This window comes from Parasteatoda tepidariorum, chromosome 9 (genome assembly GCF_982258835.1).
Source record: "Parasteatoda tepidariorum strain Cologne lab strain chromosome 9, Ptep-v5.0, whole genome shotgun sequence".
Lineage (NCBI taxonomy): Eukaryota > Metazoa > Arthropoda > Arachnida > Araneae > Theridiidae > Parasteatoda > Parasteatoda tepidariorum.
The window spans coordinates 76066598-76138686 of record NC_141763.1 but is presented as its reverse complement, the minus strand read 5'-3'; positions in this window follow the sequence as shown (position 1 = coordinate 76138686).

Genomic DNA, 72089 nt, shown 5'->3' with positions numbered 1-72089 from the left:
TTCAGTTACTCTGTCTATCAGAATGATATGTGCTGTTTATTACTGCAATCTTTTATTGTATATTATTATCAGTACAATTATTGTTACTGTTTATTAAGCGTCATGTAATTTTAAGCATCAGGAGTCACATTTGCACTCATGGATTCGAAGATATAATGTGCAATGACACGATTTAGATAATATTAAAATTTCTTTTCTTTTTTACAAATGAGTAGGAATGCAGAATGGAGAAATAATGTATTAATATATTACGCACTTTACATTAATTGTGTACAAACTCAAAAAAAGAAAGGTGTATACGATATTTGCCTTACCGCAACGTTCAAGTCAGAATAAAAATTTAAATTTTTATAAAAGATGTAATGTAAAGAATAAATTATGCATACATTATAAGAATACAACTAGTTTTTTGTTAAACATGTTAAAGTTTGAATGTATAAATATGGCATTGTATAAAAAGTTGACAATTTTGCAGTTTATGAGGTTCTTTAAAAATAAATAAGGGCATTTCGGAATAAATATTGTGTTTTTCAAATTTAATGATTTTTTTTAAAAATTTTTCATACTATAACTGAGAGTTATAATAATAAAATATTTTTAGGATTTTTGCAAATCATGAAACAGAAAAATTGTAACACTGTGGAGATTTAAAATGCGTATTCTTATAATGAATAATTTTAGAATCATGATGTTATATTATAAAGTAAAGCAAAGCTTAAAATAAAGATAGAACTTATGGAAAATTGTTTTATATTTTAAGCTTCGAGGAAAAAATAAATTAATATTTTTGTAAATAATAGTTTATTTACAAAACTAAGCCGGATAAACAATTGAACATAGAAGGTTAAAGTGCACTATGGCATATCTTAACCAATAAAATGAAAACGTCAACAATAAACTGTTGAAAATAATACTAAATCTAATATGTTTTCATTATTTGGCCTACGCCTCAATGTCAAAATCGACATTAGAAATTGAAGCAAAAGTTAAAGAAACAAACTAGCTTTTTAAACTTAGAGTATGATGTTGAACATTTCAACAAAGATTTCCAATTTGGTAAATTTAGACAATAAATACGGAAGAAAATTTCATTTATTTAAAAGTCCAAACAATCGAATGAATTATGAAATTTTCATGATGCCTAATATAGTTCTAAGCAGATTTTATATGATCCTACAAGATCTAGTTATCTTGAATATCTGAAATAAAAGCATCCATAATGTGTAAATATGTAAATGATAGACATTTTTAATAAGACATATAAAACAATTTGCATCAGCATAAAAATGAATTTTAATCGAAAAACTTATCTTATTAGTAGTATACGAGCTAACAAACCAACAAACAAACGACCAATCGGGACTTTAATAATTAAGCCAGATTTAAAACGCAAGCCAATTTAAAACTGAAAGAGCACCAGGCAACTGGTATGTTAAAAAGGAGTTTCAATGGGCTCACCAAAAACAACAATACAATTCTTGTAAGGAATTCGTACATTGGAAGTCCTCTAAGCCACAGATATTTATTTCAACTTTTATCATATTTTGGAAATGATAATACTCACGCATGCAACAGAAACTGAACTAATCGAAAATATAAATCTTATTCTTTTGGTATTTTTATGTTGATAACTTATCTCATTAATATTGCATATGTAATATTATTCTATATACATCCTTTAGAAGCAACTAAGTATGGTGTTGGTACATTCATGGCTCTAACTTCATTCATTACTTTATGGTTTCTCGTACGAAAAAATAGAATATTAATTAACAACGTCATACTCAAATTATGCAAATGAAAAAGCAATTTTTCTCTCAAATTATCCGGACACTATTTGGTTGGAAATAAAATAACAGTATGTTTTTGGCTAGTTTCTTTAGCATTTTTAATTTCTTTGGCGAGAATTATATTAGTTATAAAGCCTCAAAATATATTTCGGTAGAAGAATTGGATTTAAACTGCCTTACTATATTTTGTAGTATTGTGTAATTATTATAAACAATTAGCTGATAAATTTCTCAATACATTTTATCCTGCTATACTTAATTTAGCAATTTGAGCAATCTATAATGATTTTGGTGATTTGCTTTCTTTATGAGAGAAAAAACTAAGAAAATTTGATAATGTGATTCCATTGAGTGACATGCTTTTTTATCTTGAAATTCAAAAAGTATTCTACACGTTGAATGATGCTCTATCTGAAATAGCGTTTTTAAACTGTGCGGCGTTTTTCTCTTATGTATGCATCAATGTTACAAAAACACTTTTTCTTGCACAAACGATACAGACTAGACATCTGTATATGATAATTACTGAAGTTTTTGTGGAGATGATGCGTCTTATCTTCATCAAACTCGGATGAATTTCTTAAAAAAAGTTTTAAAATCCATCATAGAGAAGAGGGAGATGATGATAATGGCCGGCGGTTCTATTTACTTAACCAGAGCAGAATTATTAACACTGTTTGAATCAATGCTGACATATAGTATTCTTTTACTTAATATTAAGAATACCGAATAATCATAGCACCTTGTCTGTATTTAATATAACTATGTTTTAATAATTTGCTTGGTTTTTGAATGTTTGAAAAGGATGAATCTTTTAAACAAAATGTCTGTTACTTTCCGAATAGCTAGAGTGCTCAAACTTCAAATGCAGCTTCATTAGTAAAATTATAAGAGATAAATTTCTTCTTCTGGTAGTTGCATTTAGACGCATTGCTTTTTTCTTCTAAGAATTTTTATAACTCCTTTTTGCCTAAAATACTTGTAACAAAGCTAAAATAAAGAAAATAATTAAGCAATTTATCAATGTCTTATATGTAAATAGAAATTATAACAAAATAACGATTTTATTTTATGCTTTTTTATTAAAAATTTAAATATATGAGACAAAAGTAGGCCTTCAGAAGAGCTTACTATTTATTAAGCAGTCCAACTGGTTTGGTTTTGATGTAGTTTATACCGAATTCTTTTAGCTATTCCTTTAGCGACCTTTAGCCATGTAAAATTTTTCTTTTCAGTTTTCACAAGGTGTTTAAACTTTTATTGATAAAGTGATGATTGTAGACCATTTAACATATTCCATAGAAATTTCATGTTAAAAACAATTTTAATCATAAATGATCTGCTTGAAAGGGAATATTTCTTGAAAGCGAACCAAAATTCGCTTTGCTTAGGGTTAATGCTTGATGTCAATTGATGTGATTTTGATTCAATATTCTTCTTGTATTGCGTTTTGCTTATACCGATCACTGTACTTATGCTACATTTGAGCCGTCGTAAGCAGCCCCCTTTTTTTATGGACTAATTATGGATGGAAATAACTTTTTTTGCATTGCAATGCTTGATTTATTGATTCCATCATTTTTGGTATTGGTTAAAAGTTGCAGCACTAAGGATTTATGCATCGAAGACTGTTCTTATGTTAAATGCATGATTTTTCATATATTCTCCATATTGGAGGAATTTTTTCCTTTTCATACACGGATGACTAGTAAAAAATAAAATACAATATATTTTCAAACAGTAGGGGCTCAGGGTGTAGAGCGCTAGCCTCCCAGCGAGATGACACAGGATCAAATCCCAGCTATGGCTGGTCGATGCGAATTCTGCACCCGGTTCGCAGCGACCACAGTGCTGACGTAATATATCTTCAGTGGTAGACGGATCACGGATTACAGACCCCTTGCAATCAGGATAATTGTGTAAGCCTTTGGGGGCTTTCTACTCCATATAATGTAAAAGTAGGTCCGTGTCTTCAAAAAGTGCATCATGAAGGCAAATTTCTCCCAATACTTTATCCAAATACTTGCCCCCATTACTTGAGTTTCCTTGTCTTTTGGTTAAGGTTAAATCCTAAAGAGCCCCGTAGTTGAGCATTTTTAGTCGCAAATCCAAAATTTGGTCAGCTGTTCAACGGAGGTTATAAAATAAAATAAAGTATTTTCAGATAATTGGTGAAAAGGGCACTAAGCAATTTGGTGACAAATCAATTAAAAAATATAATGAAAATAACAAAGAAACATTTTAAAATTTCGCCATTATCACGAAATAATACTCACACGTTACATCACGTGAGTAAACCTTCAAATCCTAATCCAAATAAAAAAAAAACTGATGAAAATAGAATAATTCATATTTACACAGATGGCTCGAAGATGGAGGCAGGAACAGGAATCCCCATAATAATCTTTAATGATGGCACGAAATCAAATACCATCAAAATGATGTTTTTTAATTGGAACACTATTTTTCAAGCGGAAGTAAGTATTAATTCAGAAGCAGTCAAAATACCAAAAAATAACAGTGGAAATACAACAATTTGGATTGACAGTCTATCTGCCTTACATGCTATCAAAAATTACACCACAACGCATAATATTATTCGAAAAATCCTAAATATTCTTATCAATCATCCAAAATTAGAAATCTCCTGGATATGGGCACATGCTGGTTATATGGATAATGAAGAAGCAGATAAGGCAGCAAAAGATGCAGTCACAGACGCAAATCTTACACCAAAAAATTAGGGACTGTCCCTATCTTATATTAAAAAGAAGGAAAAATAATTCATTTTAAATAATTGGCAGCAACTGTGGACCACAAACAAGTATGGAAGAACGACTCACGAAATTTTCCCCAAAGTTTCTTTTAAAAATAGTAAATGGCCAAAAGAATTAATAATGTCCATAACTGAGCATGGTCCATTTAGGTCACACTTGAAGCGCTTTCAGTTGTCAAGACATAAACTTTGTAGTTGTGGAGAAATTGGCTCACCACTACACTACGCTATGAAATGCCTGCTTATAGAATCCTATCACTTTAAAATTCCCATGGAACAAAACATCATAGCCTGGAAGAAACAAATTATTAGTACCGTCATGAGGGGCTACTTTGTGCAGGATTTCGCAGTTTTTGTACTTTGACATGTAAAAAAACCATGTTAATTCAAACTTTAGTAAACTTTATCGATATTATATTCATAACTGGACTCAGTCGAGTGAATTTGATCAATATTGGCATTATTTGCATGTAATATTTACAAATAATAAGTCAAAACAGTGCAGTGATAGGAATTCAGTTTAATAATCATGTTTTTAGTAAAATATTGATATAAAATTGTTAAAAAAGTTAATTGTTGACATTTTTAATAACGAAAACATCAAGATATGTAAAGATATTAGTTTGAAAATAATTTTCAGCGTTAAAAACCATTTTTCATAAAGAATTTTTTTCTTAAAAAGAATGTCTATTTCAAAACATTTGAGTTTAAACAAAAGGAAACCATATACATTTTTGAACATTGAAATTGATGAAATTTCAGAAATAATAATTATTACATATTCATTAACACTTATAATATTGATAAATTTGAACATGCTTGAATGAACATGACAGAACTTGCTCTTCAGTTTCTGTCAAAATCACCTGATGTCCTATAAAATATATTTTTATGTGTTAAATCGCTTAATTAATTCATTAGAAAAATCTTTGTAGAAGAAAAATAATAGTTTACCAGCACGTTTCACGTATTTCTTCTGAAATTTATTAGAGATAGTATTTCTGTGGATTTTGTACTTCCGAGAAGCTTCTGCAATCGACATACCACCAGCAACTGCTTGCAAATATTGTTGCAGCTTTTCTAAAGTGTAATCACGGTAGTTTCTCGTTCCAGGTATTTTTTTATAACGTCTGAAAATTTTTCTGTCGAAAAAAAAAAGGAATGAAACTTTGCACAAAGTAGCCCCACAGTGCATTTTTTTTAATTTTCCGTTTATTTGTTATTAATTTTCAAATGTTTTTAACGCTAACATGATATAATTGTTTACTAATATATAAATAAAAACTTTTGCACTTACGACAGTTGTTTAATTAACGTCTTTGCATTTCACAGCTAAAGTTGCCACGCACACTTTTCGACGTCCGACGTTCTCGGAAAGTTGTTGACATTGGATCAACAAAACACACTCTGAGATTGTTTTAAAATTCGAAAAAATGTTTGTAGTAATAGAGGAGACTTCTATCTTCAAATTCCACACATTTTTAAATTGAAAAAAGCATAATACTGAATAGCAGCACTTGAAAAGTGCCAAATTCGAGTTTGCACAAAGTAGCCCCCGCTGCACAAAGTAGCCCCAAATGACGGTAATAAAACACTTATAAATAAAGTAACTTTATTAATTTCATGCGGAACTATGAACAATTTCTAACGCCAAGCTAAAATTTACTACTCTCCGACTAATAATCAATATTAAAATAAATCCACCTAAAATGCTATCCATTACCAAAGTGCTGGATCCTCATGTTACCCAGGTTTTTATATTAATCAACCCTTATTATTTCTCAATTCTTAACATTAATTTGTTTTAAATTTTCATGACGCATGCAGTAAGCTCAAGCATAGACATCATCATTCAGTGGAAGAAATTATTACCATTTGTATTAAATTATATCAACTTTAGATGAAATGTTTATATAATGCCTTTTATGTATATATCTACTATCAAACCATACTTAATGGAAGGCATCTACATGAACAAATTGTCATATCCTGATTATATAGCCTACATCAATTAACAGTGATTATGCATAAGCTTATGTGCTTATGCACAATCACTACAAAGCTCTGATGGAATTTTTGACAACTGTTATTGAATAACCATAAACAGTATATGAAAATATTTACCCCGACCTGCCCCAATTGGGGGCATACGGGTAAATGTTTGTTAAAAGCAAAGTAAAAAACATTAAGGAACATAAAATACAAAAAATGCATAAAATACATAATATACAAAAGTCATATGGCAACAGCCCGTAAACTTTGCGGACGAACAATACTCTTGAATAAAATTAGCTATTTACAATTAGTCAGAATATTAAATCTTTTAGAAAACTTGACAAATATAATTGGCATGTTTGTCATTAAAAGTCCAGGTCAACAGATCCTAAAATATGGATTAAATCCATATATAGTATATATAGATACTAACAATTCCACAAATGTAAATTGTGCCTCAAATATAAATCCCCATGTTTATAATTTTCCCACTCCCTATATTTCTTGTATCATATTAGTGTTTTTCCTATATTATCTCATGCAATGTATTTGTTTATTTAGATGTATTTTCATGATATGTTATGTATAGTCACGCTTCCTCTGTTTAGTCACTATTTTTGAAGCTCAGCTCCCATGGGGTCAATAATTAATATTCTATAACAGTTACACAATGTCTGATAATATCTGTTTCGCTAAATAATTGTATAGTAATAATTAAACAAAGAATTTAAGGATCCTGAATTGAGATAAAGGCAGATGTTGTGCCTAGTTCTGGTTTCGAACCCTCTTTTAATCAGTTAAGAGATTGTCAAATTAGTCCTCTCATATAAAGAATGATCCCACCTGGTGGTACTTCATAAGAGGTTCATCACTCACACTTATTAATATACAAATAATAGACATTCGATGATGAAAAATTAAAATATGAATTTCTAATCCTTATCACCTAGCTTAGCTTCCCAGAACGTGTGCTCGATTCCTATTGGCTGTGATGAGCATAGTTGGTATGGATTAATTTCCGGTCGTTTAACCTTTTTAAGTGAAGCAAGTCAATTACAATGCAAAGAAAAAAGATTTGATTTTTGCATTGTGTATACTTTAAAATCTCACATGCATATCTGCATTATGAAATAATATAGTTTTATTAAATAGTATAAAATCTTTCTATGTATTCTCAATATTGAAATTATTTCTTCATAATTAAGGGCTGCTTATCAGTTGTAATTCTGGACAAAGTAGCTATGAAATGCTAAGAGTGATTGAAATGTTTGGTCTTTTTATACATTTATTTTTATGTGCATTTTACATATTTACTATGCTTTTAAACGATATCATACAAAAAGATAATTGTATTTGATTCCTGTAAGAAAAATCTACGTCTGTTTATTTTCTCATAATTGAAAGATATTCGATATAATGATTTATCACAGTACCATAGAATTATGTTTCAATGGAAAATCGAAACCGAAATTATTTCTTTGAGCCTTGAATCAAATAAGTTCATTTTAATGCAGGTTTATTTCAAATTTTTAGGAAAAAACTTTAAATACAAATCATATTGAAAAGAATAATGTAGTTAAATACAAATCATTTTATAGTTTATATTATTGATTCTTTAGGGTAGTCATAGAAACGTATCCGAAAAATGTAGATCTAAAAAATAATTTATACAAAATTAAAGGACATTTTGATATCTGACAAGATTGGTACTTTTAAGTTGCTTAAAGATATAAACGATGCTGGTTTAGGCATTTTGATTCTCTTAAAGAATTCAATGCTAAACGAATTTTATTGTACTGACACAGAAAATTGTATATTCGCTTATTCTACTACATTTTATTAAACATATTTACACTACATTTGGTTTATAGAAGCATATGAATTTAATGTAAAACTTCAGAAAGAAAAGTGAAAAATGAGCAAACCGCAAGTGTAATTTGAATATTACATACCTGAATAAGGAAATTATTTCAAAATTTAGCTCTGAATGTATTCAAGTTAAAAAGAACTACTAATTTAACAAACGTGAATAACTGTTGAAAATGTGAACAAACGGGATAAACTGTGAGCATCTGAAAAGTTATTTTTTAATTTAAAATATGAAGTACATTTAAAATAATATGTTTAAAAGCATTGCATCACGATTACTGTCTATCAAGAGTCATATGTACTTTTATTAGGTATTACGAAACTTTGTGTTTAGGTGTAAAATAATAGTTTATTTCAGAAATATAGATACAGTTTATTAATTGTCTAGTAAGTTCGTGTTCATGTGGCCAATTATTCTGTCTATCAGTATCATATGTCCTGTTTATCACTGCAAACTGATACTGTATATTATTATCAGTACAATTATTGATACTGTTTATTAAGAGTCACGTGATTTTGAGCCTCTGGCGTCATATTTGCACTCATGGATTCGAAGATATAATGTGTAATTACACGATTAGGATCATATTAAAATTTATGTCATTTTCATAAATGAGTAGGAATGGAGAAATGATGTATTAATATATAACGCACAATAATTAATAGTGTACAATCTCAAGAAAAGAGAGGTGTTTACGATGTTCACCTTACTACAATGTTCGAAAAAGAATGAAAATGGAAATTTTTGTAAAAAGATAGAAAGCAAAGAATAAATTATGCATAAACAATAAGACTACATCTAGTTGTAATTTAAATATGCTGAAGTTTGAATGCATAAATATGGCGTTCAAACAAAAGTTGATACTCTTGCAGTATATAAGTTTCCTTAAAAATAAATAATGGAGATTCGGAATAAATATATTGTGTTCTTTAAACTGTAAATAAATTGATATTTTCTTAATTATTCTTTCCAAAACTGAAAGTTAATTTTTTATAATAATAAAATATTATTTGGATTTTTGCAAATCATGAAACAGAAAAATTATAACACTGCGGAGATCTAAAATGCGAATGCTTAGAATGAATAATTTTAAAAATCGTGATTCTGTTTTATAAAATAAAACAAGCTATGCTTAAAATAAAGATAATATCTGTAGAAAATTGCTTTATATTTTGACTTATAAAATGTTGAAGAAAAAATAAATTAATATTTTTATAAATAATAATTTATTCATAAAAGTAAGCCGGATAAACAATTGAATTTAGAAGGCTAAAGTGCACTATGGCATATCTTAACCAATAAAATGAAGACACCAACAATAAACTGCTGAAAATAATCTTTAATCTGAAATGTTTTCATTTTTTGCCTAGTCCTCAAGGCCAAAATCGACATTAGAAATTGAAGGAGTTAAAGAAACAAACTTGCTTCTTAAACTTGAACATTTGAAGACTTGGACTTGAAGTATGAAGCTGAACATTTCAACTTCGTTAACCAATTTAGAAATAATTCAAAACGTTAACCAATTTGTAAGCAATTTGTTTGTATTAAGAAAATTTCATTAATTTAAAATTTCAAACAATCGAAAGAATTGTGTAATTTTCATCATGTCTAAAATGATTCTGGAAAGATTTTATATAACTGTAGACCAAGTTATCTTGAATATCTGAAATAAAAGCACATATAACATATAAATGATAGACAATTTTAATAAGACATTTAACAAATTTGTATTAGCATAAACATGAATTTTAATAGAAAAACTTATCTTAAGTTTGGAAATATGAACCAACAAACAAGCAACCCATCGAAATTTTAAAAATTGAGCCAAATTTAAAACGCATACCAATTTAAAACTAAAGAGAACCAGCCATCTGGTATGTTAAATATGAGTTTCAATAGGCTCACCCAAAACAATCATACAGCTCATGTTAGAAACTCGTACATTGGAAGTCCTCTGAACCACGGATATTTATTTGAACTTTTATCATATTTCGGAAATGATGTTACTCACGCATGCAACAGAAGCTATACTAAGCAAAAATATAAATCTTATGCTTTTGGTATTTTTCTGTTTATAACTTATCTCATTAATATTGTATCTCTATTAATAATATTTTATTTAAATCCTTTACAAACAATTCAGTATGGTGTTGGTACATTCATAGCCCTAACTTCATCCATTACATTATGGTTTCTAGTTCGCAAAAAGAGAATATTGATTAACAGAGTCATATTCAAATTATGCAAATTAAAAAGCAATTTTCCTCAGAAATTATCCGGACACTATTTGGTTAGAAATAAAATAGCAGTATGCTTTAGTCTAGTTTCTTTAGCATTTATCATTTCTTTGGCGAGTATTATATTAGTTATAAAGCCTCTTAGTATATTTCGAGTTAAGAATGGATTTCTATTTGTCTTATATTATTTTGCAATGTTATGTAATTATTATAAACGATTAGGTGATAAATTTCTCTTTACTTTTTATCCTGCTGTACTTAATTTAGCAATTTGTGCAATCTATAATGATTTTGGTGAATTGCTGTCTTTGTATGAGAAAAAACTCAGAAAATGTAATAACGTGATTCCATTGAGTGACATGCTTTTTTATCTTAAAATTCAAAGGCTATTTTATATGATGAATGATGCTCTCTCTGAAATAGCATTTTTAAATTGTGCGGCGTTTTTCTTCTATGTATGCATCAATGTTACAAAAACTCTTTTTCTTGGCCAAACGATACAGACTAGACATCTGTATATGATACTTACTGAAGTTTTTGTGGGACTGTTGTGTCTTATTTTACTTTTTCTTTCGGCATCTGAAATTAAAATTAAATCTAAGAAGATCAAAAGATTATTTGAAAATGCATACTGTGAAACAATATCTTCATCGAACTCAGATGAATTTCATAAAAAAGTTTCAAAATCCATTGTAGAGAAAAATGAAATGAAGATAATTGCCGGCGGTGCTATTGACTTAACCAGAGAAGAACTGTTGGCACTGTGTGAATCAATGTTGACATATGGTATTCTTTTACTTAATATTAAGAATACCGAATAATCATTACACCTTACTTGTATTTAACCTAACTATGTTTTAATAATTTGCTAATGATTTTTGAATGTTTGTGAGGGATAAATATTTTAATCAAAATGTCTATTACTTTCCGAATAGCTAGAGTGCTCAAAGTTCAAATGCAGCTTCATTCAGTAAAATTTTAAGATCCGAATTTCTTTTTCTGATAGTTGCATTTAGATGTATTGCTATTTACTTTGAAATAAATTTTTAACTCTTTTTTGCCCAAAATACTTACAGTAACAAAGATAAAATAAAGAAAATAACTAGACAATTTATCACGATGTAAAAACAAATTATAATGAAATAGTGATTTTATTTTATGCTTTTTTTTATTAAAAATTTAAATATCTAAGACAAAAGTATGTTTTCAAAAAAGCTTACAAAATCTACTAAGCAGTCCAACTGGCTTGGTTTTGATGTAGTATAAACCGAAATCCTCTCTGATGATTGTTCGGATTTTAATTCGGGTTTCTGTACCTGTCTTCTTTAAACATTTTTTTGACCTCCCTTTGTTATGTAAAATTTTCTATTCAATTTTCCCACGAATTTTAAATATTTATGGATAACGTGGTGATTGTAGACCATTTAACATATTCGATAGAAATTTCATATTAAAAACAATTTTAATCATAAATGATTTGTTTGAAATTGACTTGCTCTTAAAAACGAAAATTCCGATAGTCAATGCTTGCTGTCAAAAATGCTTGCTGTCAATTAATGTGATTTTGATTCAATATTCTTCGTTTATTGCGTTTTGGTTATACCGTGGTAATCAGTCCTCCTTTCTTGATGGACTAAGATTAAGACATTAATATTTTATTTTTTAGAATCACAATGCTTGACTTAATGATTCCATAACTTCCTGGGCTGGTTAAAAGTAGCAAGACTGAGGAGTTATAGATCGAAGACTGCTTTAACGCTAAATGTTAAATGGAGAACTTTTCATTAGATTTTTTATATTGGATGAATTTTCTATTTTTTTATGCTGATGGCTAGTACTAAAATAAAATATAATATATTTAATACAAGGCTTAGGGTATCGTGCGCATGCCTCCCAATGAGGTGACACAGGATCGAATACACAGAGATGGCAGGTTGATACGAATTCCACAGCCGGCTTTCAGCGACCACAGTGTTGATGTAATATATCCTCAGTGGTAGACGGATCATGGATTACAGTCCCATTTCAATCATACTAGTCTGGCACTCACAATAGGAACAACATCTCTAAAGAAGCCTCCATATTTTCTTCAAAAAGCTATTAAATATCCATAAATTCTTCCAAAAGTTTATTAATTCTAATATGTAACTCTCCAAGGCATATCTGGTGAGTCTTTTCCGGCCTCTGAGGCGGCATTTCCCCCCGTATTGAGTGTTTGAAATCTGATGTTCCATTGATTTAGGGTTAGAGTACCAGGCGGCCATTTTCTTAATACTTTCCAATGCTAAAAATTTCTATCGCTAATTTAAACTTGGTACAAAACTATTTTATCATGTTCAGTTTTAGTTATAAAAACTGACTCTACTTCGCACATGTGAATTCCTTTTCTAAAATTTATAACTCTAGGCAGTTAACCGCTCGGAACTCATTTCACAAATATATTTTTTAAATATTATTTGATTTTGACATGGGTATTCGCTATGCTAACAATCGCTAAATTGCAAACATTGACTTTGACCCCTTCATTAATAGTTTTAATGTAAGTATCTTTCTATGATTTTTTAATATATTATTCCTCAATTTATTTGTGAATGATCAATATCTTCATTTCAAAAATGTATTAATTCTGTGATTTTTTATGACTTTTTAAAGTTGCCTCCCTTTTTAAATTTTTAACGGTGTTCCATTACATAACAAAATCAAAACGAATGATATGAAGAAAAATACAGTTAAATTAGCATATTCAATTTCCTATCAAGCTTCTCCCACTAAGATTAATATAGATTTTCATTTCCACTTTAGCCAATGCCTTCATGATCATATCGTTACCATGTAAAATATTTAATATTATAAAGCCAATACTGACTTTTATTTCACAACTTAATTTTCATTCCTACAAAGAATAGGACAATGTTATTTGTTGATATTACACATAACTTAGGGCTTAAGGAGATTATCATCAAGAAGTCAATACTTACATTTTAACAACCATTATTACTTTCTTTCACACATATCTTAAGACAATCAGCACCATCAAAGGTTTTCTTATGTCCACATAGATTGGGACATTTTCTAATTATCTTCAGTTAGACTTAATACAATATATGCAGTATATTTTGCTAACTACAGGCGACTTTTCCTCAAATAGCTTTATTTACAGTTTCAACACTCTCTTTCAAGCATTTCCTATGATTGATGACAATATCAACAAATAACAACTTCTATCTCTGGAACATCAACAAAATAAACAATATTAACAACATTAATTTACACTTATATTGTGAACCTTATTGGGGGCTGGGACAGACTCTCCGCAGCCATTCAAATTAACAAATTTCTTCTTGTACTATGAATCAAATACAATGAATGTCTTCGCTCTACATTTTGATACAACTACATTGATTTTACTGCAATCAAAATGAACAAACGTTCTAATAACTTGATAACGCCAGCACGATGCAGGAGATCATCAACAAATAAAATCCCACCCCGTCACTTGGCAGACTAAGACCGTTTTTTTTTTTGCATAGACCATTGTCTGGACGCTTAAACATATCATCGAAAAGATCCAGCGATATTGATACTGACACTCCAACATCGGAAACATCATTGAGTTGTTCACCAGCGCAAACAAGCAACATCGACAAAACTTGTGCAAATGAGTTACCAACGAATAAACAAGCATTTGATAGCGCAACTACAGACTGGCCACCCCTTTGGTATTTTGAAATGATCGAATTGCGGATCATAAATGCAGTTACGAAACAACACTGTGGTATTGCTAAGTAAATTTGAAGCAGGTAATTGATTTTTTACGAGACTTAAAGCTAAAATGGCAGAATTTTGTGATCAAGTGCGTTAACGTTAAAGCCAATTATTACGTAAGTTTCATAATTGCGAGCAAAAATGTTTTAGATTTATAAAAATTTGTACCGATTATGAAATAAGACCAAAAGACGAACTTTCTTTAAATAAATTTTCCTTTTTTTCGATGAATTTGGATTTTTGACTTCCAAAATTTTCAAAATATAGATAGAGGTAAGAATCGAAATTTGAAAAATATAGTCCCTATAGTTCAGTCAACAGAATAGTTGAATGTTAGAAGCCCTTCATTAAAATTTTACTTTTAGCTTATTTCGAAATATCTTGAAAAACCTTTTTAAGTAATTAAAATTTTTTTGCAGAAAATTTGAAAAATTATGCGCCTAAACATCTAATTTAATGTACAAAATAGTTTTTATTAATTTTATTATTTTTTTTAAAATTTAATAATAGTGGAAACATAGAGCCGAAGTATAATGTTTGTCGAAGTAATTTTTTCAAATAAATTTTCTTTCTTAAACTCACATAAGAAGTACTTGTTTGATTGCGGTAAAATTTTAAATTTTTCAATTAAAAACTACATTGTTGAAAATGATAAGATTTTTTAAGTTTCAAATTTAAAAATTGAATTTTCAAATATTATTAAATTCGAATCTCAACAATGACTGGTCTATACGAATTTTGCACCGACGCTTACACCGACTACAGTGCTTACGTAAAGTATCTACAGTGGCAAACGGATTATGGGTTAGAGTACCCTTGCAATCAGGCTGACTGCGGGAGGTTTTCCTCTCAATGTAAAACTTATGCATGTTACCGAAAGCCTCAAAAAGTCCTCCACGACATCAAATTTTTCCTAATGCTTGATCCAGGAGTTCTCTTGTCTTCAGGATTGGGTTCAAAATTACATGGAAAAAGAGTTGATCATTGATAGTCGTAAACTGAAAATTGGTTTGGGTGTTCAGTGACGGTTATGAAAAAAACCTTATTAAATTAAATAATACAAAAGTAATAAATAATTACTACAAGTTTTCTTTTTATCAAGTAGTTAGCTTTAGATAAATCGATTTTATAATTATCTTGTATCTTAAAATTGTATTTCGTCTTTATTTCTGACATATAACGAAATTCTGAAAAAGTCAAATTTAGATTAAGAGATCCAAACTTTCAACCGCACTTTTGAAAAAAAGACTGAGACCATAATATCGATATTGGGATTAACACCTTTCCCAGTAATTTGGTCTCCAAAAATATACAAGGTATTTATGAATGAATTTAAGAATGAATAGAGGTAATTTAATTTAAGCAATCAAAACAAAATTTTATAAATATTATTATTATAATTAAATTTTGAAATAAAATGTAAAACACTGTTATTATTGGTATTATGACTGATATGTATGTAAATTAAATGCATATATAGCGAGATTATATATTTTTAAAAGATTGACACAGTAGGCACAAAAGATAAGTTAAAGTATATTTTAAAATATGATTGGATAAGTGCATATTTTAAAATGGCCTTTTTGTTTTCTCAGGAAATACACTGTTTGAATTCTCATTCCCAACTTACTGTAAGAAAACTGGCACCAATATGGTTAATCCATCAGATTAACCATAAAGATGCGGTTTCTTCCCTTTAAGGGTTTAAAAACTGGTATGGTTAAGAAACCATGAATACAAAATTGTACGATTTTTTTAACCATTTATACCTTGCATAAATTCAAAGCATTAAAAAAGAAATTTGACTGTGCGTTGTAGTTAGGTTATGTTAGGTTTTGCGTTAGGATATTCGAGTAAGGTGGGGTAGAGTTGTGTTTTATCAAGTAAACTATGTGGTGGACTGTAACTTCATTAGATTTAGTGGTACCATCCATCGTGGAAATCGGTAAATACTAGATATTTTGTCTTAAGTAGCATTATGGAGTTGTTGCCGTCTATGCATGAATTAAACTTTCAGAGTCCAATCATCCAGGGTGACCAATTGAGGAGTGAATGACACTGAAAACTCCTCATTTGTTGAGAGAATGAAGGAAATATTGTTGAGTCAATATTAGGTTTCGAACCCTCTTTTAAACGGTCAAGAGATTGTCAAATTAGTCCTCTCGTCTAAAGCATTTTCCCATCTGCAGGGGGGGGGGGGTAAATGTCTTCATAAGGGGTTCATCACACACTTATTATTATAAAAATAATAAGTGATAAAAAATTAAAATATGAATTTCTTTATCCTTATCACTTGGTTCAGCTTCCCAAAACGAGAACTCGATTCTTATTGGCTGTGATGGGCATAGTTGACTTGAATCAATCTCTGGTCGATCAGCCTTTCTAGGCAAAACAAATAAATTACAATGCAAAGAAAAAAGATTCGATTTTCGCATTGTACTGAATCATTTATTCAACAAATTTTTCTAAAGTAAAGTTTAGACTATTTTTTCCAGCTTAAAAGATCTACACATAAAAATAATTTTCGATTCTACACATAAAAATAATCGATTTTCAAACGGTTGACTGGAACGTCCTCAGAAAATAATTTTCAACAATTGGTCCTTTTAAACATTTATTTTTATTTATATTTTGTGCATTTTATATATTTACTATACTTTTAAGTAATATTATACAGAAAGATAATTGTATTTGTAAAGAGAAACCTACGCCTGCTTATTTTCTCATAATCGAAAGATGCTTGATATTATGACTTGTCTCAGTACCAGAGAATTATGTTACAATCGAAAATCGAAACTGGAAATATTTCTATGAGCCTTAAATCGTATAATTTCATTTTAAGGCACGCCTATTTCAAATTTTCTTAAAAATCTTTTAGTTCAAAACATATTAAAAGGAATAATGTTGTTAAATACAAATCATTTTATAGTTTATATTATTGATACATTAGTGTAGTCATGGAAACTTGTCAGAAAAATGTAGATCCAAAAAATAAGTTATACAAAATTAAAGGACATTTTGACAAAATTGGCACTTTTATGTTATTTAAACATATAACCGATGCTGCTTTAAACATTTTAATTCCATTAAAGAATTCAATGTTAAACAAATTTAAATTTTCTGACACAGAAAAGTGTATCTATCTACTATAATTTATTAAACACATCTATACTACATTTGGTTTATAGAAACGCATGAATTTAATGTAAAATTTTAGAAAGAAATGAACAAAGTTCAAACCTCGCGTGCAATTTGAATATCAAGAAAGTCAATAAGGAAATTATTTTAAAATTTAGCTCTGAATGTATTTGACTTCAAGTAAAAATGAACTACGAATTTAACAAACGTGAATGACTATTGAAACTGAGATTTTGTAAGAGAAGAATTATAAGCAAATCAACTAAAAAGTTATTTTTTAAAATTTAAAATATAAAGTATATTTAAAATAAAAGTTTAAAAGCATTGCATCACAAACTACTTAAACAAAGATTTTGTCAGGGAAAAACTATAACTAAAACACCTGAGAAGTTATTTTTTTAAATTTAAAATATGAAGTATATTTTAAATAAAATGTTATAAAGTATTGCATCTCGAAGTACTATATATCAGGAGTTATATGTACTTATATGAGGCATTACGAAATTTTGTGTTTCAGATGTCAAGAAATAGTGTCTATAAAAAACATCGATACGGTTTATTAATTGTCTAATAATTTGGTGTTTTGTAATATTCCAGTTACTCTGTCTATCAGAATCATATGTGCTGTTTATTACTTTTATTGTGCATTACCATCAGTACAATTAGTGCTACTGTTTATTAACCGTCACGTAATTTTAAGCATCAGGAGTCACATTTGCTCTCATGGATTCGAAGATATAATATGCAATTACACGATTAAGATAATATTAAAATTCCTTTTCTTTTTTTTAAATGAGTAGGAATGCAGAACGGAAAAATAATGTATTAGTGTAATACGTACTTTACATTAATAGTGCACAAACTCAAGAAAAGAAAGGTGTATACGATATTTTGCCTTACCGTAATGTTCAAATCAGAATGAAAATTTAAATTTTTATAAAAGATATAATGTATAGAATAAATTATGCATACATTACAAGAATACAACTAGTTTTATGTTAAACAAGTTAAAGTTTGAATGTATAAAAATGGCATTGTAAAAAAAGTTGACAATTTTGCAGTTTATAAGTATCTTTAAAAGTAAATAAAGGCGTTTCGAAATAAACAATACGGTGTTTTTTGAGCAGTAAATTAATTGATATTTTTAAAAATTTTTCATATTATGACTGAAAGTTATAATAATAAAATATTATTAGGATTTTTGCAAGTCTTGAAACAGAAAAATTGTAACACTGCGGAGATTTAAAATGCGTATGCTTTAATGAATTATTTTAGAATCAATGTGTTATATTATAAAATAAAGCAAAGTTTAAAATAAATATAGAATTTCTAGAAAATTGTTTTATATTTTAAACTTTCAAGAAAAAAGTAAATCAACATTTCTATAAATAATAATTATTTTGCAAAAGTAAGCCGGATAAACAATTGAACATGGAAGGTTAAAGTGCTCTATGGCATATATCTTAACCAATAAAAGGAAAACGTCAACAATAAACTGTTGAAAATAATACTAAATCTAAAATGATTTCAATATTTGGCTTACGCCTCAAGGCCAAAATCGACATTAGAAATTGAAACAGAAGTTAAAGAAGTTAAACAAACTTGATTTTCAAACTTAGAGCATGAAATTGAACATTTCAACCACGCTAACCAATTTGTAAATTTAGACAATAAATACGGAAGAAAATTTCATTAATTTAGAAGTTCAAACAATCGAACGAATTCTGTAATTTTCATAATGCCTAAAATAATTCTAAGAAGAATTTATATGATTCTACAACTTTAAACCCAGTTATCTGGAATATCTGAAATAAAAGCATGCATAATATATAAATATATAAATAATGGACAGTTTTAGTAGGACATATAAACAAATTTGCATCAACATAAACATGAATTTAAATCGAAAAACTTATCTAATTAGTAGCATATGAACCAACAAACAAACAAGCAATCGGAATTTTTAAAATGAAGCCAAATTTAAAACTTAAGCCAATTTAAAACTGAAAAAGCACCAGCCAACTAGTATGTTTAAAATTAGTTTCAATAGGCTCATCAAAAACAATTATACTGTTCATGTTAGAAACTCGAACATTGGAAATCCTCTAAGCCACAGATATTTATTTGAACTTTTATCATATTTAGGAAATGATATTACTCATGCATGCAACGGAAGCTATACTGAGCAGAAATATAAATCTTATTCTTTTGGCATTTTTATGTTGATAAATTATCTCATTAATATTGTATATCTATTAATATTATTTCTGTTCATACATCCTTTAGAAGCAACTAAGTACAGTGTTGGTACATTCCTGGCACTAACTTCATCCATTACATTATGGTTTCTAGTACGAAAAAATAGAATATTAATTAACAACGTCATACTCAAATTATGTAAATTAAAAAGCAAGTTTTCTCTTAAATTATCCGGACACTATTTGGTTAGAAATAAAATAGCAGTATGTTTTTGTCTAGTTTCTTTAGCATTTTTCCTTTCCTTGGCGAGAATTATAGTAGTTATAAAGCCTCAAAATATATTTCGGCAGAAGAATTGGATTCAAACTGCCTTACTATATTTAGCAATGTTGTGTAATTATTATAAGCGATTAGCTGATAAATTTCTCTATACATTTTATCCTGCTATACTTAATTTAGCAATTTGTGCAATCTATAATGATTTTGGTGATTTGCTTTCTTTATGTGAGAAAAAACTAAGAAAATTTAATAATGTGGTTCCGTTGAGTTACATGCTTTTTTATCTTGAAATTCAAAAGCTATTCTATATGTTGAATGATGCTCTATCTGAAATAGCGTTTTTAAACTGTGTGGTGTTTTTCTTCTATGTATGCCTCAATGTTACAAAGATACTTTTTCGTGGCCAAACGATAAAGACTAAATATGTGTATATGATTATTACTGAAGTTTCTGTGGGAATGTTTTGTCTTATTTTACTTTTTCTTTCGGCATCTGAAATTAAAACTAAATCTAAGAAGATCAAAAGATTATTTGAAAATGCTTACTGTGAAACAATATCTTCATCGAACTCGGATGAATTTCATAAAAAAGTTTTAAAATCCATCGTAGAGAAAAAGGAAATGAAAATAATTGCTGGCGGTGCTATTGACTTAACCAGAGAAGAACTATTGGCACTGTTTGAATCAATGTTGACATATGGTATTCTTTTACTCAATATTAAGAATATCGAATAATCATATCACTTTGCTTGCATTTAATGTAACTTATTGATGATCATAAATGATCTGCTTGAAAATGAATATTTCTTGAAAACCAAATACTCGCCCATGGTGGATTCTTTTTGTCAATTGATGTGATTCAATATTTTTCTTGCATTGCATTTTGCTTATACCGATACTTATGCTACGTTTGAGCCGTCGTAAGCAGTCTCCCTTTTTTGATGGACTTATTAGGGATGGTATTAAGAATTTTTTTTTTTGAATTGCATTGTTTGATGTAATAATTCCGTAACTTTCTGGGTCGGTTAAAGGTTGGAAGAAAGACTAAAAGCAAGCCTCACACTGAGGAGGCAAGCGCGGGAAGCAAGAGGAATACGGAAGGTGGGGTGAATTTATTTCCCATAGTTTTCTACTTGCTAGCGCACATTGAGGGAGTGAAGAGTTTTTTCCCTCCAGGAGGCAGAAAACTCCCACAAACCTCTCAAATAGGGCCGGCCGCCCACTGAGGAGGCAAGCGGGAAGCGAGAGGAATACGGAAGGTGGGGTAAATTTGTTTCCCATAGTTTTCTACTTGCTAGCGAACATTGAGGGAAGAGTTTAACCTCTCAAATAGGGCCGGCCGCCCACTGAGGAGGCAAGCGGGAAGCGAGAGGAATACGGAAGGTGGGGTAAATTTGTTTCCCATAGTTTTCTACTTGCTAGCGAACATTGAGGGAAGAGTTTTTTCCCTCCAGGAGGCAGAAAACTCCCACAAACCTCTCAAATAGGGCTGGCCGCCCACTGAGGAGGCAAGCGAGAAGCGAGAGGAATACGGAAGGTGGGGTAAATTTGTTTCCTATAGTTTTCTACTTGCTAGCGCACATTGAGGGAGTGAAAAGTTTTTTCCCTCCAGGAGGCAGAAAACTCCCACAAACCTCTCAAATAGGTTCGACCCTGTTTTCGCCTCCGGTAAAATCTTGCCTCCTCTTCGCGCGATCGTGCTTTAATTGGCGATCCTGAATTGAATTAACAATATTAGTTATAAATGCAATGTTATGGATTTAAATGTAATAAACAATATTTCTTATGAATAAATTAATTTAATTATTTTTCACTAAGAATTTGAAAATTAAATAGGATCTGTACTAGTTTTGTATCTTCTTTCTATTTTCTAAAAAGAAAAAAAATCCTTTTTCTTTTTTTTGAGGTTATGTGCAAAAAAATTTCAACTACAGGGTTAATCGAATAATAAATTAATAATAGTTTTATATAAGTCTTGAATAAAGTCCATTAATGGAAGAGAGTGATAATATTTCTCTATATTAAATAATTTCATGCAAAATTCTCGGTAATTTTCTCTTGGATAATATTCCAGAGAATAAAAAATAAATATTATTTAGCAAATAAAAATAAACTTGTAGTATACTGAATAAAAACTTTAAAAAATGCTCATTGAACAATTTAAAGAGCACAAAATTGCTTTTAATTAATATTACAGGCATAAATTATGCTATCAAAAATTATTTTTCAAAGCTGATTAATCACATTATTAAAAAGACGCTCTTTTTTTGTTCAAATTTTTTTTCTTCAATTTTAAAAATTATTTTTTTTTTAAATTTTTTAATTAATATCCTTGATGATTTTCCCCTTCGTATTGCTAATTATGATGCGCAATTTAGTAAATTAAATTACATGGAATACAAACTTTGAAGAACATTGTTGTGAACCAAAATTATTCTTAAGAAACTATTAAGAAATGAGAATTGTTAAAAAATTAACAATCAGTTTCAAGAATAAATAAACCGTTCTTTTTTTTAAGAAAAAAAAAAGAAAAAGAAAAGCTGTTTATTTTCTCATTTTTAAAAGTTATTCTCTTCCTAAAATTGTTCAGAATTTTTTTATTAAACATCTTAATTTAATTAATGAAAATAGCTTTTCGTCATCTGAGAATGAAGAATGAAAAAAAAATTTTTCTCCAGATAATTTTGACTTTGTTAATCTATTTTCAATATCGCTAGACATGCACATATATATATATATATATATATATATATATATATATATATATATATATATATATATATATATATATATATATATATATATATATATATATATATATATATATATATATATATAAGTAAAAAAACGTCTTTTGACTCCAGTTTACACAAATATCTGCGGAATCTACGCCTTTGTTGAGGAGGCGTCCACTTCCTCAATGTGCAGTCATTTTTTAACTCACCCCTGGAGGTTTTTCACCTCAATCTCGCTTCCTCAGTGTGCGGCCGGCCTTTAAGGAGTTATACATCGAAGACTGCTCTTACATATAATGGATGACTAGTTAAAAAAAATTTTTATATTGGATGAATTTTCACTTTTTTTATACTGATGACTAGTAACAAAATGAAAAACAATATATTTTCAAGGAATCAGGGGTTCTCACAGGGTATAGACCGCTTGCCTTCCCATGAGCTGACGCTGGTTCGAATCCCAGCGATGGGAGGTTGATACGAATTCCGGTTCTGGCTAGCAAAGAACATAGTGCTGACGTAGTATATCCTCAGTGGTAGAATGATCATTAGTCACAATCCCCTTCCCATCCGTTGGAGGGTTTTGTGTTTTTCTGCTCCATATAATGTAAATGTGGGTTAAATATGTTAAAAGTGTCCATATAATTTAAAAGTCTTCCATGAAGGCAAAAAACTCCCAATGCTTTACTCAGGAGTTCCTTTGTCTTTTGGGTTTTAATAAGAAATTAAAGGGTTACGAAGAGCATTGGTCGTCGTAAATTGAAAATTGGGTCAGCTGTTCGGGGACGATTATAATATATAAAAAGCAATTTCAGATAATTGGTCAAAAGCACAACTTAGCATTTGGTGAGACTTCAACAAGAAATATTATAAAAATGACAAATTTGAGCCGCGATGGCTCAGGGGATAGAGTGTTCGTCTTCTAATGAGGTGAACCGGGGTTCGATCCCGGCGATGGTTGGTCGATACGAATTCCGCATCCGGCTTGCACCGACCACAATGCTGGCGTGAAATATCCTCAGTGGTAGATGGATCATGGGTTAGAGTCCCCTTGCCGTCAGGCTAACTGTGGGGGATTCTCGTGGTCTTCCTCTCCATGTAACGCAAATGCGGGTTAGTTCCTTAAAAAAGTCCTCCACAAAGGCAAATTTCTCCCAATACTTGATCTAGGAGTTCCTTTGTCTTCTGGATTGGGTTCCAAAGTACAAGGTTACGGAGTTGAACATTAGTAGTCGTAAACCCTCCCCCCCCAAAAAAAAAAAATTTGGGTCGGTGGTCCAACGACGGCTATAAAATAAAAATAACAAAGAAACATTTTAAAATTTTGCCATTGTTACGAAATAATATTTACATGTTGCATTACGTGAGTCAATCTTTCAAATTCTAATGAATCCATTGTCATTGTATGATGAGTCTTATTGTTGTAGTAGACTTTGAAAACTGAATCTCATTGACAAGTCAGTGTTTTCTTTTTACGATTGAGTTAATCTTTTTTTAGTGGTTAGTTAATCGCACCAACTTTCAGTTTCGTGTTCCGGCATGACTTCTGTTTCGTGTTATGACTTTTTTGAGAATTGTGTTAAATAGGCATTGCAGTCATGTAAGAATGCATGCAGGGTATGTGGTTATTCTTCTGCAAATTTCAGTAATAACTGGATCTTTTAATGACTTAAATTTAATTTTATTAACGGGTTGAAAAATGACTATAAAACCAAAACGGGGTAGGATAGTTGAAATGTTCTAGGAAACTTAAGAGAAAAACGGTATAGTAACAATATAAATGTTTTTTTTTGCGAAATTTATAGCGATATCTTATGCTTTCCCTAAATGAACAAGTACCCTACACCCAGTAGCTTTACTTTTTAGAACTTAATTTTTTTTTAAAATTTGATTATCGTTGATTTTGAAATTATTTCATTTATTAGCTATAAGTTCAAAAAGAGTAATTTGAAAAAGCTTCATTTTTAATTAAATTATGTTATGAACTAGAAAATATCAAAACATTGCCTTTTATATATTTGAAGAAAAAAAACAGAATTGCTAACAGTTTAACAAAGGCTGATGCTAAACTGATGAGAAAAATGCTTTTTACTAGAATTTTTCCCGAAAGGACTAAAAGATATTTTTTAAGAAGGGGCAAAAGTTTTCTTTTGTCTAAAATAAATTGTTTGAATTTCTGGACACTAACACAAACACTTTAGGAGATAAAAGACGCAACCACATTGTTTTATTATCATTTCAGATGCGGAATTTGTTAACTTTGTACATTATTTCAATTAGCTAACACAATCGCCTAATTATTAATATATTTTAAATACATTTTAAATTAAAATTTGAACTTAACAATTTATTAATATAACACGATTCAATAAAAAATATTCTAATTGATTTTAAATCTATTTCTAAATTCTTAACTATGAAAGAAAAATATATATTAATATCCCTGAATTCCCAAACGAAATATTTCTTCCTCAAAACAGGTTCACAACTTCGCAACAACTAGCTATTTTTAAACTTGCTAAGTAAACATCTTCTTTAAAAACTCGTTTTCAAAAAAGCAATGGCTCTAAAAATATTCTATATATTTCCCAAGCGGGAACTTATAAGCTTACGTGTACTACGTGACATTCGAGAGAATGTTAGGTAAGAAGAATCCTACTGGAAGAACTTTGATATTAAAAGAAGATAAATATAAAAATGCATTCTGATAGAAGAGGAGTTCAACCTCTAAAATAAGTTAACTGAAACATTTATGTTTCTTAATATTTTTGTATTGAACTGCTTCGAAATATTTCAAAAAAATAAATAAGTAAAAAAAAAGCTTAGTTATTTGAATCAAGCAAAAAGTTTTTACAAGTTAAAAGTTTAATTAAAATAAGGCATTTGCTATTTTTTGTACATTAACAAAAAAAATTACACCATTTATACCAATTATTAATCACCTTGAATAATAATTGGTATAGATGTTTTAAAACTGACTAAAAGCAGCTAGAATCGATTCAACGAACTTTAAAGGGCCGTATTTCATACTTTAACTATCAAGTAATCGTTTTTCTATAGAATAACTAGTTTCTCAACCTTTCAGTATTCGCGGCCCAGTTTTCAATCATAATTTTCATCGTGCCCCCCCCCCCACTTACAGTAAAATGTATACAACAATAATGTATATTGAGCATTTTGAATTCTGTCTTTAAATTATTTTTAACTAACTGCCAAAACAAAAGTAAAGTAAAAGCCAGCAGCAATTGAGATTGCAGAAACTATGTTTGGAGTTAATTTTTCAAAACAATTACAGTCCATATTTCTTTCGTCCCGCAGTGGACTGATCGTTAAGACACGATTCCCAGCAGATCACCGAAGTCAAGCATCACTGACTGTCGTCAGTGTGCGGGTGGGTGACCACTTGGATCAGTCTGCGTAGGGACCGAGGGTGTGCGGTATTGGTCCTCGTTAAACTGTTCTACCGTAAAGTGCTCGACTTCGCGTGCAGGTCGTCGGGTTACCGAAGCAGGGGTGCCATCTCCTCTGCAAAGGATCAAAATTGTGATGGCATGTCTTCGGATCATCCTCAGGGATGTTTCCCAGACCATTGCCAATAGCCCATTGTGCAGCTCTAGTGCGACGTAAATGGACAAATCAAATCAATCAAATCAAATCAACCATACATCTTTCAAATGATACTGTTGCTCGTCGAATTGGTGATACAGCTGAAAATGTAGTGTCAGCTTTTCTCGATGTTGTGTGACAAAAGGTTTTCAATACAGTTTGATGAAGCAACAGATATTAATAAGGATGCTCATTTAATTGCCTATGTTTGATTTTGTGATAATACGTCAGTAGTAGAACTGCTTTTCTGCAAATCAATAGAACTCAAAACAACAGCGATAAAATTCTTTGCTATTTTAAATGATGTTATGAATGAGGCAAGCATAGAATGCAAAAATTGCATCGGAATATGCACCAATGTTGCTCGTTCAATATCCGGAAGGTTCGAAAGTATACAAGCCCTTGTAAAACAAAAATCGCCTCAATGCGTCTGGACACATTGCATGATCCACAGAGAAGTTTAGGCTTCGAAAGAAATGCGTCCTGGTTTAAATATTGTGTTAACTACGGTTGTAACCACTGCAAATTATATAAAAATGAGAACCCTGAGATCGAGAATCTTTTCCGCTCTTTGTAATGACATGGGTTCAATACATTCAGAGTTACTATTTAAATGCGGGGTAAGATGTTTATCACGTGAGAAATTTTTGCAACGTGTTTATGAATTAAGAAAAAAAATCGCCATTTTTCCAGAAGAATATAACAGACCGGAAACCGAGAATTTTCACTATTGTTTATTTGTGATGAAATTGAGCTACTTGGTCGCCATATTCGAGAAATTAAATAACTTGAATCTTCAATTCCAAGGAGCAAATACACATATGTTGGATACGAGTGATAAAGTTAATGCTTTTTGTTGAAAATTGGAATTTGGGGGCAGAAATTTAAAGCAAAAAAAGTTAACAATGTTTGCAAATGTGGATAATTGTACTAAAACTTATAAGACTGAAGAAGAACATAAAAAAGTTGTTTCTGTAACCATTGAAAATCATTTAGCCATATGCTGCAAAGAATTTTAAAAAGTATTTTCCTGCTGACGACAAACTAATAGCAAGTTAAGAGTGGGTTAGGAATCCATTTCATAAGACTTCCGAAGGACTCTCAATTGATGAGGAAGAAAAGTTCAGACTTCAGGACAAGTGGCGAAACCAAAATACAATTTAGTAATAAATCACTATTTGAATTTTCGGCAGGAGGATGATTTTTCTGCACTGAAAACAATGGCATTTCTCATTCTATTACCATTTTCTAAAATTTAGTATGTTTTGATTAAATAAGGTGGGTAAGCCAAAGGTGGCCAGTGCTACTAGCGTAGCCCCCCCCCCTGCTACGATGTCCCTGCTACATTGTAAATCTTGTATCTGAGGTGCACGAGGCTGAATTGGAAGATATTTCCTTGAATGGCCTTCATTGTTTGAAGTGATTTAATTTTTTGCAGTTGTCGTTCTAATTTCCGGGTGAGAGTTATGATATGCTTTCTGAAAGTTTATTTCGCTTTCTTTAACCACCTTACTTTAATTCGAATTAACCTATCAGATTAATAGTTTTAAGTCGTGCAAGTGGTGAGAGAGACCATATGCATGTTCCCAAGGTAGCCCGACACCAGTGCCACCTTGGGGACACGTGTGCAACCTTCGGAAACAAACGTGAAATCTATAAAAGAATTAATTATAAATCATTACGTAGCATATTGTTTCTCAAAAAGGAATGATTGAATTGAATGCCAATTGATTTATTTCATTTTAAGCAAATATGGAACTTTGGTATCTTTTAAATTTTCATAATATTTTGACGTTCTCTGCACTTTAGTAGAGTTTGCGATACTTTGTTTCAAGTTTTTTGTTTTGTTTGCATTTTAAAGTAATTTTCAGGTATTTTGTTAATTTTTGTGGTAGTTTTGAGTGCTTTTGTGGTCGATTCTGGTATTCTCTTGTAAATTTGGGTTATGGGTAAGGTTAGTTAACTCTAGTATGGTTATTTAACTCTTACTTGTTAGTTTATCCTTTTGAAGAAATTAACTCAGTAATTCTTGATTAATTCTAATGAGTTAACTCAAAAGAATCGATAGTGACTTCACACAAGGGCTATCAATGTAAAATCAATAAACAAATTATACTCTCTAAAAAATAAATCTATTTTTAAAGTCGGGAAACTTGTTTCTACCAGCAAGACACTTAAAGTGTCTCTTTAAAAGACGTTTTCCAGTCCAAGTGTTTTTTCTAAAGATAATTTGAGTAAGTGAAAAAGTGATTTCAATATATGGCTCACCTTTGGAGCCAGTGGGAAATCTTGGACTCAGAAGCTACAATTTTGAAATTGTACTATTAAATAAATGAAATTTTATTTCAGAATTAAAAGAATACGTGCTATATATTAGAGATAGGTGCAAGATGTTACAGAAAAAAATTCAGCCACACAGACTTAATCAGAAAATTAGAAAAAATCCTCAAAGCCAAGCCACCCTTGACTCCCCATCTTAAGTTTTGATTTAATAAGTTGTTTCCTTTTAATAAGTTATTAAATATGCCGAAATGTATCTTGTTTTCTATGTGTATGTGCGCTTTTCTTTCATTGGAAGAATCAGGTAATTTGAGAAATGCCAAGTATAATTCAAAGAAATATGAGAGTTTCAGACCAACAAGTTTAAGCTTACAAGGGAAACTAGAGAAGTGTGACTCGCCAATTTTGAAATAAACTAGTGGGATGTATGCCTTATGATAAATAATTTTAGGGGGCAACATTCGTTTCGGCCCATAGAAGGTCCTGTGAGAGATAAAAATAATTAAATATATAGAAAAATCGGTATTTTATTACTTCAATGCAGACTATTAGTTATTGTAATTGTCTCATACTCCAACTAATTTGTAATTAATTAGATTATTAATTATTTTGCTAATTAATAAATTAATTAACATTCGTTTCGGCCCATAGAAAGTCCTGTGAGAGATAAAAAATAATTCAATATATAGAAACATCGGTATTTTATTACGTCAATGCAGACTATTAGTTATTGTAATTGTCTCATAATCCAATTAATTTGTAATTAATTGGATAATTAATAAATCAATCGGAAAATTAATTTTTAATTAATTAATTATTACTTAATTATTAATTAATTGTTAATTAATTATTAACTGATTTGCAATTACATACTCCAATTAATTTGGAAAGTTTTTGAAAAAAGCATTTTAAAAATTTGATGTCAATTTTTTTTAAAATCAACCTAACAGGTTTTTCTGAAAAACTACAGATCTATAAAATTTTCGAAATCAATTTCGACAATAAATGTGCATTATATAGTACGTAAAAGTACCACAAAATTAATTGGAGTATGAGACAATTACAATAACTAATAGCCTGCATTGAAGTAATAAAAAACCGATTTTTCTATATATTGAACCATTTTTTATTTCGCACAGGACCTTCTATGGGCTGAAACGAATGTTTCCCCCTAAAATTATTCCTCATAAGGCATACATCCCACTAGTTTATTTCAAAATTGGCGAGTCACACTTCTCTAGTTTCCCTTGTTAGTAAATTTGAATTTCTGAAATACAGAAAATTTTTTTTTCTCACAACTGCATTTAAAATTCTTGCTATTTACCTCCAATTAAAATTTTAATCCCCTTTTGACGTAAGAATATAACAGATGCAAAATTAAAAGGAAGAAAATAATAAAACAATTTTTTTGAAAATCAAGTTTTCGATACAGATAAAAGTTATATACACCCTTGTGCAAATTAATTGAAACAAACTCAATAAATTCAGAAAACTAAGAGAAAATGCGTTGTTGTATGAGACGAATTCCTGCGATTTCCATATGAACAGTCATACCGTTGCTCTGGGGACGTCTTTTTTGTAGTGTGTAGCATTGTGACGTTCCTTCTTTATAGTGGCTTATTAAATTTTAAAAAAGAAAAATGCTCGATATTCTTTCGTATTCAAGTGAAAACAAAATGGTATCTCTTTTTTTAGAGAAGGAACATCCTAAACACATCGGAAAAATATTTGCAAATCAACAGAAAAATTACGTATCTTCTTATAAGAGTTAAGGCCAGTGCCTGAGAAATAGTTTTACCAAATGTAATGATATAACATGAAAGGCTTATTTAAACTTTACATTCCACAGTTTTAAGAATCATATTACCTCAAACATTATTCATAAAAAAAATTATCTACAAGTAAAATTTTTTATTATAAAAATTATAATACTTACCTGCTTTATAAATCTTAAGGATTCCAAAGTGATATGTTCTTCATGTGAATACTTTATTCTCAAACAATGTATATTGTACAAGGATTATCCCTTCATAACTTTAAGATCACATACCACACAATAAAATTTTATAATTGCAAGATCTCGATATGAATCTCAATATATAACTTAAAGACAGAATGGCTGAATTCTAGTTAAAATTTATCATTCAAAATTAAAAAATACCTACCAAGAAGACGATAAAAATTTATTAATAGTTAACACAAATGAAACTATTTCAAGTAAGTCGGATGATTCGTTATTGTTGTTTTCCGAATTATATAAATTCAGAAATATATACTACTAGGAGGCTTCACCCCCTGCTCGCTGGAGTTCACCAACTCCCGGAACTGCTTTCGCAGTTCATTTCGGATTGCCTCGCAATCCGATGCTCGCTTTGCTCGCTCATTGGATACGTTCTTAACGTCTAGCCTTTGTATACTTTTCTGAACACTGAAGTTCCGAAAACCTTTCTCTGTAGAAAATTCTAAACCTGTGCATTTCAATATTAATTTGAAATAGCAAACAGTTCACATATTTTTCTTAATCACACTATTCTAAATTTCAGTTGTTGAGAAAAGTAACTGTTGTAAGATTTATTTTAAAGTCTTTCCCACCAGAGTGCTAAAACCATGTGTTACAAAACAATATGAAATAGTACTGAACGCCGGATGTAAAGCATCGGCTTCGATGAAGATAATTTTGTGAGAATTGTTTTGATAATTCGGTGAGAATTCACCCGATTAGACATATGATGCACACTACGTGCTCTTGCGCACCGAAGCCTATCAATTAAAACGTATTAGCGTTTTATATAACATAGATTAGCCATATGATGCTCACTACGTGCTCTTGCGCGCCGAAGCCTATCAATGCGCGCCGAAGCCAAATGAAAACTGTTGCCAACGCGAGAAAAGAAATATCATCGATTTTATTGATACATACGTACGTATTAGCGTTTTCTATAATATAGATTCTGTAACTATTGCAGCTCTGCAAGTTCTGAAATCACGTTTATTCATTGGAATAAACTAAGCAATGTTGACTTCACTTTAATTTGTAATGAATCGAAGACAAAAAAATGTATTTTACCGTAATACACACATCTGTAACAGTATGCGATCACGAAATCGGAAGTTATCATTTGCAAGCTTGGTAATTATAGAAAGGTAAAAATTATTGAGAAATTGTTCTTTAAATGTTTGGCGTGTTCTGTTAGAAAAAGATTTACCAATGTTCTGGTTAGTTTTTTCGGGTTCTTCTGTCCTTTCCTTTGGAACATTTTGCTTCTTATTTGTTACTAAGAAAATGGTGTCCGACTCTGCCAATGATTATGATAGAACTAAATGAAAACTTAATTAATAAATGCCTGATATTTTCAGGCTTCACTAGAGGGCGTACTTAAGCGTTGCGATCACAAACTGTTTAAATATGATGCAACTCTCGAATTTTATGAGAAACAAAAAACAATAGTTTCTATCCAATAAGTTTTGTTTTCCTCACTTTACACTATTTAAGAAAGCAAGCAAACGTAAGGTTGTGCAACTTCGTTTCAAGAGTTGGCGATATTGATACACATACGAATTGGGAACTTGGCATCCACTAGGAGTAATGCAAACAGGTTCTCTTCATAGGGATAATGGTTTTTTCTTAACTTACAACAGAGTATAGTTATACGATGTTTTTATTGTCATGTAATTTTTGTATTTTGTAGAGATCGCTATTTGTTTTCAGCTATTTGCTTAATTTTGAAAAATTTCTTACTTATTTTTTTCCTTTTAATGGTGATGAACGTTAGTGAAAACTAAATACATTCAATTTTAACAACCCAATGGAAATACAATTAGAGACACTGCTAAATTTAGATTTGAATAAACGTGTACTTCAATAAGTCTTAATAAAACATCCAATATTCAAAATTAGATATAAAAAAAAAGCAATCCGAAAATGATTCATTTTAAATTCAGGGTTATTTAAAAATATTACCTGATTTCATTGTAGGCGCATGGAAATTCAATTAAAGATATTTGTTTATGTTTTGAAAAGAACCGAAACTAACGAAATACGATTATAATCGGAAGATTCCTTTAGTTAATGCATGGTTCACTTCTAACAAGGGAAACTAGGGAAGTGCGACTCTCCAATTTTGAAATAAACTAGTGGGATGTATGCCTTAATTATGAGGAATAATTTTAAGGAGCAACATTTGTTTCGGCCCATAGAAGGTCCTGTGAGAGATAAAAAGTAATTCAATATATGGAAAAATCGGTATTTTATTACTTCAATGTAGACTATTAGTTATTGTAATTATCTCATACTCCAATTAATTTTGTGGTACTTTCACGTACTATATAATGCATTACTTATTATCAAAATTATTTCGAAAATTTTATATATCTGTAGTTTTTCAGAAAAACCTGTTAGGTTAATTTTAAAAAAAAATTGACATAAATTTCTTCAAATTTTTTTTTCAAAAAATTTTCTAAATTAATTGGAGTATGTAATTGCAAATAAATAAATTAATTAATAATTAATAATTGATTAATAATTAATTAACTAACAAATTATTAATTAATTAATAATTAATCAATTAATAATTATTCAATTAATAATTAATTAATAATCAATTAATCAACTAATAATTAATTAATTATTAATTAATTAGCACTCAATTAATTATTAATTAATTTGCTGATTAATTTATTAGTATGCTAACTAATTAATTAACCAATTAAACACACATTAATTGGAGTATGAGACAATTACAATAACTAATAGTCTGCATTGAAGTAATAAAATACCGATTTTTCTACATATTTAATTATTTTTTATCTCTCACAGAACCTTCTATGGGCCGAAACGAATGTTGCTCCCTAAAATTATTCCTCATAAGGCATACATCCCACTAGTTTATTTCAAAATTGGCGAGTCACACTTCCCTAGTTTCCCTTGTAAGTGCCCTGGATTGTCCCTGCAGTGCTCTTGTCTCAGATTTTCGTCATAGAGTGTCCCTCTCGCATTGGTGTTCTTGTTCGCCAAATGTTGAATGAGGGAATGACTGTTTATGACTTTTTGATGCGACGTAATCTCTTAGAATTGAATGAGGGTCCCAAAACAAGGAGATAAGCAGTAGAAACATAATGTAATAGACAGCAATGTGTGCTTCCTTTATTGTTATTTATGACTTCATACACTCCATAAGGCATAGATTGCACTAGCTTAATGTAATTTGTAGACAAATTTTTCATAACTCGAAAATTTTGCTTTAATTTATAAGTCCTTGACAAAGTTAGAGTAGGATTCTCCATTGCGGTTGTTACTCATGACACTTGCCGATCAGCAAGCCTGTTTGAAATAAAGCACCAGAGAACGATCTATCTCATATTTAGTACTCCCAGAGGCATTAATTTGCTATGGGAACTAGGAGGAATTAATGAATCCGACAAATTTAACGAGCACCAGTCAATATTTAATATATGGGGTTTCTTCTGCATGTGGGATTTGAACTCTGGTACTCACGAACATGAGCCCAACGTCCTAACAACAAGGCTTTCCCGGCCTAGCATTCTTCATGAATTTCAAATATTTTTCATTACGTTTAGATAGATGCATCTTTCCGGCCTTTCAATAATTTGATGCTTTTAGACGGAAAAAAAAGATTGACATACTGTACCTGCTGAAAGTTACAGAATTTACTTTATATAGGAGTTCAAAATACTTTCATAAAATTTATAATGATTTTTAGCCAACGTATACTTTTAAGCTATAAAAAGCTCCTAATACCATAATTGTACCACCGCCAAAATTACGATTGAAAGAATATTTTTTTTTATATTCAAATGTAATGCAGATATTTTCTTCTTTTACCCTGTTTGTGGAACTGGAATTTTCTTATAGCTTAAAGCTGTATTAACTCCAGGTCATGTTCCTTTTTTTGTGAAATTCCCTGCATCCATTCTTATGCTGCGAACTTAATACGATTTTCGTATTTTCCATGTCGATTTTTTTACTCCAAATAGGCTGTGCATTTGTCTAGATCCTCGAAAAGTGACAGATAAATCTGTATCTCGTCTGAACTCGAATTAGGCTTTCTTACCAGCGTTTATCCGACATTTTTCGAATTCACTTTATTGTTACACCTCACTGCTTCTGGATCCCAAAAATTTCTGCGAGTTGTACAAAATTTCTCTTAGCATTGACAGAATGACTAATCTTCTTTGAGAGGGAGCTTTAAGCGCAGCCATCTCTCTTTAAAATCGGCATTTTCGCTGATTCATTTAGAGTAAGCTCGTCACTCTAAAATTTTTCCGTCGTCAAACGAAACATTTGTTTTGACAACTAACATCAGTTAACTTGCTGTCAACGAGAAATCTCTTAAGCCTAATTTAATTGTCGAATTTTGTATTAGAAGCATTTGTCTTTAATTGCGTTTACACTGAAAAATAATAAACTTCAATTAGAGGACGATAATAACATTAATAGCGGGAGATATTAATGTTCATCAAAAATTATTTCTGCTATTGCTTTCGATCGTAAATCAGCGAAAACTAGAGATATGTGATTTAAGTAAAGCCAATATGAAAAATCAGTTATGTTTTAATACGAAAAATATTTAAAAAAAATGTGTTTCATTGCTTTACCTATCCTTTATAGTAAAATGATTTGATTAAACACTTAACTTTTTTCTAGTTTTCCTGCTTTTAAATTCATTTCAATATAAGGCTTATTTATACCTTTAATACAAACCAATATACTTTTTGAACTATTAAAAGTGTTTTTTTAAGTAAAAATACATAAAAAAACGACATAAATGTTTTTCTATAGCCCTTTGCAGAAAATGTCATTTACAGGGGAAAAAAAGTGTTGTGTTTCGTACAGATTTTTGTCTGGAAACGACGAATCTGTAAATATTTCATGCTTACCACGCCTAATTTTAAAAATCTACTACCTTCCAGATGTTTCAAAGCTCTTCTTGCAATAGAAGGTAAAGTATTCAAGAATTCACTAGAAATTAGTGACTTTTCTGCCACAAAAATGCTTAGTTATGGAACATTTTGGTTATGATACACGAATCAAAAACCTTTTGTTTGTATGGAATCATTTAGTTTCATCTACAGGACATAAAAGTGTTCGAATAGTGCCATGTTCAAGCTGCCAAACATTATAATTCGCCAATGTTGCGACGTATCAGGTCAAACTCATTGTACTCTTTTTCTTTGTTCTTACAGAAGAATATATCATGAAACGGAATTAAATAAACAGGAGGAAATAAAAATATGACGAAAAAACTATTCAAGAATAATGAAACTGAAATCGAAGTTCAAAGACATAAAATTGTCTAGAAAATTGCACATCATAAAGAAAATTATTATTATTTTTTAATTTAATAATTTTTCTTGAAACGAAAAAAAAGAAACAACTCACACAATTTTAAAACTCTAACCCACAGAGAAGTATAATTCATTCTTGTTATAAACTTAATCGCACAGAAATAAGCCAAATCACAAGAGACACTAAAATGTAAAATTTAAAGAGTCAACTCTTTAAATCTATTGTATCAACTGACTATTTAGAGTCGTGGCGCTGGTGTCAGTAGATTAGAAAAAGAATGTTGCGACGACATTACACTAATGTTTTATAATATAATAGTTACACTTTTTATATCTTTATTTATAGGAATAAAAAACATGCATTTATACTTACAAAGATCAGTACAAAAATATTAAGAAATATAGATGCTTCAGTTAATTTATTTTAAATGGTCAACCCCTCTTCTTTAGAATACATTTTGTATTTATCTTCTTTTAATATAAAGGTTCTTCCAGTAGGATTCTTACCGAACATTTTCTTCATTGTCACGTAGTGCACGTAAGCTTTCAAGTTCCCGCTTGGGATATATAAACATTTTTAGAGCCATTGCTTCTTCAAAAATGAGTTTTTGTAGAAGATGCTTGCTTAGCATGTTTAAAAATAGCTAGTTGTTGTGAAGTTATGAACCTGTTTAAAAGAAGAAATATTTCGTTTTTAAGATCAAGAATAATAATTTATATTTTTCACTCTTCCTCAGGATTAAAAAAAAATTGAAAATAATTAGGAATTTCCTATGGTATAGTTTGTGTATCAAATTATTAAATTCAAATTTTAAATGATGCAGATACAATTTATTAAAATTATGGTTATTTTATTTTATAGCCGTAATTGAAAATTTGCCTTCGTGGAGGACTTTTTGATGGAACCAACCCGCATTTGCTTTACATGAACAGGAAGACCGCGAAAACACCCCACAGTTAGCCTGACCATGGCAAGGGGGCTCTAACACATGATCCCATCTGCCACTGAAGATATTTTACGTGAGCACTGTGGCTGGTGTGAGCAGGGTGCAGAATTCATATCATGAGTTACTTAGAGCAACAGTGTTCAGCCAGATGATACTGAATACAGTTAATCTTTATTTTGATGGGATGAGCAACTAAATACGTGTTTTGCTTAGTCAGACAACGCAAAGCCATTGTGAAAGGAAAGAAATATTAAAAAGATTGAAATTATTTTAGCTTTATTACTTATGTCAGTATTTGTCTTGCAGTTTTGTGCATGATTTCGCTGTACTGTTTAGTACTGATTAATTTATGCTTTTTTTCACCCCGTACAAAAAACTATTTTTCAGCTAGTAATAAATTTTTAAGGATGATCTACTCTGACGTCATCACGACGCTTTTCTTTAAGTTTGTCCAACGGGCCTAGAACTCTAGCATCACTAAAAAGCAACCCTAGCAGCACTAAAAGGCAATTCTAGCATCACTAAAAAGCAACTCTAGCATCACTAAAAAGCAACTCTAGCATCACTAAAAAGCAACTCTAGCATCACTAAAAAGCAACTCTAGCATCATTAAAAAGCAACTCTAGCATCACTGAAAAGCAACTATTGCAGCACTAAACGGCAACTCCAGCAACACTAAAAAGACAACTCCAGCAGCACTAAAAAGCAACTGTTAGTTGATACTGCGTAGTATTTTTTATTGTTATTTTTTAAAACGAAACTTCAAGCCATTTTATGACTATAGTCACCAATTTCAGTTCATTGAGTATATTAGTTGTATTTAAAATCACCGATTAGACACGTCCCCAAAAACGCAGTTCCCATCTCGTCTGATAACGTCAGAATACTGGACCAATACGACTCCCAGTGAAAACAAGTGCTTTTTCTTTGAAATGAAAGGATTTTATTATTCTTAGAGAATAATCTTGTACAGGGTTTTCCTTTTTGTGAGTATTCTCCCCCCCCCCCCTCATTAAACGACTTATTTCGTTTCACTATGCTTTATCTCTCCCCCCCCCTCTAAGATATATGTATTGTTTTTTTTTCTTTACTGAAATCGAAACTTTAGAATTAAAAATAATTATCAATTTTATTTTCGTGTGGTTGGACTGAGGTTATTAAGAATTAAAACAATTTAATAAATATAATGTTAAAAATTATTTGCATCTCCAGCAAAAAACTTAAAATTATAAATCTTAAATATTTCCATTTCCTGCCCGGTATTAAACCATTAGGTTAAAAATTTAAAAAGAGTTCTTACTTCTATGTATGGACCAGTTTACTTAGAACATTTTAGAATGCTCATAGAATTGATGTTTTTGAATAAAAAATATCAACATTAAAATCAAAGATTCTTTTCCCAGTCTGTATCATAACAAAAAGTTAGCGCAATTTTGCCGAAACAAATTTAAAATGATACATCTTTGTAAACTCTATGACAAGTTTTGTTTTTGCTAATTCCGTTTACCCAGAAAGAGGATTCGGACATCATAAGCAATCCCCGCCTCCTTTTGAGTCACGCGAAGTTAGTTTCGTTTTAATTTAATTTTCTGTTATGGTTTAAAAAAATTCAGTTAAATTTTGAATATGCTAAGTTGATTTTCGGAGTTTTGAGTTATAGACTATTCAAAATAATCAAAATTACACGATCATCTAGGTTCGTCAATGGCACTCTACAGTCTCTTCAATTTTTTGTAAAAAAATTCGCGAATATTACAAATTTTTACTAATGATAATGAATGTAAAGTAAGTCTTTTTCAGGAAAGTTACAAAATTCTCAAATACCTAACTCAAATAATAATTCTTTCAGCTGTCAGAAAACTAGCCAGCAAAACATCCATTAGCTTCCTAAAATCGATGCAGAAGTAATCGATATGAAAAAGGAATTTCATAACGTGTTACGGCATGAAACAATTAATCGATTTTTGGCCACGATAAATCGTTTTTCCATTGAGAACTGCATTAATCATTCGAATTGTTTCAAAACACTGATGCAGGAACAAAAACTGGTCAAATTTTTTCATGCTAATTAGGTAATAACCGATTTGCAGAAAGTAAATTTGCGTGAAATGAAAAGAGGTAATTAATCGAATTTAAAGGGACGTATGTTTAGAAAAGCCGAAATATTTGCTTTATAACGTTCTTTTAGTTTCAGAAATTAACGCAGTTTCTTAATTAGTAATAAGTATTTCCATTAAAAAGGTAGAACACTGGTTAAATATTTATCTTTCACTATTCATATGGCAAGTTGTTTACAATATCGCAGTGATTCCTTCTTAACTAGAAGAAGAAACTGCAAAATGAATAATTTAGAAAGTTTTAATAATATTAGCAATTATAAATAGTTTGTGAATGCAAGTTACAAATGGTAAATTTTTTTTATTAGAAACCTATAAGCGTTTCGGAGCTAGAGCCCCTGAATTAGATCATAGTATAGTAGCCTTATTCGGAGCTACAATGGTACACCTTGATGAGTAGGTTATATGCAGAGATGGTAAAATATGGCCAAAGTTAAGTCATATTTAAGACATAACTATACAGTTAAAGAAATAAAATGACAAGGCATTTTAAATTTTAAAAAAAATAAAGATTTCAAATTGTTTGCCAAACATTTTATTATAGCAAGACCATTAACAATAGAGTTTTTGTTTCTGATGAAGTAGAAATTTTCCACGCATAAATTGCATTTATGCACATAATTACATTTAGTTCCAAGCATAAATTACATTTATGAATGATATGAGGTGAAATAAAAAGGAAACCCATGGTCTTCTGTAAAGCTAAAGCTATGGGAACGGTGAACTATGCAATTGGTTTATAAGATGAACAATGAAATTCTTGATTCTTGACGCAGCCAAATTGCAACCTCTCAAAAGTTTTGTTTTGTCATCTCTGCCATTTAATGGTGTACTATTATGACACTGAAATACTTTTAGGTTTATAACGAAAATTTTACCATTTGTGATTTCAAACGTAGTTTTTAATGGCATTTGATTTCATCACAAAGCATTACTGAACAAAAATGGTTAAAAGCTATGCTGTTACTGATGCCTAAGACTTATTTGAAGCGTAAGAGTCAACCATTTTCTTTAAATATCCAAACTGATTTTTTTCTCATGCTTATTTTATATATGTAACATGACCAATTGATGCTGATTGCTAAAAAGTTTTTTCTTCCAATATCCACCAGGGGAATGACCTTTCGTCAGTACAGGCATCTGAAGGGCGGGATTGTTGGCCTTTCTTTCAGAAGCACCATATTAGGGGGGCCAACGTTGCTCCCACAGTAAGGACAGATAGTACAAAGAGTGAAAGAACTTCCATGCCTTGCCCAGGATTCGAACCCAGAACCTTTCCGTTGCAAGGCCAGTTCCCGGACCCCAACACAGCTCAGTTGGCAATTTATAAAAACTAATTAGTATTCACAGATTTGCTATGCACGCCTACAAGACTCAAAAGAAAGTAACAAAAATTAAACAGTAGCTAATAATAGTCCAGCGAAGGGTAAAATAGCCATATAGAGTTGATATGCCGATCTATACTCAACTCGAAAGGCAACGAAATGTAATGATCATAATTTAAATATTAGAAGTGGATATATAAAAAATGTTAGTGAATAAAAATAAACCTTCTGATGGATATCACTTTAGTTTGTGCTGCTTAAATACGTATTGATTTGTTTATTTACATGTATATAAGAATGTAAAAGCTTTTGATCACTGGGACGTCTGGGTCAAGCTTTTGAATCGGGAGCCCATTGGTTTGGTGACAAATTTTAATTGCTAAATTTAGCTGACACTCTGTTTCTAGGTTGCCATGATGTTCATTACTTTTATTGACGTTACCTTCGGGTTGACACGACTTTTTTTAATAGTTATACGATTGGGTTTTGATTTATTTTCGTATATTTAAGTTTATTATAAAATTTTACCTCCGTTATTTGTTTACTGTTACTTGCTCGCTTGATATGCATCGCTATCTTTGCTCCACGACTGCTGATTCTTCTACAATTAACGCCGCATGTTGCGAAGTTTAACTTCTTCCGCGCGGAGGGACTCCACGCACTATTTCTTTTTTCTCGTTGTTCAGATTTTTTGGAAACAATGATAGCTCTTTCTTTGGGTGTTTAAAGTGTCGATAGAATAATAACGCTTCGTTTAGGTGACATAGTTTTCCAAATATTTCCTTTCGCAAACAAAAGAAACTGCCAATGTTGAAGACCACGAAGTGCTGACGTGAAATATCCTCAGTGGTAGACGGATCAGGGATTAGATTTCTTTTGCCGTCAGGCTAACCATGGGAGTTCTCGTAGTCTTCCTCTCCATGTAATGTATATGCGAGTGAGTTCCACAAAAAAGTCCTTCGCGTAGACATATTTCTCCCGTTAATTGATCCAGGAGTTTCCTTATCTTCTGGATTGGGATCAAAATTACAAGGCAACAGAGTTGAACATAAGTAAATCCAAAAATTGGGTTGGCTGTTCAACGATGGTTATAAAATAGCATAAAATAAAATGTTGAAGTTGAAGCCGTGATGGCTCAGGGGATAGAGCGTTCGCCTTTCAATGAGGTGAACCGGGTTCGAATACCAGCGGTGGCTTGCATCAACCATGGTGCTGACATAAAATATCCACAGTGGTTACCGGATCATGGGTTAGAGTCCCCTTGCTATTGGGCTAACCACGGACTGTTTTCGTTTTTTTCCTCTCCATATATCGTAAATGCTGGTTAGTTCCATTAAAGAAGTCTTCCACAGAGGTAAATTTCTCCCAATACTTGATCCAGGAGTTCTCTTGTCTTCTCGATTGGGTTCAGAATTACAAGGCTATGGAATTGAAGATTAGCAGTCGTAAACCCAAAAAATTGGGTCGGCTGTTCAACGACGGTTATAAAATGAAATAAACACGTTGAAGATTGTCGTAGATTTGAGGCACGAAAAGTTCTCGGATTTATTCCAAATAATAAATAATAAATAATCTATATTTATAAAAGTGAATATAGATAGTTTTCAAAATACTATAAGTGAAAAAAATCTTTTTCAAACTATCAATTCGGTAAATCTATTATTAACCACGAAAACTATGCATTAGCGTCTTCAGAAAAACGAGAATCTAGCCCCTCTTCTTCTCCACATTCCAATGCATAATGACATCATAATAAGACGTCAACGATTGATGCGCACTTTGAACCCTGGGAGATTATTGGAAAAATAAATTAATAGTACAATACCCAAATTAATTACCAATAATGTGTTTTTATGATTTTTAAATGTTTTGTTTTTATTTGTCTTGTTTCTGTTGCTTTAATTTTTTTTACTTCAAAGTTAGTTAATTTTTTGCTATATTTATTGGCATTTGTTTAGTTTTTTATTTCAAGTAGTCATGATTGATGGTTTCTAAGTTTTTTAATATAATTTTTTTCTTTTAACAGGGCGCAATTCTAGTCTTAACTGAGCAGCCTCAGTTAAGCATTCTATTAATTTGTCTACGTATTTCTTTCTCCTGACCTTTTCCATTTCATTTTAAACTTCTTCTGCGCATTATAATAGGGGGCGTTGGTTTTTCAGTTTTTAGTGTTTTATTTTCCTCTACTTGCTTTTGAAGTTGATGTTTGACCTGTGACTTAGTGAGTTTTTATTTTTCTGATGATTTTGATTGATTTTCTTTTCTTAATTTGTTAATTATTTTGAATGTATCTTGTTTTTCCTGGACCTCTATACAAAACCATCGGGGTACTGAGGGAGATATTTTAAGCATTTGCTTCTCCCCCAATTAGAAATGGTTTTGTTTTTAATGGCTACCGAGGCCGGTACCCCCTGAAGACGTCGGCTTCGGTGGTTATATTTTTATTTTTATTTCATTCGTTTCTTGTATTGATACTTCTTTCTGAAATTTCTGCTGCTTCTTAGCGCTTTTTTTTTCAAAGAAGTTTTATCCTTTTCGAATCTAATATTTGTATTTTCTTTCAGTATTATTTCAAGTAAGTTATTTTTTACTGTTTCACGCTAGCGTTCATAGTTAGTAACGTTTAATTTCCAACATGGACAATTCAACCATGAACACTTTTAAATATTCTGCCTGTAAAAAGTCATTTTCTACATATCAAACACACCATCAAAAAACATCCTAATATTATTCATATTGTAACACCAAATATAAACAAAATCAAAAATTTATTTTCATACTTGTGATGCTTTCGGTGTGAATTACAATGCAAAACGAAATTTTAAACAGCATTTGAGGACACTGATCAGAGCTGAAACAGCTTATGGTTTGGTTACACCGAGAACAGCCTATATCGAACAGTGGCAATTAACCTTAAAAAGAAACATCAGTGTAGGGTATACCAGACAAATTTATTCTGGGCAGTGGCACTTAACTTTAAAAAATATCAGTGCAGCGCATACAGGCAACTGTATTCTGGGCAGTGACTTTTAACCTTAAAACAACATCAGTGTAGGGTATACCGGGCAGTGACATTTAACCTTAAAAATACACGACTATAGGGTAAGCCAGGTAATGACGCTCAATTCGTTTGATTAATCTGATTATTAAAAATAATAAACAGCGATTATTATGAATAGTAGCATTCGATACGCAAATATTTTCATTAATCGGAAGGACTGTAATAATTCTACAAACTTCTTCATAATACACTATACTGTTTTTTACTCCAATTTTTAGGAAATATTAGAAATAGATTATTGCTTTGAACTAAAATTTTATTTTATTTCCTGTGAGCTGCACAATCAGTCTTCCCGATGAGCAGACCTAGTGCGTTCTCCAGAAGTGGTATCTACTCTTTCAGGACCACCACACTGGGTGAGATACCGTTGGTCATGTTAATTTGGACGTCTAGTTTCTGCCACACTAGATGGCAGCACCGAGACTCTATTTGGATGCTAAAGTGCACTAGGAATTTAATTTTGCCGGAAATGCCAAGAGCCAATAAGGCACTCCAGGAATCTTTTACATGCCGCATAATCATACGACATGGCCGCTGAGGATTTTCTGTATCCCGAAAATCCGATGTCTGGGCCGAGGATCGAACCCGCAGACTTGGGCTCAGAAGGCCGACGACAAACCAACTGCGCCACCCAGCCACTTTGAACTAAAATATTATTAGTAATATTTTAGTTCCAGACAATTATTTTAGAACGCGTGATTCAAACTGTCATGTACCACGAATTTTGAACAGGAATATAAAAGTCGAAAGAAAATGTAAGACTCTATAGAACTAGCTGACTGTCATAAGAGTCTGGCGAAAGTCTGAAATAAGTCTGGCGAATACTTATTCATCCAATCTCTTGCCCTTATTTATTGGTTTTATTGCAGGTAAACACTTAAAATTGTTAAATAAAAACATAAATGTTGCTTAAAAGTCATATTTTAAGTAAATGTATACTTTATAAATGCAGTTTTCGATGAAAATTCCTTTATTTAGACCATCGTTAAAACGGTGCCATTCAAGTAACCCTGAAAGTCATTCACTTATTTTCGTTAAAAAAAAGAAGACAAAAACAAGCCTTCAAAAAACAAATTCTATCAACTTAATATCGTTTATATACTACGTATGTAAGTAAGTAAATTGAATAAGTTACAAATAAATGAGTATTTGCCTCACATAAGCGAGCTCCACTTGCAGGCTGCCAGTTGTACCTTCCGCAATTAATTATCCATTTCTTCTTTCTCTTCACATTTAAAGGAAATCTGAACTCTCGAATACCTTTTTTTGCATCATTTGTCCAATTTACCGCAGCACAACTACCCATAACAAATAATTTTACGCATCCAAGTAGCCTTCAAACTCTCACGCTAATACTAACATAACGTAGCTTGCGAACTTGTCTGCTCCATAATGGCGGATAGTTCAGCTGTCATAGCATAGGAGCCTTAGTGTAAGTTTCAAGAGGAAGTTAAAAACGCCTTTAACTGCACTGCCATCTGCTGGTATGTAATAGTACCTCTGTCAGGAATAAGGTGAATTCTAAGCATTTAATACGAAGTTTAAAATGATAAAAAAAAACTTTTTTTAAAAATTAAATTGATGATAATTGCAATTTACAAACAATTAAATGTAAACCAAAAAATAACGTTTTGTGTTGAAAAGCAGAACTTGAATATATTATAAAAGGAATATTTTTTAAACAAAGAAAAATAACAATAGCTTTTGGAATAAAGCTTAAAAATAAACGTTTTCTAAGAATTGTATTTTAACAAAAACTATTTGCTTTGCATTTTTATTATTTGCTTTAGGCTAACTATAAAAAGATAAAAGCAGCTTACGATAATGAAAAACAAATTGAATAGTTTTTCGAAAGGAGGAAGTTCAGTCTTTTAAAAGGCTTTCGTATGTAGGTTTTAGTCATAAAAATATATTTATTTCTTTATAAAATGTGTTCGAACATTTATGTACGAAAGATTTGCGTATAATATAAGAAAATCACCTGCAGCTATAGAAATTGTTAAGTCTCTCTAAATATTGGAAATAAAATCGGTAATAAATGCTAGGTAATAAATTTTTTGATCTAAACATTAGGTAAATAACTTTCAAGACCGATTGTACATTTTTTCAAATAATAATGAAGTGATATTTTATTGGAAGAATGAAAGAAACTTTTCAGGAATAATAATGTGATGAAATGTAATACTTTTAATTTAATGGTAATAATAGTTGAAAAATTTTGACTTTTATGAAATTAATTTTTTGTCAAGCATTATATTTTTTTCTTTTAAAACCGTCGCATACTTTTAAACTATTATAACTATTTAGTAACTATTAAGTCACTATTCCTAGTTAACATATTTAAACTGAATATAATTACTTTGAAACTGGAAATAATTTAAGTATTAACAGGATAAAAATGTAGGAATTCATTGGGATGGGGAAATCAGTTTAAAATCATTAAATCACGTGAATTTTCAGAAAAAAAAGAGTTTTGCAAACGGCTAATACATTCCTCAGGTATTTTTCACAAATGTATTTAAATTTCACTTACATATTCTTCAACTAAGCTCTTAAAGTTTCAAAATTAAAAAAATAAAGATATTGTATTTTATTGGAAATTTGCTTTGAATACTTCGAAATTATGTTTGATGCTTTATTATACAAATTATACTTGATTTACTGTAACATCGTTGTAGCAAATCGAGCGACGAATTTGTTTTAATCCCTACAACAGGGAAGACTGAAGATGCAGTTCCCCTAACCCATGGGGAAATCCTTCAGAATGGAACTAAATTTTGCTGCGTGAGCAGCATCATATGGTATTGGTTAAACTGATTTGTAAATACTAAGGAAAATAATGGGGAATTTAATGTTTTTATGCAGTTGTTAATTTGTCTGTTTATGTAGTTGTTTTAAGTAGCTCTGTCTGCATGTAAATTGTGCCATCAGTAAAATTATAAAATGACAGTGCTGGAAAAACAGTGAATTTGTGTGAAATCAGTGAATTGGAACAAAACACTTGACCTGCGTATCGAATAATTAATTCATAAGTAATAATTGATTGTATAATATTAACACGCTGAAATATAAATGACGCACTAGGCGTTAATACATTCTAAAGCTGATTTTCACAAATATATTAAGAACTTTTTCAACGTATTCTTGTTTTAAATGTTTCGTATCATTTTAAAATGATGTAAGTAAATGTTCAATTTTGGAGAAATGTTTCAGAAATAATTTTAAAATTATCATTAACTTACTATTTCATCTATTAGAAATGACATATTATAATGTAAGCACGTTATATTGTACACACGTAATATTGTATTGCACACGTTTATATTACAAGTTATGATATTTATTGTAATATAACACGCAACTGTCTTGAGCATTTAACTTTTCGAATAATTTTGCTTTGATGCCAAAAAAACCCCCATAAAATTTAGAAACTTGAAATAACAAAGCTATATAAATGTACAGAGAGTACAATGTAATAAAAAGAATAACATTTGACAAGTAGTTCGAATGCCATCAACTTTTAAATTTATGGTAAAATGTAAGATGTATGCCACTCTGCAGCCTGCAGAGTAGCAACTACAGAATTAAAATTGTATTTAGGAACGAACATAAGACGAGTTTTTTTCAAAGTTCCGATTAGTTCGAATGCTATGGCATTTTTGCATTTATAAGTGTCTTGCGATTTTTTTCTCATTTATTTCACTTAAAGCAATAACCACTTATCCATCGTTCGTGCTTGTCGAGAATAACAACAACAACAAAACTGACAAAGAGGAAGATCGATTAGTTGTTGCAAGATATAAATAATATTTATATTGAAATTTATAAAAATTATTTTTTTCTAATTTAGTCACACATTCTGTACCTCTAAGTTTATTTTTTTCAAGTACAAATGTTTTTTTCCCTTCAAATTCAGGCTATCTTTCATTTTGTAACGATTATTATGTATTTACATAAAATTATAATAACCATACGATTTTTATGCAAAAATGCTCTTTGCTTGAGTGGAAAATATCCTTTTTTAAGAGGAAAACAATGATAATTGTAAAGCAATTACAGGAGTTGGTGAGAGGAGCGATCAGGGGTGAAAGTATGAAAAATTCCTACAAGTGTATGAAAAATTCATTTCATACGTCCTGTAAAGAGCTTAACAATCCAATAAAAATCCTAATTTTTCTTTGGAGAAAGATGTTTCAAATATTCTGCAATTATAATTGGCACACTATAAAATAGTATAGTTAAAACAAATTATGTACTAGTATTTTATGAACGTATATTTTAGCTTCTGAGCCATTTCCTTCAAACAAGTTTCTTTGGTTCTATAACTATGTAACTTTGCTTGTGGGTCAATATATGGATTTCAGTACGTCAATGGAACTATCATTTTAAACTGAATACATTGAAAAGTTTCAAGGCTATAAAACATGAAATTTAATGGCATATTTTGTTGAGTAGCAGATTTTGTGTGTGGTTTTATCACTTGCTACCTTAGAGGAAATAAAAATATCACTCTATGTCGACTTTCTTATTGATCTTTTGAGACTGAGCTAGAAAAGATGAGGCATAAAGACCATCAAAAAGAGGTCAAAAAAATGCATCAGAAGACATATTTTCTAAATATCAATAGCTGTTTTGCTACTTTTAAAGTCCATAATAATTCATTTTAATATAAGGGTATATTTCATTCTTATAAGATTCGTACATTGTGTATGTGTGCAACTCTCTTCTTATTTTTAGCACTTTTTAAAAAATAAAAAATAAAAGAGAGAAACTTTTTTAAAGGGATGGATGATCCTTTAAAATATGTTCGTAATTTGATTAAATATTGAGCTAGAAAAGTTTACGAGGTGAAATGAGCTTTGATTGTGGTAGAAAAAATGAGGCATAAGGACAGCAAGGAGAAATTGAAAAAACGTATCATAAAACATATTTTTTATATATCAATAGATGTTTTGGCGTTTTCAAAGTCCATAATGCTTCTTTTAAATATAAGGGTATATTTCATTCATATAAGACTTGTACATTGTGTATATTTTGTGCAGCTATCTTCCTGTTTTATCGCCTCTTTATTTTTTAAGAAATAAAAGAGAGATAGTATTTAAAAATGAGTTGATGACCATTTAAAATATGTTTGTAATTTGATTAGAATATCATTTACTTTTAAGATGATATAATATCGATAAACTTAAAAAACCCATTAATGCTAGAAAAGCTATAAATTTAATTAAATAATAATGAATTTTACATAATAATGAAAGTTATGGCAATAAAATCTTACTTAGAAGAGAATAATAATTTTATTATTAAAATGTACAATCCAGTTACAGGATTGTAAACAAACACTTTTAAATATTTTGTGTTTATGAGGTATCCACAGATGATGATATGTTTGGGAGAAAGAGAGAGAGAGGGGGGGGGCTTCATGAAATTATACAAAGGGAGCAGTAGGGGGTAACAAAAAGTGCTACAACATACATATGATTTAGAATAAAAAGCATATAAAGTCAGTAGATTTTATACGTTTCAGTAAATAAGTCACACAAAAACTTTTATGATGCTTAGTTTTATCTATATGCTTAACTTTATTTTTATCTTTGTAATCAAAAAATATACGCATATATTTTATATTTTATAATCGTCGTTGAACAGCCTGCCCAATCTTGAGTTCACGACTACCAATGCTCAACTCCATAGCCTTGTAATTTTGAATCTAGTCCAGAAGACAAGGAAACTCCTGGATAAAGTTTTGGGAGAAATTTACCTTCATGGAGGACTTGAAAAGGGAAACCACAAAAACCTTCCACGGTCAGCCTGACAGAAAGGGAGCTCTAATCCATGATCCGTCTACCACTGAGGATATTTTTACGTCAGCACTGTGGTCGGTGCAAGACGGGTGCGGAATTGGTATACACCAGCCATCGCAATTCAGTTCATTACATTGAATGGCAAACACTCTATCCCCTAAGCCTCCACGGCTCAAATACACATATAGTCATTAATATAGTAATGCACACAAATGCGATTTAGCCGTAAAAAGTTTAAAAATAAAATTTGAAACATGGTCTATAACGTAGTGCTTTGTTTCTGAATTGTAAATACATATACTCCTAAACTAAACTCATTGGCGCGACAGCCCGTAGAGGGCCAAGGCCTACTGTGCCCATCTCAGTTTTCCTGACCTTAGGCTCTGGGGTGTAGGAGCAGATGTTACAGTTAGGTGGTCAGCAGAACGCGAAGCCCCCAGTGTTTAGTTCCCAAGCATTCTTGGTACTCATTTATCGACCCACTGAAGGGATGAAAGGCTCAGTCAACCTTGCCCGGCCGAGGATCGAACTCAGAACCTGTGGCACGAGGGCGTGAAGCACATGGTCAAGTGTGATAAGTTGTGACGGGGGAGAAAGAGGTAATAAATTTTGAATAAAAGGGATCTGAATGACCTGTAATTAAAAAAAAAACGTTTTTTTAAAAAAAAATTTGCTTAAATAAGTTAAAAACTTTTTTGTGCATTGAATGGATTTCTAAAGGTATATAAAAGAGTGTATGTTCGAAGAGTAATATAATCGATTTTATTGTGAAGCTTATACGCATTCCTGTGAGCTCTGATGGTAGGGACTGGTAAAGAAAACAGTCAATTTGTAAGGTTTTCACTCAGTTGACCATCCTCAGAATTATGAAAGGCAGTTTTCGCGATACTCGCTTTCGGTACTTGTGCAAGCAGCCATGCAGCTGCAGCAGCTGTCATTGTGATGAAATGGGATTTGATTCCAGCCATCCATCAGACACGCATTAAAAGGGACCAGCATGTCAGGGAAGTAAAAATGGTCTCTGCACAATCCTAACCAAATTGTTATATTCATGCAGTAACTCACGAAATTGTGAAATCTCAACCTCCACGACCCTCTTGTGGGACAAGGAGCTGCTGCAAGAAGGCCTTACTTCTTTAATAAGGATTGTTTGTCTAAGCATTAAGTCTGCAGGTCACCCAAGGCAATTTTCCAAAAATCATGCAGAGATCAGCTTTGAAGCTTACCCTGGAAGGCCATCCGTGACCAATAGCAATGAAAATGCGAAGCACGTAAGTGAATTCATTATTTAGATCGTCTTTTGAGTGTTTGGTCGTTAAATGGCGCAGAGAATCAAATGTTCAAAAAGTCTAAGTCTCAAACGATTGGAAACTACACCATAACAATTGGTTAAGACACCAATAATAATAAAACTAATTTTTTACAGCATAGAAAAGTATTAATATCCATACATTTTCGTTCAGGGCAAATAAATGTGATTTTTTATTACTGTTGAAAGCTGCACACCACTCATATTTAGCTCTAGTGAAATAAGTTCCATATTTAATTGACAAAAACTGCTTAGCTAAATAATCCAATGGATTAAAAAATCGGTTTATTATTAATTTGGACAGGAAAAAATACTCAGCTACATGCACCTATCTTTATTTTTAATCTGCATTTTATCAAAGGTTATAAGTAGTGCATAGATACTTTTAAATTAAAATGAATTTATAACAAAGCAAATAAAAATAAGCATCAACAAGTAGAGATGAGTAGTTCTCTTACATTGAATTAGCTGAAATTGGTAGCAGAGAAGGCTTTGGACTCTTAAAAAATTACAAATGATAGTGATAACATTAATAAATAAATGAAAAAATATCAAGCTAATTTTATAACCGAAGGCTGAGATAATTAGGTATTCAATTCTACCAAATAAATTTAATGGTTACTCTATATTTTTCAATGAATGCAAGAAAACAACATAATGAGCATAAATTTATGTCAATTTCGAAAGTCTCGGTATTTGCTTAAAATGCTTATTGATTGTGTAAAATACATTAAATGCAAATGATGAAATATATGCGTTCTTTTTTCGAATAACAGTCACTGACTCTGAAATATAAAGAAATCCAATATTTCAAAGGAATTGCGCAAATAATAGTTGTTCAAGAATACGAAGAAAAATTTCTGGAAATGTTTTCTTTCCATATCCATACTTCCAAAATCATATCAATTTCAGAGATCAAATATTAGGATAAGTGTAGTGTTGTGGACAAAAATTGATTGTCTGCATTTTGAATTGTTGTTAAAAATGGAACGTAATAAAACTGCGAAGCCTTATGACTATTGGGAATATTTGAAAGCCTGATATCGATTGTCTAAGAACACTGCATTCTGTGAAATAACAATATTACTCCTTCCATTATTGCTACTTTCTTCTAAAATAAAGAATCATTCACGTTTCGTCGTTATTGCAAGAGTTACGAAAACATTTACCTGAGGCTAAGCATGAATTTTGGCTAAGTAAAAGTTATGAGAATTTTATGAATTCAAATTCTAATTCAAATATATTGTGCATTTATACATTATTTAGTGCAAGAGCTATTTTTTACCATGATCTGACCGATCATGAAATTAAAACCGTAGGGAAAACCTGATAAAGCTTTGCTCAGATGTGTTTATCTAGTGTCTCTAGTATAGGTGAACGCAAAATTCGAATAAGCCATCTGGGGAGAAAACCGGTTCCATGTCTTTCATTTTTCCCCTTCCCTCTCCTCCTCTTTACAGTTGTATAGGAATGTACTACGATATATTTCCTTTTCTTAATATTTTCAGCATTTAATTGTTGAAAATAATTTTTAAAATTTCCATAACGCTTTCTTTTAGAACTATGCTTTATGTAGTTTTCAGTTCCATATAGTTTCCTAACTTAAAAGATTTTAATCTATTTATAAATCAAGATAAAAACTAACTTACTTTCTTTTTTTATGACTCTCCACACGTTAATGGTAAAAGAACGTGAAGTGTTGCCATAGGTAGAGAGTTGCCATAGTAGCGCAGAGTTCTGCTCTGCGCCATCTGTAGCCCATTTCGATCGCCAATACCCGCTATTAGTGTCAATCGATGGTCTTGTTCAAAATGTAGATCAGCTGATTCCAGGAAATCATCAATTCCTATCAATTCCTGTGTTAATTGCTTCCCAATTTTCATATTTTTACCCACATGAAGCGCTGACTATCAGTGTAGGAGAATGGCCAACGCAACAAGCTGCAGACCAACTTAGAAATCAACTGGAATCATAAGAGGTTTTTATGACGAGGATATTGGAAAGTTTTACTAAAGCCAATATTTAAATCGGTGTGGGGACTGAATGTAGAAGAATCTGGGAGATGTTGCTAAATGTTGCAATAAATATTTGATTTTCCCTATCATCTTCATTTCGTAACCGATTGGACCTTGAAAATAGAAAATGAGCAAATTAAAATAAACACTTAATTTTCAATCCCTATGAAAGTATAGTCAACCATTAGTGCAGAATATTAATTCAGCCGGATGGCAATTTTAATGTTTTAATATATGACGTTGCTTCTAAAAGCCACCTTCTCTACAGCTGATTCAAAATACTATAATAATTCAAAAATTCAACAATAAAAACTGTTACTTTATTTATTTAAATTAAATTAAAAATTTAACAAGCCCATTCTGCATATTTCCCAGCATATTTTAATATTAAAAAAATCAAAATGTTAAAATTATTTTCATGTGGTTCAAAATACAAGAATATTTCTTGTGTTATTCAATTATAGTTCAATTACAAACTGAGAAAGAAAGCTAGTAAATATTTTGCAGTATAGCCTTTAGCTTTGGCCACTGCGTGTAAAACGATCTTGCATGGAGTAAACAAGTCTTCGGTAGTTTCTTTTGTTTACATTAGCCAGAGCAGAGGTAATGCTCTGCACTAGTTCAGCATCGTTTGTAAGAACAACTTCTTGCATTTTGTTCTTTATTATTCAATTTTCAATTGGATTAAAAATTGGTGAATTCACTGACCATGGTAGCATTGTAATTTTGCGTTGCTCGGTCCAAACCTTAGTTGATTTTGATGTATTAGGTGAAGCCAAGCCCTGTTGAAGAATAAAATTGTCCTTAAACGCTCAAACAAGTCTTCTGATGATGGAATCCTGTAGTGTTCGAAAATATCTTGATAAATATCTGAATCAACTTTTTCTTTGAGAGCGTATACCCTTCCCGGTTCATTTACTAGCATGCAACTTCATACTATCACACTAGCTGCAAATGTCACATTAAATGCTTCTTATTTCATCCTCACAACTCGAACGCCTCTATTGCCATAAGATACACTGATCATAATTTCGTCACTAAATAATGTATTTTTCCAATCCTCCAAGTTCTATAACAATCTTGATTCGCACCATCTCACTCTTGCATGATTTTGTTTTACAGTCATAAGTGGTTATGATTTTGAAACACGACATTGAAACTTTATTTTATGAAGACATCTTAATGATGTTGATTTAGAAATATTTATTCCTTCTTACTTCCATTTCCGATGCAAATGTCGTACATTCCGTAAACGAATTTTTTCAACCATAACCTTCAGGATAGATAGAAATTTCGGCCACCATTGCAATGTTTATTTCTAAGTTTTCCATTTTTTCGATGCTGTTGTAAGATTCTGTTAACGCTCAAGGAAAAACAATACAAATAGTTGACTATCTATATATTGTATAATTTTACCATGTCGAGATGTAAGTTCTTAATTTGTAATTTTATTGACTCTGGAATATCACACAAACTGTCCCACTTTAAAGCATATAATTCGCAAAAATATTTTCAAAAAATAATCGTCTGCAACAATTTTAAAATTCTTACGAGCCACTCGTAAAACTGTTAAAAACAATGGGATACCTGCAAGTGATGTAGTGTGGGTCTTTCGATCCTGATTGGTTGCTGACAAGAGGCATTTGTTTACGTTAGCAACTGTTCTCTTCATTCTATTTCTAGTAAGCCAAGCTAGTCAAGTATTAATTCTCTTAAGTAACATAGTCTATATTCTTTGATAAAGAGTTTTTCAATAAGATTTCGATTCTACCACTACAAATTTGCACAAAGACAGTGCGAAGCCATGCAGAACATAAACAAACCTATTATGCAGGTACAAAAACCAAAAATATTTTCCGGTAACACAATAAAATACATAAACAATGACAAAATCTAAGTTACGTGAAATACATAGACTAGAAAGAATTATATTTAAAAAATTTCGATGTGCTATTCGTCTCTGTATTTAAGTAGCATAACGCTAATTAACATTTTAAGTTATAATTTGCTGATAAGGATTTGCTGGTGTTGACGTCATTGATCACATGTGTGGGTAATGGTTGTCTTCTTCTTCTTCTTCTTGGAGTGCAAGTACTGCGCAAGTACTTCTACTTGGTGTCAAGTTATTATCCTATTATATTCTAACAATTTGAACCAAATAAATTAAGTATTCTATTATTTTGCGATTTAATTATAATTTTTTTAAATTATTAACTTTTTAAAAAATGAGCAAATTTTAAGTTTATGTCGCAATTTGATTGAAAATAAATTCTTAAAAAATTCTCGTTTGCATATATGCATTACATAATATTTAAAAATAAAGTATTTGTTTTCATCGGATGAGAAAAATGGATTATTCAAATATTTTGAATCAATATTTGAAGTTGTAAGTTCTAATGTATGTTGTAATTCGTGTTTTCTCTGTTTTGCTTAAAATATCTATTCATTAGTATTTATTCAATAAATAATAACCTTTATACAAGGTTGGGTCAAACATAAATGAGATTTTCTTCTTATTTTCCAGTTTTCCAGCTGTGGAATGGAATATGGAAAGTAATCGTTCTGATTGTCAGTGGGAAGGGGTATGAAATAATCAAATTTTCTTTGGACAAGGCAATAACGCCTCTAAGTTGCAAACTAATAACAAAGAATTTTTTTTTTTTTTTGCATTTATGGTTTTGTACTTCGTGAAATTCTCTCTTCATAAGCTTCTGGATAACTTCGATGGTACGGTTAGTTCTTGCCACGATGATGTTTTAGCATGGAGTCCAGATTTTTTCTAAACTCTATGCTAAAACATCAAAACAAGGTCAAAAGGAGTATTATGAACAAAAAACAGGTTTAACATTCCAAGGTAGAACAAACCTAAACGTTACTGGTGACAATGCTGACAATAAGTTTAATCCAAACATTGACCTATTTCAAAGTATCTGTAAAGGAAAAAAGATAGGCTTAAGGAAGGTAGCTGCTTCTCCGTACTAAGAATATGATCATAAAATTTCAAAAACCTTCTAAGTTTTGCAAAAATTTAATATTCATCAGTTATCAACTTATCCCATTTGTTAAGGAAGGAATTTTAAAACGAAGATGGAGATTCTTTGCCACATACTAAGAACAGATAGAAACAATTCTGCAAATGTTGCAAGCTCATGGGCTCCTGGCGGAAAGAAAAAAAGTGGGCAACCGAGACTAACATGGCAAAGATGCATTAAGGAAGATCGTAGTAGAGCAGAATTAGCTGGAGGGGAAGAGGTGCGTTGCCTGGCCAATGACAGGAGTGTGTGGAGAAAAAGACTCGAGGCCTTACGTGCAGTTAGCAGTTAATGACGCCGACGGGCCTTTATAGGGGGCAAGGAACTGTCTTTGCATCAGAAAGGTCCTGGGTTCGAATCCTGGGCAAGGCATGGATGTTTCTTTCTCTCTCTGTGTGTTCTATGTCCTTTCTCATTTGTGTGTGAATGTGACCCGCCCTATAAAAGGGTTGTGGTTGTGTTAATGGCGTGGCAGAAGTCGAATTCCTGGCCATAGATTGCGCCACTGAAAAACAGGAGCAATCGCACCCCCACTGCCTAAACAGGCATACTACAAAAAAAAACAGTTAATGATGACGTACATAGTAAATGAACTAGAAATTATTAGGATCATTAAAAGCCTTTCCTAATCATCCGGGCAATTTTGAAATATACCCTTCCCAGGCTTACGCTTTCTATGAACCTTTTTTTTTTCTAAATAAAGAAATAGTGTTTACTATTATTTTTTATCTACTCCTTTTTTTTCCTCGCCAAGAAAAAACACGAAAAAGAAAAGTAGTTGTAGGGCTTTGTTTGCAATTCGAAAAGTGCTATTTATGCATTCCTGTCAAAAGTAGAACACAGCTGGTTCAATAGATTCAACGCCACGTAGAGAGGACTGCTTTTTAAAATCACATTTTGCGGAGAAAGACAAAAAAAAAAAAAAAATGTGGAAAACCTTTTCAAGCGTGTAGAATGATTGAGTATCTATAAATCAATCTTTGGCGAAAAAATGGTACTTGATTCCGAAGTATTTCTGAAGCACGTAAGAAATAAAAATAAGAGCTATTAAATTGCTCATGTTTTGCTTCTTTTTTTTTAAGAAAAAAAAATAAAACTATGATATTGATCCATATTTTAAACACCAGAAAATATTTCTCTTTATCTCTTCATTTTCATTTCTTTAATTATTATTTACTAGAAAATTTTGGCAAAATAGTTAAAAAATTGTATAAATTATAAAAATTTTTATTGGCTAAAAGTTTTTATTATTATTTTTTTTTAAATTATTCAGAATGTGGTGATTTAAATGCATTTTTTTCTTCAATTTCTATGAATTTACAATACGTTTATTGCCTCAATCAGTTTGTGGGGCAATCACTTGAATTGATTATAGACACAAAAAAAGCTCATCAAAAAGCTAAATGACGTATAAATGTTTCAATGCTATATCCAAGCACCATGGAACAGAGACAAAATTATTCGCCGTAACAGCTGTTTTATTTTACAAATTATATGGTGCCTTCAAACGAATATCAGGAGAGATGCACCATTACTAAATATTTTACGGATAATTATAAACAGCAAATAAAGCATTTGATGAATAACATCTGTGAAAAAATGGTTTATAACACAGCTAGGGTAGTATGCAATCTCCTAAATGGTCTTGGTTCCTGGAAATTTTGAAACTATATCATCGAAACTCGTCTGAAAACTAATCCATGCTTAAATATCAAAGAATAGGAAGAACTCAAGGAAATGTATAGTTTAAATCTGATGCATTTTAATGTCTCGTATGTTGTTTGCTCTTGAAAAGATACTAGCATTTCTAATAAACGTCCAATACAAATACTCTAACGCAAGTACTATGGAGTAAAGGAATTGCTTTCTAGGATCTTTCTTTGTTCGCATAAAAGGGTGTATAGTACCTCGATATGATCTCGTGCTTTGTTGAGGAAGTGATGGAGTGGCTTTTGTATCGCCTTGATCGTCAAATAGGTACCTGGTATTTGATTCCAGCGACTTATTGCTTCCCCGAAAGAACGAAGACATTGTTGTAATAAGGAAATAACACTAACATATAAATGATACTTCTGCTACGATTCAAAAGTTCTTTAAATTTAAATAGTTGGTAAATAAAGGGCCGAGTAAGAAGGTTGGAAATATATTTTGAGAATAAAATACACAATTTTTTTATTAATATTTCATTTGGGCAGTGATGGCTCAGGGCTATTGAGCGTTTCCCTTCTAATGAGGCGAACCGGGTTCGAATCCCAGTCGATACGAATTCCGCATCCAGCTTGCATCGACCACAGAACTGATGTGAAATATCCTCAGTGGTAGACGGATCGTGGGTTTGAGTCCTCTTGCCGTCAGGCTAATCTCGGGAGGTTCTCGTGGTCTTTCCATGTAAAGCAAATGCGGGTCAGCTCCATCAAAAAGTTCTCCACGAAAGCAAATTTCTCCCAATGCTCGATCCAGGAGTTCCCTTGTCTTCAGGATTGGATTCAAAATTGGATGACTATGGAGTTGAACATTAGTAGTCGTAAACCCATGAAATTTGGTCGGCTGTTCAACGACGGTTATAAAAAAAGAATTTTTTTTATTTATTTTGTTTTATAACTGGTGTTAGACTGCTTTGCCAATTTTAAGTTAACGACTATCAGTGTGCAACTCCGTAGTCTTGTAATTTCGAACCTAATTTTGAGTCTTTAAATTTGTATTTACATAAAAGGATCATATCATAAATTAGTTGAATTACGTATGTCTTCGTTCGTTCATTAATTAATATGAATTCAACCACAACTTTTTTTAGCCTAGTTAAACACGGGAACTGTGAGAGCATCTGAATTTTTCATAATTTTATTTTATATCCGGCATTGAAGAGCTGACACATTTGTGGGCTTATGACTATCAGTGTACAACTCCGTAGCCCTGCAATTTCGAACTTTATCTAGAAGATAAGGCAATTCCTGGAGCAAGCCTTGAAACAAACGAGCTCTCGTGGAGGAATTTTCGATGGAACTATCTCTCATATGCTTTACATGGAATAAAAAACCTCGAAAACCTCCCACAGTTAACTCGGTGGGAAGGGAATAATAAGCTATGAACCGTCTAATAGTGGGGATACATTTCATTTCAGCACTGTGGTCGGTGTGAGTGGGGAACAGAACAGCCAACGCTAAGATTCGAACCTGGATCACTTTAAAAAGAGAGTGTTCTATCTCCTGATCCATCTCGACTCTTACTATAACTGTTTTATTTCATTTCATAACAGGAGTTGAACTACCGACCAGATTCTCAGTTTACAATTATCAGTGTTCAACTCCGCAGCCTGGTAATTTTGAACCTTATCCAGAAGACAAGGAAACTTTCGGGTGAAAGATTGAGACAAACTAGTTTTCATAGAGGACATTTTTGTGATAAAACTGATTTGAATTTACGTTACATGGAAAAGAATATCATGAAAACCAACTAGGTTTGCCAACCCTTGATCCAACCCTTGATCAGTCTACTAATAAAGATATTTTTGGCCCACATCATTTGGAGCAAAGGCTCTAAAATGTAGATTCACAACAATCTATCGATCTTAATTTTGTTCCAAATATTCGCAGCAGATGAAAATATAATAAAATTGTTCAGAATTTCAACGCTTACAGGATTTAGTTTCACAAACATATCGAGTAGAAAATAAATTCCTAACAATAGCAGAACAGTAACAGAATAATAACTGGAATAATATAAGTATGCAAAGTGGAATTTTGTTGCAGCAAACATTGATATTAAAAATGGTGGAAAAATCAATCAACCATCTCTTTTTTACTTCTTGTATAGCAACCAAATATTTCAAAACATAATTTAAGCTTTCTATTCAAATTCTATTTTAAATTTACGAAGCGGTTTCCTTACAAATGATAAGAAGTACTCTAGTTTGCTATGTACTTACAATACATCAGAAATAAAATGCACATATGCATATAAATCGAAATTTAGAAAGATTCACCCTTGGAATTATTCAAAAATATCCTCATGGTAATAAAAACACCGCCATTGTTTTGTTTAAATTTCGAAAGCTATACTATTTTAGAATTCTTCCAACAAACACCACAACGTAAAACATTTACACATTGGAGTGAAATTACTGCATTTGAAAGGAGCTAAAACTTGTTGAAAGGTTAAAATATTCTCAAAAAAGGGATTTAAATAACTCTTTTCTTTGAAATTGTTGTACTTGCCTCATTCTAAAATTTCAAGAAAAATCCTGCGGAAATTAAGTAAAATATAAGTATTTCTAAATATTTACTTTATATAACAATGTATTCTGTGCAATAAGGTATTCTACAATTCAATCAACAACAGGTGATTTAAGGTTTAAAAAAAAGACTCCTTATTCTTATTCATGAATGCATTTAATCTACTTGCGAAAAAAAACTTAATCATTTTACCTAAAAATGTGTTAATTTGATTACTAAATCTAACATTAAGAGAATAAATTATTTATCCCGATAATAAGACAATTTAATTATTTGACCCAACTAAAAGTGAATTTAATCATTTGACCTAACAGTAAAAAGTTTTAATTATTTGACCTTAAAATTTAAAGAGATAGTCAAAAAAAGTATCGTCAAAACTTAACAGAATGTAGCAAATTTTTCACATTTATGGCTCCATGGTAACACCGAACTGAAGATGATTTTGCTGAGATAAATAAAATATAGTGTAATAATATGCGATAAAATTTGGTAAATTCGGTAATTTTATCAGGATACCTAGTTCAGTTTTGTATTTTTAATTAATGTGTGGTAAAAAGAGTTCAAAGTTTGAAAACCGGAATTTTCGGTAAATCTTTTCCATATGAACGGAAAAATTATTACATGAATGATTTAAATATCATATATTTTGACTTTTATTACCAAAATTATGTATTTTTTTGCAAGAAATGTTCTTACCATACAATACCGTAGTTTCGCCAGAATGTTTTTTGCCATGTAGCGATAAACCATACTTTCACGAAATTGATATTTTCCTGTAAAGTGGTTTCTTAGTGTTGTTATCAAATAGGTGCTTCAGTAATTTATGAGACACGGCATTGCAATATAGAAAACAACAAAAAAATTATCTACGCGTGAAATGTTTTTTTTAATTGTTTTCAATTTTTTAACACAAACACTTTCACGTACAATTTGTTGTTGTTGTAGTTCATTTGCGTCGCACTAGAGCTGCACAATGGGCTATTGGCGACGGTCTGGGAAACATCCCTGAGGATGATCCGAAGACACACCATCACAATTTTGATCCTCTGCAGAGGGGATGGCTCCCCTGCTTTGGTAGCCCGACGACCTGCATTAATCCAAGATTAATGTTAGACATTAATCTAGGATTAATGTCTAACATGGTCCTACAAGCATATACATGGATCGTTGTTGTTGTTGTTACTAATTCCCATCAGGTCTGACTCCGTCAGACCAGATCAATAAATCCGTTGACATTTAGGAAGTCCGAAACCAGAATGGGAGAGGAATGAATGTCGTTCCAGTCCAGCCCTAAACAGTTCAAGATATGCTCAGGTGATGCCTGGTTTTGTTGACATTTAGGGCAAAGAGGAAAGATCTTTTGATTGGCAGAAAATGTGAGACTTTTCAGGTGTCCACTGGCCAGTCGGGATAAGTTGGTGTTGGTCTGCCAGTCACCAGGAAGAACATGGCTCGAAAAAGTATTTAATGATAATAATTAATCTGTGTTCCAATTAATGTAGCTAAAAAATCAAAAACTTCGTAAAAAGTGATAATTTTTCAAAAAAAAAAAAATGAAGCAGTATTTTGTAATTAAGGTGAGTTCAGGTGATGATAAATTACTATCAAATTCAGTATAAAACAAAAAACTGGCGGAATTCACTAGTAAAGTAGGTGGGATGAAATTTCAAAACCGGTATGATTACCTGATTAAACACGGATCATAAAAACCTTTTTATCTACTTTATGCTTTCTCCGACAACCAAATAGCTTTTGATGCTTTCAGTCAAGCCTTCCTCATTTGCTACTAACTTGATTTCGGAAGCTTTTTTTTTAATTCTTTCATCTAGTATTTAATCCATCTTATCTTTATACTCCTCTGCTTTCATTTCAGATAAGAAATCTTTGTTTACATATTAAGGGTGGTCAGTACTAAACACCCTGCACAATCAATTGTCACCATTTTTTAAAGAAAATATGTATGGTGAGGAAATAATTTAAAAAAAGGAAACCGCTTTCCTGTATTAATTAATAAATTAATAGATGTATTTACATAAAGCGTTACTTTGTTTGTTTTTCGACAAGGGTTGTCTTTAAATAAGCATTCTATATATGTACATTAAAGGTGGCCAATAATAAACACCTGTGCAATATTAGTCACCATTTCTTAGAAAATATGTATATTATTGACATAATTTAGAACAAAACCTTTCTTTTTCTCCATCAATCAATAAATTAAGACAGAAATGTATCCTAAGCGTTATTTTGCTTGCTTTCAGGTTGGAATTGTCTTTAGATAAAGATTCTACGCATGCAAATTAAGGGTGACCAGTATTAAACATCTTTTACAATATTTGTCACGATTTTGTTTAAACAAAATATGGATGGTAAAGAAATAATCTCGAAAAAATCTTGTTCTTTTTCTGTTCTTTCCTGTATACAATCAATAAATTAAGAGAAGAATGTACCCCAAGCGCAATTTTGTATGTTTTATTCAATTACAGAGACGCCTAAGAAACTGACTAAATAAGACATTTGTCAGAGAAGAAAAATAACAAACCTGGTCTTGATTGACAGCCGAAATACAAACAGCGAAAAGTCGGAGAGAAAGTCAATAAGCGAATGGAAATGTGACAAAAAATACTCCGATAAATAAACTCGAAAATCTTATAAGGGGAAAAAAGTGTGAGCGTTACTTTGTACAAACAACTATTTGTTAGCGTTACTTTGTACAAACAACAAACAACTATTTGTAAAACTTTTTACAAACAACTATTTAATTTTTCCTTTTTTTTGAAAAATTAAATGGTAAATAAATCGAGAAAAATAATCCATTAAAGGGATTTGAAACGTTGTTTTATTTTTTAAACACAATACCATTATCATGAATTTAACAAACAATGATAAAAAAAATGGCTATTATGCAATTACAAAGCGTTTTTTCAACTTTACCGGCCGGTATATGTTACCGGTATTATATAGAATGCCTAGGCATTGTATATAATGCCTAAAACTAGCCGGCTAAGTATGAAATGATTTATATTTCACACATTGCTTAGGCATTCTACAGAATGCCAAATGTTATTTAGGCAAAGTAAGAAATAAACTTCCTAATGAGGTTATTATATAATGATGCGCATGTTACTGTGAATGATCGAAGTCGGTGGTTGTTGACTTTCACCGGTGAATGTTGACAATCACATAGTCACTTTGGTGAATGTCCGAAATATTTATTACATCCGATTTTAAATTAGTTTATTCGTGAATATAACTACATTTATTCGATATTTTAATACTTACTGACGATAGATTAGAAGAAACATCAGTGTTTGGAGTATCGGGTAAATATATACCGGGCAATCGCACTATCTTCAAAAAATATCAGTGTAGGGTATACCGGGCAGTGGCACTTGACCTTAAAAAACATCAGTGTAGGGTATACCGGGCAAATGTATCCCGGGCAGTGGCACTTAACTAGACTTAGTATATATTTCGGACATTTACCAAAGGTCTAGTCATACTATGTCCAGTTAAATGCCACTGCCCGGTATACATTTGCCCGGTATATCCTATACTGATACTCTTTTAAGGTCAAGTGCCACTGCCCGGTATATATTTGCCCGATACTACAAACACTGATGAACATTCGGTGGACACACATTCACCGGTGAAAGTCAACAACCACCGATTTCGGTCATTCACAGTAACATGCACATCATTTACATAATAACCTCATCAGGACGTTTATTTCATACTTTGCTTAAATAGCATTTGGCATTCTATAAAGTGCCTAGGCATTATATACAATGCCTAGGGAAAGTATGTAATACTTCTCATATTCCATACTTCGCCTAAAAACGTCAGGCATTATATACAATGCCTAGGAATTCTATATAATGCTGGCGTTTCATACTTTGCCGGTAGCATATATACCTTAAAATATGTTTTTAAATAAATGGTGTGTAGCAGCAAATTTATTTAAACAGCAGTGATTAAAAATTTTTTTTTTTAGAAAATGTAGTTGTTAGAAAGTAATTTTGATTTTAAAATCTTTTCAAACCTAGGGTTTAAACATAAGAACACTTGTAAAAGCTATAAATATAGCTTGAATTGTTGCTGGATAAAGTGATGTATTTTGCTTTATTAGTCTCAGTTTGCTTTACTGTAGCTTTCTGAAATGTCGGTGAGATTTACAAGTAACCCTGAATAAGTTCGTCAGACTTTCATGTAAATGGGTATCTTAGCGAAATAATCCAAAACTATATTTATATTGAGCATTTTATTTTATACATAAGAACAGTATCCAAAATCAAATAAGGTTCCTGGTAATATAGTTCATAGAGATGTCTAGGCTGACGTCATTTCACTTACCTCTCCGCTTGCAACCCATTAATGATCAATCCATCTATATACCAATAGGAATACGTTTTTATTGGTTTAGGAACACGAACCGTCCAATAAGAATGGCGCAACTGGGAATTGATCGAATGATCGTGGAACACAGATACAGTTCACCTTCTGACTTGAACATACCTGACCTGAACGAACCTGTGCTAAATTGCAAAATAATTATATACTAAGTTATAACTGTGCTAAACGGACACTTCAGTATTTTTCTAGATTGCTTATATATTTTTATAGGATATATCGTTTCATGATAGTATTTTGATTAGCTGATTGAATTGAATTTTGATTAGCTGAATATATGTTCTGAGATAGAGTATATATTCAGCTAATCAAAATTCAAAGAAAAAAAAAAGATCGAAACTACCTGAATATGGTAAAATTTGTTGTGCTTCTGGCTCTGTGAGAACACCAAAAATCTGGATAATTTTTATATAAGAACTTTTGTAATGATTTTGGTAAAATTAGCAGTAAAATAAATTTTATAATATGCGATAAAACTTGATAAATTTGGTGAAATTTAGTATTTTTATCATACCTTTGAACATAGCATAAAAACCATTTGTTTGGTTAAATTTACTTTTCAATTTTGCATTAAACATAGGGTAATAAAAACTATAATTTAAAAAACCAGAATTTTCTGTAAACCGTTGCCATACAAACTTGAAAACTACCAAATGAATGGTTTATATACCGTTTATTTTAATTTTTAATACAAGAAATATGTTTTTCTAATCAGAAATGCCAATACCATATAGTACAGTAATTTTACCAGAATTTTCTCAACATGTGAAAAATATTATTAGTTCCAAATTCGAAAGTAATAAAGAATCTCACAACACTGCAAGATGTATTTTGCCTCTTAAAGTAGTGGCTTTCTTGACTTGAAATAATTATTTCTGTTCTGTTATGAAAACTTTGATTGGAAATACTAATAATAAAGTGCCCGATAATTAAATAGTGCAGATAAATAAAATGCCCGAACGTCATATTTTTTCTAAATGCTGTTCCACGGGAACATGTTTTCGATCAGAAAAAATCACCTTCAAATTATATTAGAAAGTTCTAGTGATCAACTATATTGATATTTATAGTTACAAACTATTCCACGAAAAGTTCTCTTTCTGTAATAAGATCCTTCACAAATATTCTCTAAAAAGTTTGATTTCAATTATAATGAATATTTCTTTTGAGGAATTGAGACATAGTCACTAGATATTTTTACAGTTTATTCATTTTTTTCTAGTTCTAAGTTTTAATTTTCAATTTTTAAATATTTTGTTGGTTGTTCTGTCCACTAACCTTGCGAGATTGCTTCTCATTTTTAAAAGAATTCATTAAAAGTTGATACATAAAAAAATTGTTAAGGAAATATATTATAACTAGTGGGCTGCGCCCCCTGCTCGCTAACGCTCGCCAACCCCCGAAAATTGCTACGCAATGTTATATGGTTTGCTTCGCAAACCAAGCTCGCTTCGCTCGCTACTAACTAAGGTACATTGCAAATGCACAAAATTCTAAGAATTCAAAACAATCATTCAAATCCATATAACAACTTTTTTTTCTAAAAAAAATTACATCTTTTTAGTAAATACTGAGTCCTTAAAATAAATTTGAATTCAAATAAATGACATGTAATTCGTTAAATCTATTAGAAATGTGCAATAGTATAAAATCTCAAGATAAAATTTCTAAAACTGATATCTCTTTAAAAAGGTTAAAATTTCGGTTATAATTAAATCTATTAAAAATTGAAATAAGTAAATTGCAATGGAAAAACCTGCATAAACAAATAAATTCTAGTAAAACAAATAAATTCGTGATATAAATCAAAAATTGTCAAATAAATTCGTAATACATAAATTCGTGAAAAAAAAAAAAAAACGCTTTCGACAAAAAACTAAAATACAGATCTATCGACAAAGACTTCTGCCTAGCTTATGCTCTCCCTGGTTATTTCAGTTTCCGTTTTTAAAAGCGCTGTATGTTGAGCCATCTTAGCTAGATTTGACATGTGACATTTTTACCGGCAATCATTGGTCTATTTTCTAGCGTTGCCATTCGGGGAGTTGTAATGAGGCTTTTTTTTATCGCCGTGTAAGAGAAATATATATATAGATTTTATTCCAGTTTGAAGTCAGTTTTGGAAAAAAATAAAGGCCATTTAAAACATACCAAAGATGCCAACTTCTCCGGATTCAACAAAATATTTTGAAAAACTGTAGAGAACTACAAGCTAAAATGTGCATATTTTCGGTTAATTCTGCCAACTTTTTAATAGGCTCAACACGGCATAACTGTAACAAAGTGGCATTTTACATAAGCCTTTGAATTCTTTAGAAGTAGTGGTGAGTAAAAATCCTATAAATCAAGTTTACTAACCAAGAAACATATATTAAAACACAACTAGCAAATACTTATGTACAGTTGAGAACAATTTGGCATCTTTGACAAACTACTTCAGATTTAAAGCTCATACGGTATCAATTTTGTTATAAAGAAGCTGAAAATTTCTTAATATCAGCTTCTTAATATCGAATTAAAATTTAATGTCCTCCACCATCGGATCTACATATATTTACTATATTTACTTAATGAAAATAAAATATTCTAGTAGCAACGAACAGAATAATACAAAGAAATTTATATTAATTCTGCTAGCACTTTTAAATTTTTTCCAGGGGCGTATTAAGCCTGTACTCAGAATTAAATAGGTAGAATGTTATTTTAATGACCGTAATTTTAGATAATACTGTCTATATTTATACAGTACTGAATTGTTCTAACTATGCTAAACATTAATTAAATTTCAATATAGCCTAATATAGTAAAATAATTTCTATATGGTACTAGATGGTTCTAACTATGATAAACATAAGTAAATTTCTATACAGTATAAATATTTCCATAGATTATGATATAATGTCCAATCTTGTATTATCATTCAAATGTTAACTATATCAATTTTTCTTTCAAGAGTAAAAAAGACACTACGAGATCTATTTCTGTTCTTGAAACAATTACTTTCTTGGATTGCAATAGTTTTTCCTCCACCGCAATGATTAGTAGTACGGATTTGTAGATGAGAACTGTCAGCGTAATTTTATCTCGGTTTAGAAACTTTTAGTATTGAGCATAAACCCTTATCCAGAACCCAAACAATAAAATACAATTTTTGTAATTATCACTTACCGAAAATATAGTCCATGTTCCGTACCAAATTGTTAGATCATTATTTCACATGTTATAACTATGCTAAACAAAACTCGTGATTTCGTAATTGAACTTGAGTATTTTCGTAGGATGTAATGACACCTCTCGCTGAATTAATTTTAAAGCTCAATAAATCTATTTTAAGTTTGGAAGAAATACATAATTCTACTATACTGTACTCGAAACAATGTTTTTCTTAGCTTGTAACAGTTTTTCCTCCGTGCATTGATTACAAGTATGCGCACGAAAATAAGCACTATAGGCAACATTCCGTAAACAGCTAAGTAAATAGATATTTTACCTAAGCATTGAAATGGATGTCTAGCATCACGCATGCGCCAAACTATTCAGAATACAAAAAGACAAAATATGACTTGTAAAAGTATACGGTTAATTTTTTTGTAGTGAAACCAGGCATATTCTCTTTATCGCTCCTTGCCCTGGGGCTATTGTGCCCCTAGTAACCAGGGGGTGGAGATCTATACTGATGGCTCTCGGATGGAGGTAGACACACCTGGATTTATCTGGATCAATGATAATAATATCAATAGCGCTACCATTTTTTCAGACTCGTTGTCCTCCCTCCAGGCCCTGGCTGACCCAGAACCAATTTCAAAACTGATTGAAAATATTAAAACATATTGGCACAGAGGTATTACAATGAATTGGGTTAAAGCCCACGTGGGGATCCAGGGCAATGAGGAGGCCGACGAAGCAGCTAAGGAGGCCATTGGCTCCGAGATTATAGATCTCCAAGTTCTGAGTACCCCCAGGCAGGCAATGACCGAAATCAAGCGGATTTTAATGGCAAGGTGGCAGTACAATTGGTACAATTCTGATAAGGGCCGGCAGACTTTTAAGTTTCTTAAGACCCCGTCAACTACAAGAATTCAATCAAATTTCTACTTAAATCAATACCTGACGGGACACGGAGTGTTCGGGACCTACCAAAGGAAGTTTTTCAATAAGGATGATAAATGTAACAATTGCGATCAACCCCAAACAGTGGAACATCTTCTATATCATTGTTCTCGGTTCCGAGCGCTCCGACAACAACACTTCCTCGAGAAGAACGAGCATCAAATTTTTGCCAGTATCATTTGCCGTAATATCATTAAACAAATTATTAAAACTACGCTCGAGGAGGTGTTGGTCCAAAATAATAATTACAACTTTTAATGTCTTTTAATCTTGTTATTGATTGTCGCCTTGCCAAACTCCCTTTTATCTGGACCACTTGCCCATTTTTACCAACTTTACCATTTTACCCTTTTTCCATTTTACTACTTTACCATCTTATTATAACTGTCTTGTTTTTAGTCTGCTTTTAGAGTGCTTTGTCATGTTTACAGGTTTTGTTTGTTTTAAACTGTCATTTTGCTTTTTTTTTTACTCCTGTTTTATTGTAATGTCTTTTTAGTCATGTATCTCAGATTTTATACTGTTCTTCGGCACCCCTGGGCGTTTTGCCTTCGGAGCGTGTTTACTTTTATCCTGTTGCAGATTTTAAATGCTTTACCATTTTTTAAAATTGGTTTTACATATTATGTCAGCTGGTCTGACTAATGGTTTTACCCTTGCCCTTTTGGCTAATGAAAAGTTGAATGATTTTAATTCCAAATTTAAAACATTGGTGGTGTTTTTTTTTTACATTGTACTACTGTAAGTTTTTTTTGTTGTACTTTTGTCTCCAGCTCATCAACTTTTTCAATGTTTAATCACTCTGGTGTCACCTTTGCTTGATAGTTGTCGCATTTGTAGAACCCTGTCGAGCAATGTCTCTTTGTTACTTTTACCCCAGTTATACTGATGCTCAGGGTATGTATTATTTTATACCTTCTTCTAACTGTCACTATCCTTGCCAAAGACAAAATGCTATGTAAAATAGGACAATTTTTAAGGCTATAAGGGTCTGTTGACCTGCCATATAAGGGTCTGTTGACCTGATATTTTTAAACATTTTATTACTATGTTAATTTATGTAAATGGCCTGTTGCCATCCCGATTCTTCTAGATATATTTTTTGTATTTTATATATAAGGGTATGTTGACCTTTTTTTTAATGTATTCCATTGTATTTGGCGTATGGGCCTATTGGCCTAGGCCGCTGTAAAACTTTCAAATATTCGTAAACAAAGCGTTAATTTTTGGTAAATTTATATCCTGCAATACGTTGTTATATCCCTCAATATTAGTTTGGGATTAAAAGTTTAAAAAAAAGAACTAAAGCATTCCTGCAACAGCCTATTGTGAGCCGGGGAGTCATGAAGGTTAAGGCTCCACAATTTCGTGACGAACGGAATGATTGTGTCAATGTGGTCAGCACTGCTCACAGACCGCCTTTACCTCCCAGACAAGATGGTACCTATCGATCTGAAACTGGGTGGTCTTCAAGCTGCCACTGGGGATCAAACCCCAGTTCTTTAATGACCATTCAGTGCTTTCACTACTGAGCCATCGGAACTCGGATTAAAAGTTAATCAAAGTTATATAAACACGACTTTGTTGTTATGGTATGTGAAAGATAAAGATAAGTCATAAAGATATTTCAATAGCAGGTTTTTATAATAAATTTAGAATGATTAGCAAAAGAATCCCAATCCGAATGGAACTTAAAAATAAATTATTAATCCAGTATTTTTCGAAATAGATGAATCGAAATGCAAAGAGTGTAAAAATGTCTTCGATCTTAATTATATATTAATCTTTTGTGGGTAGTTCGCTGATTGTGTATTTTATGCAGTTTGACTAATATATTTAGTATATAGTTGTTTTACTAGCAAATAGCAGTTTGGCTAAAATATTTTAAGCATCATAAAAATGGTACAAACGAAGAATAACAATATGAACTATAAAATTATAAAAAGTATTTCTTAATAATTTGAAAACGTAGCTTATCATTTTAGAGTCCCAAAACCTTCAAGTACTATACATTCTGATAAGCAAATAAAATCTGATTAGAAGATGTATTTGTTTATTTTTCAACAACTAAATCCCTTGAATCTCAATTCATTTCCTGTTATCAGGAACGAGGTCTATTTATATAAATGGAACAACAGGGGAAGATACGTGGCAGATAAATTCAGAATTAATTGGGAATTCGGTTGTTTACAGACATTTTGAAATGAGTAGAATGCTACAAAGGCTGTTTAATTATGTTTAGACGAAGAATGCATGGACAAGATAAGTATTAATAGTATCATTGTTTAGAAATATATTTACTTAAAAAACAAGGAATGTGATTTTATTTGTTGAGTTCTTTTTATAAAAGTATCTTTTATTCAACGTAAGTTGTTACTAATAATTTTAAAATTGTCATAAATTGACCATTGATTGAGAAGAGCTCGGGCATTTTAATGATAAGTCACATTTTCAAATTTTAAATCGCTTTTCTATAGGAACCATACCTTTAAATTGTGGCTATTTCCCATATTTTGAGGTTTACAAATTAAAATCAGTTGAAAAAAAGTATATTTATTAAAGGAAACTTAAAATATCGTCTGCATTAAATAATTAGCAGAGTGGATTAGACTTTCAAAACTTTAAGATTGAGTTTTATTACGTGGAACATAAGTCATTAGATCAAAAGGTATTAAGGATGTTAAAATTGTTGTTTTGCGCACTGTGTACAATATGAAAATCAATAAAATTATTTAGGTTTAGGGATTTGGGCTAGCACTTAGGAATTGAAGAATTTCCACTTATTGGCTTATTTTCCAGACGATATGCCTTCAAATTGGTTTGTTTTCCAGACGATAACGAATCACCAGAATTTAACAGCTTTTTTGCAAAAGAACAATTAAAAAAAATGCAAAAAGTAAATTTCTGAAGAATTAAAAAATAGCTAGTTTTTAAATCAAGCCTAAAAATAATTAAATGAAATGATAAAGAGTGGACAGACATAACATTTCTACAATAGTTAGTCTAATCTTCAAGAGAATTTCTTTGATTAAAGCAACTTTTAACGCTTTCCAACTTCTTAAACCATTCCATGAAAAGTTCTCTTTCTGTAATAAGATTCTTCACAAAACTTCTCTGCAAAGTCTGATTTGAATTATAATGCGTAACTTTATGAGGAATAGAGGGCGCACTCAGGAAGTATTCTTATTTATTCATTTGTTTTCGTTTCTTAAGTTTAAACTTTTTTCTTCTTAAGTATTCTAAGATGTTCTGTCCACTGACCCCCGGGATTGCTTCTCATTCACAAAAGAATTCATTAAAAGTTTATAAATAATAATATTTATAAAAGTAATTTATTTATTCAAATAAATCATATAATTATTTATTTAATTTTTTAATCTTTAATCCTTTTAATCTTAATGTTATTTTTTCCGGAAAATAAGTACTATCTTAAGTAAAGTGGTTTCGGGCAAATTATGCATGTTAAATCCCAGAATTTTAAAACTATTAAGGAGTTTTGAAACTAGTTTTTGACAGTTCTCAGCTGTGCTACTGCCAAACACTTTGAATTTTTTAAAAAAAAAATAAATAAGTAAAAAATACATCAAATTTTTCTTGATTTCACATGATATTTAAAATAAGCATAAAAAACATTCAATGCATCTTGAGCAACTTTTGCAATTAAATTAGGATTTAGCATAAACAATTACATGAAACACTGCTACATTTTTCTTTTTGACAAAATCAGCCAGTGAATTGGTCCGCCAGTTGGAATTATGA